Source organism: Copadichromis virginalis, linkage group LG4 (genome assembly GCF_057382275.1).
Source record: "Copadichromis virginalis isolate Kocher_CV1m ecotype Utaka linkage group LG4, C_Virginalis_male_GT1.1, whole genome shotgun sequence".
In the NCBI taxonomy this organism is placed as follows: Eukaryota; Metazoa; Chordata; class Actinopteri; order Cichliformes; family Cichlidae; genus Copadichromis; species Copadichromis virginalis.
In genome coordinates, this window is record NC_140621.1 from 6380909 (window position 1) to 6435471 (window position 54563).

The window sequence follows — 54563 nt, forward strand, 5'->3', positions numbered from 1 at the left end:
TGGAACTCCTCACCCAGGAGGCGCCCAGGGGGCATCCTTGTCAGATGCCCGAACCACCTCAGCTGGCTCCTTTCGATGTGGAGCAGCAGCTGCTCTACTCTGAGCCCCTCCCGGATGGCCGAACTTCTCACCCTATCTCTAAGGGAGAGGCCAGCCACCCTTCGGAGGAAGCTCATTTCTGCCGCTTGTATCCGCAATCTCGTTCTTTCGGTCACTACCCACAGCTCGTGGCCATAGGTGAGGGTAGGGACGTAGATCGACCGGTAAATTGAGAGCTTCGCTTTTACACTCAGCTCCCTCTTCACCACGACGGACCGGTGCAGCGTCCGCATTACTGCAGCTGCAGCCCCAATCCGTCTGTCAATCTCCGGCTCCCTTCTCCCATCACTCGCGAACAAGACCCCGAGATACTTGAACTCCTCCACTTGGGGCAGGAACTCATCCCCGACCCGGAGTGGGCACTCCACCTTTTTCCGGCTGAGAACCATGGCCTCAGATTTGGAGGTGCTGATCCTCATTCCCGCTGCTTCACACTCGGCTGCGAACCGTTCCAGTGCGAGCTGGAGGCCCTCACCCGATGAAGCCAACAGAACCACATCATCTGCAAAAATCAGAGATGAGATTCTGAGGCCACCAATGCGAAAGCCCTCCGCCACTTGGCTGCGCCTAGAAATCCTGTCCATAAAAATTATGAACAGAACCGGAGACAAAGGGCAGCCCTGGCGGAGCCCATCACCCACCGGGAACGAGTCCGACTTATTGCCGGCAATGCGAACCAAGCTCTTGCAACGGTTGTATAGGGATCGAATGGCCCGTAGCAATGGGCCAGACACCCCATATTCCCGCAACACCTCCCACAGGACACCCCGAGGGACACGGTCGAATGCCTTCTCCAAGTCCACAAAACACACGTAGACTGGTTGGGCAAACTCCCATGCACCCTCAAGTATCCTGGAGAGGATAAAGAGCTGGTCCAGTGTTCCGCGACCAGGACGAAAACCGCATTGTTCCTCCTGTATCTGAGGTTCGACTAACGGACGAACTCTCCTTTCCAGCACCCTGGCATAGACTTTCCCAGGGAGGCTGAGGAGTGTGATCCCCCTGTAGTTGGAACACACCCTCCGGTCCCCTTTCTTAAAGATGGGGACCACCACCCCGGTCTGCCAGTCCACAGGTACTGCCCCTGATCTCCACGCAACATTGCAGAGGCGTGTCAACCAGGACAGCCCTACAACGTCCAGAGCCTTCAGGAACTCGGGGCGGACCTCATCAACACCAGGGGCTCTGCCACCAAGGAGTTGTTTAACTGCCTCAGTGACCTCGCCCCCGGATATTGGCGGGTCATTCCCCTCATCCCCAGACTCTGCTTCCTCCTCGGAAGACGTGTCAGTGGGATTAAGGAGGTCCTCGAAGTATTCCTTCCACCGCCTGACAATCTTCTCAGTCGACGTCAGCAGCGCTCCGCCAGCACTATACACAGTGCAGGTAGAGCACCGCTTTCCCCTCCTGAGACGTCTGACGGTTTGCCAGAATCTCTTCGAGGCAGTCCGAAAGTCTTTTTCCATGGCCTCTCCGAACTCCTCCCACACCCGAGTTTTTGCTTCAGCCACTGCCCAAGCCGCATTCCGCTTAGCCTGTCGATACCTGTCGGCTGCCTCCGGAGTCCCACAGGCTAACCAAGCCCGATAGGACTCCTTCTTCAGCCTGGTGGCTCCCTTCACCTCTGGTGTCCACCATTTAGTTCGGGGATTACCACCACGGCAGGCACCAACCACCTTGCGGCCGCAGCTCAATGCAGCAGCTTCGGCAATGGAGACGCTGAACATGGTCCATTCGGACTCAATGTCCCCAGTCTCCCTCGGAATGCTGTTGAAGCTCTGCCGGAGGTGTGCGTTGAAGATCTCGTGGACTGGGGCCTCTGCTAGACGTTCCCAGCACACCCTCACTACGCGTTTAGGTGCACCAGGTCTGTCCAGCGTCCTCCCCCGCCACCTGATCCAACTCACCACCAGGTGGTGATCAGTTGACAGCTCAGCCCCTCTCTTTACCCGAGTGTCCAGAACATATGGTCGCAGGTCTGGTGATACGATTACAAAATCGATCATCGACCTACGGCCTAGAGCGTCCTGGTGCCACGTGCACTTATGGACACTCTTATGTTCGAACAGGGTGTTCGTTATGGCCAAACTGTGATTAGCACAGAAGTCCAATAACAAAGCACCGCTCGGGTTCAGATCAGGGAGGCCGTTCCTCCCAATCACGCCCCTCCAGGTCTCGCTGTCGTTACCCACGTGAGCATTGAAGTCTCCCAGTAGGACAACAGAGTCTCCAGGTGGAGCACCCTCCAGCACCCCCCCCCCCAGGGACTCTAAGAAGGCTGGGTACTCTGAACTGCCACTCAGCGCATAAGCGCAGATGACAGTCAGGACCCGTTCCCCGACCCTAAGGCGCAGGGAACAAACCCTCTCGTCCACCGGGAAAAACCCCAACGTACCGGCAGCAAGCCGAGGGGATATTAGGATACCCACCCCAGCCCGCTGCCTCTCACAAGGGGCAACTCCAGACTGAGACAGAGTCCAGCCCCTCTCCAGGAGACTGGTTCCAGAGCCCAAGCCATGTGTAGAGGTGAGCCCGACTATATCTAGCCGGTACCTCTCAACCTCACGCACTAACTCAGGCTCCTTCCCCACCAGAGAGGTGACATTCCATGTCCCTATTACCAGTCTTGGCAGCCGGGGGTCAGTCCGCCAGTGCCTCTGCTCCTGGCCGCCACACGGTACACAATCCACCCGACCCCTATGGCGCCTCCTGCGGGTGGTGGGCCTGCGGGAGGATGGGCCCATGTTTCCTCTTCGGGCTGTGCCCGGCCGGGCCCCATGGACTAAGGCCCGGCCACCAGACGCTCGCCCTCGGGCACCCTCCCCGGGCCTGGCTCCAGGGCGGGGTCCCGGTAACCCTATCCCGGGCAGGGTAAACTGTTTCCTCGGTGTCCTTTTCATAAGGGTCTTATGAATCGCTCTTTGTCTGGTCCCTCACCCAGGGCCAATTTGCCATGGGAGACCCTACCAGGGGGCAAAAGCCCCCAGACAACATAGCCCCTGGGATCCCTGGGACACACAAACCCCTCCACCACGATAAGGTAGCGATTCAAGGAGGGGACCCAAGGGGGAATGTGTGTTTTCTTTACTTTAAAAACAAAGTATTTGTATTTAATTAAATATTTGAGTTTAGGGTTTAATGGGTTTTTTTGATTTTCTTCTTTAGTGTTTAGTTTATTAACAAACTAGATTGTACTGCATCGTTTGTGATTTATGATTGTGTTTTGTTTGTTACCCCTCATGTGTCACAATGGTCTGATCAGCCATTATATATACCCTTGTATGTCATTTCATGTTTAGGTCAATTATGTATGTTTGGGCAGTCATTTGGTTTGTTAAGGTTGCAGTCTTTGCCTGAGTTCAGTTTTGTTTCTTTGACCTCTTTTATGAGCTCAACATTTATTAGTCTTGTAAATATAATTTTTGGGGGTTAAATAAATGGAAACTATATTTTTCTAATAATTCCTGGGCTCTTCCTGTTTTTCAACTCGGTCCATCACATGCACATTATTTGCTTGTGCTGATATTAGGAAAGAAATAAGAGTGACCAAAGCAATACCTTTATAAAAATATAAATATATATATAAATGTTTTTATTTGGGTATCTGGCTTAAAAGTTAAGTTGATCAGTTGTACTAAGAACTGAGAAAATTAAAATTACTATTAATATTCACTAAAATCTATTATTGAAAAAATCTGTTAAATCTAGTTTTCAGGTCCCTTGAAGTCTCTGGCTATTTTTTTTTTTAACCTGGCAAAACATCCTGACATTTGGTCAGTAAAAGCTCCACAATCCAAACCAAATGGCACAGACAAAGTACTACCACGAAACACAGAATCAGTGACACCAATGTCAGTAAATCTGGCCTAAAAATTGAGAACTCAACTAAACCGATTATTATGTGTCACATTCTGCAAATGGCAGAAATACCACTTGTCACCTATAGCTGTTACCTTGGGTGGCTGTGGATCAGGTGGAGCAGGTCATTTACTGATTAGATGTTTGGTTGTTCAATTCTTGGCTGCTTGAGTCTGCCTGCTAAAGTACAGGCAAGATACTGATCCATATTCCATATGTGGCTTTTGTGAATGTATGTGTGTAAATATAAAGCGTGTTCCATAATTTTACCTCTGTTGGTTCAACACTCAAATTGTCTGAGAAAAAAATAATTATTTTTCTTTCTTTCACTGAATTAGCCACAGGTAACAAAACAAACTGAAGGCTCATGCATTGTGTTTGACATTACAGTTTTTCTGTTAAATGTTTTTGTGCTTTGTTGTTAGAAATATAGAAACCCTGCCTCTAAGCCTGAATGTTTGTTATCACTTGTTGGATATTAAGAGATTTAATACACATAAGAATATTTAAGCACATTTCACAACACGTGACTGTGAACTTCAGCTGTTTTACACAGAAATAAAATGCCTCTAGCGTTCTACTAAAACCTGCTACAGAGAATTTCTTTCTAATCGAAATCTTCAAACTCCACTTGTGAAGGCCTAACCTCACTACTGGCTGTGCAGCTTATTCCATGTTTGAATATTTCTTTTTGTTTTTGCCTCTCCGCACTCAAAAAAATAAGTCATTGGATGAACTCAATTGGACTGATGGCAGGTTTTCCACGTAATACATCTATTTTGGTCCAACCTAATCTACATACATCATGACAATTCAATTAAATTGAGTCAGTAGAACACAATTTCGTAAATACTGCTAAAATGAAAAAAAGTACATTAAAATGATGTGAAAGGTTTTGGTTGGTCCAACTCAATACAATGTCATTCACTTGAGCTAGATTTTCATTGCATTGAAATCATTATTTTGAGTTCAACTAAATCATAATTTTCATTACCAGAAAACTAATTTAATTATTAAAATAATGACAAAATGAATTTGTTTTTACAACTCAGGTTTATTCACTTGAATTAAAAGCAGAAACAGAATATTTTGTAAATAAACATACATGTCACATGGTCAAATCAACCTTAACAAAAATCAAAGTGCTCACAAAAAAGTGCTGATGTACATTTGTAATGAATGTCAAATCTGAATAGCACACACCTCTGTACTACTAGGCAATACTGAAAACAAACTGGAATCTGTAAAATCAGATTTCACTTCAGAATCATTGTATATATTTATAGTGACACTTGCAAATTCACAATGATAACCTACTAAACATTTCAATTCACACCATAGTATGGCAGTCACTGAAGATTTGAAACAACCCAACAATACATAAATACACACACATATACATAAATACACACACACACACATACACACATATATATATATATATATATATATATATATATATATATATATATATATATATATATATATATGTATGTATATATATGTGTATATATATGTGTGTGTGTGTGTGTGTGTGTGTGTGTGTGTGTGTGTGTGTGTGTGTGTGTGTGTGTTTTCATGACGAACATTTTTCTGTTACCAAGGGGGAGGTATTTTAATAAAAAAAAAATCTTTCAACTTTACTTCTCCAAAACCAATTACATGTAAACATTTACAAGCTTATAAGAACGGGAAGACCAACTTTAAAACACTGGAAGACACAAAACTTGTCAACATTTTTCTATTACCTTTGCAAATCCCAAAAGCAATCAAAAAGAAAATGGTGGTTACAACCATGAAACTTTTTCTGAGCTAAATCCCCAGTCTTTTCATCCATCTATAGTAGTACAGATTAAAGGTCACATCACTCACAACATAACAGCAGACAAAAATAGACAACTTCCATTTGGCCAAAAAAAAGAAAGAAAAAAAGGTCACAGTTTGAACAAAAGATATAAAAAGGCCAAAATCAACTTTTGTGCTGGGTCTTGTTTGCCTAAGCAAACATCTTCATTTTCATTTGCTGCATCTTTGTACTGAGCCTTTGTCCATCCAGATTCATCAAAATCTTCTGACAGAACTCAAAAGCGTACTTGTGGTCATTTGGATAGCTCAGATCAAGTGCATAAATCAGTCCAAAGAGGACGATGAATGCCATGATGACACTACCGAGGTTGTTCATAACTGTAGTACCTTCAATGACAACTCCAACATCCTCTGGCTCCTGAATCCCTTGTCTTCTGATGGTGTAAATACAGTGACAGTTGCTGCAGTGGACCTCAACCGTTCATCCTCAGTGGAGGAGGTCTGAAAAACAGGTTGTTTCAGGTTTAAGGGCTCTGTCACTTGGAAGGGGACATATTATGCAAAACTCAGCTTTTGTATCCTTTTGTGCTGAAACATAGGTCTCTACCGCCTCTATAAACACTCCAAACATAAATAAAACCCGTCAATCTGTTTCCTATCAATAGTTTGGGTTCAGGTATTATGTACCTCCCTTTGGGAGGGGCTTGATATAGAGCAGGAGCTCCTCCAGTGTCTATCAGTGTGTGTGTGTGTGTGGGCTGGGTCAATTTCCCTTATTTCATCACAATTGGGAACCTTTTGAAACAGCTTGTTTTATGCACATTATTCCTGAAACCAGGAGATTGCTGTAATGGCAGTGACACTAGTTAGTGTCTTGATGCAATCTGCTGTGTTCCTTATAATGAAGACTTTTTACTAATTGGCATAATAAACTGAACTCCATTGGAGTGTTTACTTTCTGAAGTGCCTTGAGATGACTGTTGTTGTGATATACCGCTATATAAATAAACTGAATTGAAACACTGACAGAAAATGGATGAATGTTTTGTCCACATTTACTGTGTTTATAGAGGCAGTAGATACCTACATGGCAGCACCAAAAGAATGAACAATTGAATTTTTGCTGAAACTATCCCCTTAAAAAGTGCTCTCCAGTGCAAGTTTCAACAATGACTATTAAGAATAATACTATTTCACAATTATATTGTCTCTTTTGAATATATGAGGATTTTGTGTGCGATGAACCTAACTCAAATTGAATCTAGAAAAGAAGGTGTGATAAGCGTACCAGATACTCCTTGAACAGTAGGTCTGGATCTTCATTAAAGTAGATCACCAGGCTTTTAAGAGTATGCTCCCTCTTTATGTCGATGTCATCATACTAATGCAAGGGTGGAAAAAAAATGGTGAAAAAAATGGAATTGATTGATTGCATTTAATTGATGGGTTTATCATTAGTACCGACCAAACTACTGATCGCCATGATATCCTTGATCTTTTGGCCCTTTGCTCCTTTGCTCCCCTGAAAATTTTGCATCAGCTTGTCTGTTAAATTGTCCAGCTGAGCCAAGAACTTCGCCTGCAGGGGTTTTGTAGTGATCTGCAGGAACTCTGCATTCACCTGGAAATAAAACATACATAAATATAATAAACTAGAAGTTTAAATACAGACTGCTGAATCAACACACTGAAAGTTGCTAAACATTTGAACCATCAGTGAAGTTTGTCAAGACCTAAACTGTTTTTAGCTGAGTTTAGGAATATATCGCCACCTGTTGCTTTGGCATGTTCCTAGCAGCGTTTTCCTTCATTTTTGCGTTTACCTGTGGACGGGATTATGTTTTAAAACGAAAACGGAAAATCTCCGTTTTCAAAAATACCTGTGTAAGTGTGGACGTAGCCGAAATCTTTTATAATAATAAATAGGTTTGAACGTCATGGGAGTGCGCATTGTGCTGCCTGCAGTTACTCTTCCGGCCACATGGTTCGCTTTTGGTAGCACCCTCAGTAAACTATGTAGTGCTTTTAAAGACACCTCAAAACGATACTTTCTACTAGAAAATGGCATTATATAATAATAAACACAGAATACCATATTTTTAGATTATAAAAAGAAAACAGTAAGAAAGAAGTTAGCTATAGGACATCATCTTTCATTGAGCACAATGGCTAGCTGCTAATAAGCTAGCACACGCTCCGACTTAAAAGTTGGCAGCTACACAATTTCTCCTCTAAAACAAGGCACTTTTGAAAAGACCTGGCTATATTGTCAAAAAAAAAATAGTATTCAAGCAGAGAAGAGAATGGTAGCACCACCAAAAGTTCAAAAAACAACTGTTACAAGCTTCTATGATAAATAGCATTATAGATTTAGCTGATAAAGAAATACACAATTGGATATATGGAAAAATAATATGTTACCTTACCTGAAGGTGTAGTTTTATCCAAAAAGTACAGAGAGGCCAAGAGCAGCTGGATTCATTTAGGTGATCCTGAAAGAGCGCAAAATTTTCAAAGAAGGCGGACCGTTGTGTAACTCAGTAACTTTGTGTTCTTGTGACAAAGACTGCTTTGAGAGAAAATAATTTAGGTTCACCACACGAATAATAATTGCAGTAACGCTGGAGTGCTACATTTGCGTTGAATGAGATTAAAAATAATGTTTAAGCTTAAAGAGGGGCTTGAATTGATTTCTTTGAGTTTACAAATACTTAAGTGCAAAAATGTACTCCTCCTACCCCCAGTGCCCCAACAAACTCATTCATTTTGTGTTCAGAATCAGCCTCTGCTGGTTTTGAATAATTTTAGGTTTGCACAAAGAAAATCAAATTAATTTGGTATTTTTTAATTGCATTTGTGAACAACTAACATAATTTGCATGTGTTCTTTGAAAGGAGGACCTGAATCTGTTTTTTGAGTGCGTAGTTATTGCAACGGTCTCAAATAAATGAATTCAAATGTTAAAAAAGTACAGAAGTGATGGATTAACCAGTGAGGAGACAATGACCAACTGTTTAATGAACTACATGCAAACATGTCAGATGTAAAGATGAAGCAGGTCTTCAACCAGGAAAAGAAAACAAAGCAGCAACTCAGGCCTGCAGCAAAACACGGATTTCATCAATAAAACGGGAAAAATTCACAGGGGAGTGAAGGCGATGGGGGAGAGGGCTGTGGGTATGCATGACAAGTAAAGCCATATCGTTCAGGTGCTCATACGTCACAGCTTTGGACTACTGGGAACCTGCGTCATCACGCTTCTTTATTGACGCTGGCACAACTACTTTACGGTGAAATGACTTTTTGTCCGTCTGTCTGTCCGTCAGCCTCACAGTTGCTCACGTGGCTCCGCCTGGTGGCAGAAATCGCAACAGTTTGAGTCACAGAGTGAAAGCATTCCGAGCAGACTGACGTGCAACGAAACACAATAAACGTTTTTAGCTAAACTTCAGACACAGTGGTGTGCACGTGGTTAATCTCCACAGATCAGCCAAAACACAAAGATTTCAGTTTGACTGGGAATATGTATTCCATAACCCAGAGTTGATTCACTGCTGCCCCGAATACACGGAAACCTCAGCCAGCAAGAACGAATCACTTTGTTTGGACAACTACTGGTTTCCATTTGGACATGTTGGATCATATTTGACTGATTTCTCGTGAGATACATATCGAATGTAACAGGTTGCTTTACTGGATAGTTGAGCCAGGACTTCTGGTGGCCAGATAAGCCCAGTCTGGGTTATGCAGAGCTTTGAGTAAACAGATGGAAACTCACTAAACATTCTTTTTTTTTTCTTTTTGCACTGATGCAGCTTTTGAGTGTCATGGCCCAAAATGTCATCAGAAACACAAGACTGACTGCGTGACCGACTCCTTAGTAATGTCTCATCATCATCATCACCATCGCTATCTGACTCATTCGGCCTCTACTCCCACCCGTCTCCCTCACACACTCACGCGGTGTAACCCCTCCCTTCTCCGCTGCTGCTAAACTGTATAAATAACCTCTGTCGGAGTTTGGAAGCAAGGTACAGCGACCTGCAGAGTGAAAACAAGACACCGAGGAGGAGAGAGAGTAAACCCTCTGCTGCTGCGAGAGACCACCTGTGGCTGCCACGTCTACCTGTAACCTCCAAAGTCTTCTCAAAGTAAGTCTCCACACTTCTCACACAACCCGTGCTTTAACTTTCTTTGACTCCAATAGGGATTTGTTGATTTGTTTATATACCGGTAAATAAATAAATCAAAATAATCGCAACTTTGCTGAGCAAAACGTACTTAAAATAAAAGGTTTCTTCTGCTCGCTTGCCTTTAAGCGTTAATTGGTGTCCAGTAGCTTGGCTGAGGTGACATCTGGAGCGCGTTCAGTACCACGGACAGCTCAGCCTAGTTTTACCACACAACACATGCCATCGATTTGCCTCAGGATCCACATCTGTTTCGTCTAAAAAGTATTTTTTTTTAAAGCAGAACTTCAATATAACCGATTACAGCAGAAATGTGCGCAAAGGTCACTGTTGCTGAACTTGATCAGATCTGCTCTAAATTCTGAAGATCAGCTTTATAAGACCTGCTGAAGGAAGGAAAAGGACTTAGAACAAAATCTAGTGGCCTCAGTTGCTATTTTTTTTAAATAATATTTTATATTTTTCAAATGAATAAATACATAAAAGGAGGATATACGTTTTTCTTATTTATTTATTGAAGCAACTCCGACTTTAATCTATAATTCACCCCATGCAATTATTTAGAAAAGGACTGGAAAATACAGCAAATAAGCAAATAAATAAATAGCCGGGCTGCAGGGTGCGAGTGGGGGTAGAGAGCAGAGGTTTCTGGCACACTTTCATCTGCTCCCACACATGCGCGGAGAATAGGAAACGTGCTGGAGAGGTTCACACTCCAGCAACATAGTACTCATGGTAGGTGAAGGCCACATTCACATAATACAGTTATTCTACCAAGAGTCTTGGTGGAGATTTACTGCTGCAAATGGAAAATGCGAAAAAAGTCGCAAAACGCAAATAAATAAATAAATAAATAAACAAACAAATAAATGAAATGCTACAATAATATTTTATTTTAAGGATTTCACAAAATATTGCGGTTCTTTTTTGTTTTTAAGTTGTTGGTTAGACAAGATTTACATACAGAGTTTTAAAAGACAATTAGATTGTAGACTGCTAGTTCTGGCCTGATTAAATAGTGTGGGTGTGCGATCCGCTGCTAAATGTGGCACAGCATATAGACCAAAACACCCAGAAGGTAAATCCTGAAGCAGCTGGTGCAGCTTGTCAGATGTGAGCGTCTGTTAGTTTCATGGTTTTCTGTAAGTCTGAATGGAAAAAAAAAAAGAAATTCAATTTAGATCTCTTTTTTAAAATTCAATTAATTGTGAAACAAATTAAACAGTGAAATGGCCAAACTAATGCAAGTGATAATTAAGCTCCTTACTGCCATTTTCAACAGCCTCTGGACATTTCCACCGCAGACTCCACAGTCAGACAGAGGACAGAGGGATTTTTTTTTATGCTTTATGTTAGTTGTGCAAATTTACGAGTTTGCAGTTTTTAAATCTGTGCAGACCTGGTATGGAGCAAACCAGTGACTTCTGGGGAAAATGAACATGCAGTTACTTTATCTGACTGTTAATCCAGACATACACAGATTTATAGTTTGTTGTTGTAAAAAAAATACTTGTTTAGTTATCAACAAGAAGTTACAGCAAGATTTCTCTCTTTGTTGAAAGGCTTTAATCCAGGATTCTAATTAATAATTGTAACAGCAGGAGCAGATTTGGTAATGGTATGATGTGATAATGAAATAATCGTCATAAAGCTGATACACTTCAGTGGAAATCCAGTTCCTCACACAGCATGCTAGTTATTATTATTATTAATGCAAATTAAACCTTTCTGTAAACTCCATTAAACCCACAGCCTCCGTGAAGATGCGTGAAATCAGTTTCCTCCTCTAGAGACAAATCCATTTTCTTCATCTTCTTTCAAAAGACAACAACTTTCAGGGAAGAGCTGACAAAAAATCAATCACAGCCCAAAGCCCTAAAAAACATTAAAGGTATATATTGACTTGTTTAACCGCTTTACACACCTCCGTTTACTCATCAGCCTGAGCAGATATTACAGATGAAAACAGATGACATTTGCACCCCTCAGGAGAGGTATGGTACGGGTCGAAGGTTTTGTCATTAGACAGGAAAGGGCAATAGCCTTTATTAGACTCAAAGCATCTTTTTTAATGTATTTATTTATTTGTAAGATTTCATTTAGGATTTATTTATTATTTCCTTCTTTTTTGTTATTTTTCATTATGAATCAATGGGAAATTAGACTTCAACAGTGGTTAGATTTCCATAGCATTTATGTGCCTTGTTACAGATGGTTGTGATACTGAAACCTTGGACAGTGCTGGTGGCCTTAGTGCTGTGTGTGCTGGTCTGTCTGGGAACACTGGCTGATGCCTACCCCCCCAAACCCGAGAACCCAGGAGAGGATGCTCCTCCTGAAGAGCTGGCCAAATACTACACTGCCCTGAGACACTACATCAATCTGATCACCAGGCAGAGGTATGACCACACACACATACACGAGTGTGTGCCCAACAGGCACCGCTGTTCAGGACAGCCTTGAAATGAATGTGGTGCTCAAATGACATTTAGATTTGGTACCATGAGAAAATGACTGAACTTGAAGGAAAATGGTGATTTCCAAACAAATAAAGAAACCATTTTCATCTCCTGCATTAAATTTCAATAAGGATATCAAGGTAAATTTAACAAGGTAAAAAACAAGAAAAAAAGATACAGCACAATCTGCTTCATCACCAATGAAATGACGTGTGCCATATTTGAAAATGTGGAACGAAAAAACAAAAAAGCTTGAATTAATTTTTTTGTTCAGTTTTCTTCCACCAAAAAATCCTGCAAGGCAGGGCACCAATATGAATATTTAATGGTCCCACACTAATAACCTTTCCCAAGTCTTTAAGTATTGTTTTTACTGTTGTGGATGATCCACATGAAGCTGGGCATGAAGAAAGTATGTGAGTTAAATCACTCATAAACAGCCCTTGAAAAATCCCCTCAAAATTAATGACCCTGAGCCAACTGTAGGTGTTAAGCTAAATGTGTTAGTGGGGAACTTGAGCCTTTTCTTGCTTCTTTCCTGCCGATCTTACTTTAGTCCAGACTTCATTTTATCTTCCTTGAGTCATTAAAGCAAGCTGGTTCATACATAAGCCTGGAGCTCTGTCAATGTGTGATGTACACCCTCTTCCTCCCCAACACTTCACACAATGAGATTATAGATTAGATTACTGTCCACTCTCCGAAACCTCCAGGCCTCGAAATGAGCGGGACCAGAGCAATAAAATCGGCGCAGACCGACCCAAGAAAGAAGCCCAAATTCAGTTAGCAGGGCCCAAGCTAAAGCCTGCTGCTCTCAGGTATAAAGATCACCAGTATGGAATTGTCAGAGGGTGTTTCATCATTGGAAACAGTCACACTCGGGAGCTATCTGTTCTCATTCATGAAAGTCAAATAGGCCATTGGTATTTAAATACATCCAGTGCTATAGAAAGTTTTTGCATTTCACTAGAGAGGTGCACATTATGGTTTTCACAGTGGGTGTGAGTGTTTGTTAGGTTTAGACACACTAGATACAACTGATAGATCTATGAGGTGTAACCACAAATGAACAAAAGAAAACAAAAGTAAAATTTGCATAGTTATTATATCATATGTGCTATATTGTGACAATGTTAATATTTAAATATTGCATTTATCAGTTACCATCACATGTAGCCACGCTTTTCAGTGTAAGTAACATTTCTTACTACTCCAAATTATATGGAAAATTATACACAAATACATCAAAAATACCAAAACTAACAAAGACACGTTCATCCCCAACTGGCTCAAACATTTCACAGAAAGCTGTTTTAACACATGAAGGACTGTGAAGATGTTAAAGAGGATGGATTTTAATTCTGGTGACTTTTGTCTTTTTTTTCTTTTTTACAAATATCCATACAACTAATCAATTAAAAATTAATTCAAAAGAACACTCAATCCTTAGATTGAGCTTTAGATTTAAATTAAGGTCCCACAATTGTAGGAATTGCAGGCGTGAGCCTGTGAACCTGCTTGATCATTTCAGTGCAGCACTAACAGAAAATGTTGAAAGTATAATATTATTACATTTCCTTAAGTAAGAAATCCGAGCATTTCTTTCACCACTGGGGAGAAGAAGACACAAAAGGACACATTAAGGCTAAAGAAAAAAATATTGGTAGATTGGTAGGAAGATTGAGGTATCAACCAGCGGTGAAAACATTTTATATCCTGATATGTTGCCAGCTGTGTGACAGCTGAAACAGTACATGTGCGCTTCTTGATTGCTTACCTGCAGGGAAGCACACACTGAGGAAGTAACGGAGCATAAGATTGGGTGCTGAGGTCATAGGGGAGGTGGAACAGATGTTTGATGGGAAAACAGAAGAACTGCAGGCCGCTCTGCGGGACCTGAGATGATTGTTTCGCACACATAAACACACACACACACACATTACCAAGTAAATTTTCAGTTAAACGGCTCTGTGATTTTACATTTGCAAGCTCTTTTGGAACCCTGGTTTCCCATCAAGGGAATGATAAAAACCCAGCCAGACTTGGAAATGACAGCCTCGTACACACATTAAAACAAACACACACTCTTGAATTTGAATCTGACTGTGACATTAAAGCATTAGCAGCAAACAAAAGGGAACAGCTTGGAAAGGTAGAGGTAAGAGAAGACAGGTGACAGACTGACGGACAAGTGTGATGCACCAGAACCAAAGCCCAAAAGTCATGTGTTTGTTGTGAGAGGAATAAATGTGGTCACTGGTTTGAATCAGGATGCTGCACACTGCTGATGATTTCGAAAGGAAGGACACAATCACAGACAGAAACCTGCCAACAATAAGAAAAAAACCAAAAAAAAAACCTGATTAACACAAAGTGTCCAAAGTGACGGCATGACAAGCACATCTCAAAAAAACAAATATAGTACCAACAAAAGCAAACAACATACAAACAACCTAACAAAGTCTTAGGGAACAGACACTTAACACACACCAGGGAACAGGATAACAAACCCCAGGCAAACTGAATCAAACACTAACAAGGGTGAGGAAAAAAAGGAAATAACTTTCAAAATAAAACAGGAAATTGTAAGGTTGATCAAGAATGAACTCTAAACTCTAAGCGGTGCAGAAAATCACAAAGAGAACTTTCAAAACCGCAGTGGAAGAGAAAATTTAGAGACAGACAATTGAAACTGTGTTGTCATAAAGACAGTGTCGTGGAGATGTGCAAAAGTCTTGACTTCTCATTTTTAAAAAGTATTTTTCTACACAAATGGAAAATAGGTGCAGCGTTTTATTAAAATATGTACATACATACATGAGAATGCATTGTACTTTATTCTATAACACAGATTGCTGTAGACATTCACAGTTTTACCTCTCGTGAGCTCTTCTGTGCATACTCATACAGAACTTTCAAATTTGGTTTATCACTCTAGAAGACCTACTGGCACTGGTTGATAATTTGGGCTACCTTTGTCCCCATTTCCCTTCCTTAAGCATGGTTTCCTGACAGCCACCGTTTCATTGAGACCATTTCTAATGCTTCAGCAAACAGTAGATGGATCATGCATCTCACAGGTCTTCATTGGATGTTTTTCTATTTCTTAAGATCATGAAAGCACACTTTCATGTTTAGCTGTCTGTATATTTTTTGGCCTGTCACTGCTTTGTTATTTTCTTCACTTATCCAGTTTCCAAAGACTTTTAAGCACGTGGGGCACATTATATCCAGTTTTCCGTTAATAACTCTTTCTTTCGGAATCACTTTTTTTGGAGCAGCTATTGGTGAAACAATGTTATCTTTGGCATTATTCATAGATCCAACTAAAGAAATGGAAACATATATGTTTATGCAACAGAATGCTAGTAACAAAGTACCTAAAGATACTATTCAAACTGTTTTGATAAAACTAATCCAACCCTTGAATTGTGTGACTTGAATCATCCTTGAATCATTGATGGGTCAGTGTTGGTTGTCTTCACAAGACATGAAAGAAAGAAACAAAAAAACTCCTCTGTAAACATTCACTTACACATAAATGAATGAAAAGCAGTCAATGGCCAAAGGAAAACTTCAGAAATATTTCAGAAAGCCTGGAGAACTCTTATTCATGACCACATATATAGAAATGTGGGGTGACTTAAGACCTTTGGACCACCTACAATATTAAATATACCATATAACAGTTAGAGGAGCGGCATGGTCATGAAAACTCGTGCTATGAAGTTCCCAGTGCTCATATTCTGCTAATGTTTACGTCAGATGATTGTTGGTACTTTAGTGTACTTTTACACATTATGCGCCTCAGGATTTGACAGCTCCAATCTAACTTATGGGTGCTGTGATTTCTAAATGCATACACTTTGCAATGATACCACTTACAGTTGACTGTGGAATAGCTAGGAGGGAAGAAATTTCATGAACTGACAATGGTGACATCCTATCACAGTAACAGCAGAATGACTTATTAGTTGTTTGTAAAGGCAAACTGCATGGCTACAGGCTTGATTTTATAAACCAGTGGCAAGGGGACTAAAACCACAGTGCGGCACAATGTATTAGTGTATATACAGATATACAGTGTATATCTCAACAAAAGACGTGCGTGTTTCATCGGTAGCCAAATGAGGTTAAACTTATTATGGTTTCTAAGTCATGAGTAAATGGACTGATTCTTATATAGCACTTTTCTACTCTCCCAGAGTACTCAAAGGACTATATACAACAACCTCATTCACACCCACTCATACAAGCACTTCTAAACTCAAGAGCAAACTAACCGACATTCACACACATTCACACTCCGATGAACGCATCAGAGGGCAACTTGGGGTTAGTATCTTGCCCGAGGATAATTGGCATGCAGACTGGGGAAGCCAAGGATCAAACCACCAACCTTCCAGTCAGTAATTGATCTGCTCAACCACCTGAGCCACAGCCAACTCAGTGATTTTCAGCCTGTACGAACAGCTGTATATTTTTTCCTGTGGCTCTAGAGATTAAATTTTATCTTGTGTCAGATAAATAATCCCTACAATAATATAGAGGATGTGTGCAGTCATGAAAGATGTATGCTGTAGAATCATTCCACCTGAATGCAATCGTGTGCTACAAAAGGCAGGAGAAAAGACTAAGCACCTTATCTGCAGATCTCATTTCATATCAAGCTTTGAGGGGCGTGTGTTTTCATATTTGTAACTAAATTCTTGAAAATCTGTTAAAAAACGTGGATTATTATGTATTATATAGCGACCTCTGTAGCAACCACCAATGTGGCATTCATGGTTGTATCATGGGTAATTTAGGATCCAGTCTTATAGAAGGATTAAAGGTCAGTGTATAAGGGATCCTTGCTGCTTCTATTTTGACTCTATACCAATGAGCTGCACTTTGTGTGACTGATTTACAATAAAAGCAAATCTGTTTTTGTAAAGGAGAGTGAAACAGCAGCATTAGGAAGTGTTTGGATCAGCAGTCGTTTTGAGAACAGAAAATGCACTGTGGTGGTCTGAGTCGAGGGGGAGAATGGTGAACCTTTCCACTAACAATGATTATTAAACAACAGAAACATTTACAGAGGCAAACTGTCATGAATATCTATTTTTCCAAAATAATGCCAACATTAAAGCATAAAGACTGAGCTTTAACTTCATGAAAATGATCACAATTGCAATTTACAATAAAAAAAAAAATGTCTTCTTCACTCTCAGGTATGGAAAGCGTTCAGCTCAGGAGGACGTGGTCGCAGAGCTGCTGTTTGGTGGCGATAACAACAGAGACCAGAGATCAAGGTAAAGATCCTCAAATGTAAAAACTGAAGATGTCACATGAACTTAAAGAATTTACACTCTTCTCTCATTGGCACATTATTTCCTCTCTCTGTCTTTCAACAGATATGATGACTCTTACATGTGGTGATTCTCCTCCCTCCTCATCGGACATTCCCTCTGGGTACATCCCAGAATGCACCTGGAGGGGCCGACATGTGCCTCTTCTTCCCTGTACTCTAAACCCAACAAAAGAGCATCTCTGATGGATCACAACCTCCCTCTGTTTCTCCTGTTGTTGTTTCACATCTCTGTCACTCCAACAAAACTGTACATAATTTATTATTAAAATAAAATATATATGTATATGAAATCACAGAAGGTGGAACTGTGTCTGTGTGTGTGCGTGTGAGCTTTGGTGTCCTTCGACTGTCCATCAGACTGGAGGAGATTCTTGTTTTGCTGTTTGTATTGTGAAAAGTAACATCATAATATGTGAATCAAATGTTTTCTGTGAGAATAAAAGTTCCCAAGGACTCATGATCTTTTCTTTTGTGGCCTTTTATGTTCATTTATAACTCCGTATTTTAATTCTACCCGCTACTATAGCTTTGCCTGATTCAGAGTTCAACAGACTTCTTATTGATCTTACAGTGGGACTTGCCTCTCAACTGATCCTTTGTCTCCAATAAGGTATTTTAACGTCCTCCCCAAAAACATTTCTAAACTTAACTAAGAGACTGACAAAAAACAATGGCTTTGTCCAAAACATCAATGTATTGTGTTGAAGAGATATATTTAAAAGATAGTAGTAATCAGTATAGTGTCCATTCTGCACAGGCTCCAATTAATGGCAAGGGAAATGCTGCTGAACGCTTAGATATGGAGGAATAGGTGCTCTGCTGAATGAAACAGCAAAGAAGCACCAGCGCCAACTTTGGGAAATAAACCACGTTTAGATTTATACAATAGGAGCAAATTGAGGATGTGCACTGAAGTCCGACTCGTAGACAGCTCTTGGAGAGTAAAGGATGATTCTGGCGGTAAACTGACATTGTTTCTTCTACATCGGTAAGAACAAAGCTTTTAATCTAAAGGTTTTAGGAGCTGCTAACAGTGCAGAAAAGCCCAAACACCGTTTAACTCCAGAAACTCCAGAACAGTAAGATGACCACATTAGCCACGGCATCACCCAGATCTCAGGACAGATATTGTATTATTTGTTTTTTAAAGGAGTTGGCAACTACACTAACACTTTCTGGTAAAACACTGCCTCCTGGTGGTGAAACTTCGGGTTAAGTTTGCAATATGTGAATACAAAAAGTACCTTTCAATCAGTTTTCTTCTGACATTTCTAAAAAATGGCAAGGATAGAGTAGCAAAATCAGGAAAATTGTTAAACACATAGCTTTAATCTTGAAAGTGTGATTTGCACATTACTCTGAACTCAGAAAATTTGAAACAATAGTTAATATAAAATAATGATATAAATAATACAGTATAAATATAAATAACCCGCAGCAACAGCGGACACAGCTCAGAAAATTAGGTTTAGCTTTAGGCCGAAATATTTTAAAAGGAAAATAATTAATAAGACCCCCCACCCCACCCCCCTCTCTCTTTTTTTCAGTTTTTCTGAGTGTTAAAAACTCTAATGAGGAGAGTTATTGATATTAACACAATCTATATCTCTTACTCTTACTGTGTCACTTGCTCTGGGTGAGAATAGATAATGCACTGAAAATGCAACTATATAGTGTTATATTTAAATAAAGACTGAGGTGCTTTCTGAGACATTTATAGCTGGTTTATACTGTCATGTTTTGTAATCTGTAATACTGAAATGTTTCTGGCAATTGAATAGTCCTTGTGGAACTGAGTCAAACTGCAATGTGTGTGTGGGTTTAATTGTTCTTGGACAACAAAAGATCATTATGGTGTGGATGAATAAGATGCATCAATGTGTCACAGGATATGCTGACAGTAACAAAATATCAAGCTTAAATGAAAGTTATCAGGTTATATGCTTAGGGAAACATACAGGGTTAATATGCAGTGCACAAAAGAAAGAGGGTTTACTGTGGGGACAGAAGATTTAGGAGTATTGAGCTAAAACACACAAACACAAACAGCTGCAGTAATGGTAATTTCCTCAGAGACCAAATCTTATTTTATTGTTGAATTTGGGGGGCATGAAGCAAAAGAAAGGAAGAATTAATCCCAGAGCACAGTCATGCTGAAGGCAAAGATGGCCTAATAATACCAGGGAGAAAACCAACATCACATTGTCAAAGGTATCTTTCTCACTGGTATCATTATGTTTCTTTTTATGTATTTTATTTGAGTATTTCTAGGACAAACTGTGATGGAAAAACAAAAGCTCTCACACTTACACATTCTTCTCATAGCTCATGTATTAATTATAACAATAGAAAAAAATGTGAAAGCAAAACAAGCACTGGCCCTTTAATGCACCTCTACGTAAAGCACCGGGAATATGGTCAATTCAACCGGAAGTCTCTTGATTCTAAGCGTTAAAGTATTACATTCCCATCCCGCTTCTTGTTTACCTGCATGCTTTATAATTTTTATTTCAGTGGCAACTCTTACTTTTATATAAATATAAAAATATAATGCTTTAATAATTCAATTTTATTGTAGCTTTATTCGCTAAATGCCCTTTATTCTGAAGTTTTCTCGGAAGTTGTGTATTTTTCTGCCTCTTCCAGTCACAGAGGGAACCGAGAAACCAGACGACAACAAAAAGCGCACGAGACATCACAGACGGCAGGAAGCGTCTCTTGTTGTGTTTAAAGGTGGGTGAGTTTGTTTTTATGTGTCGCAAATATCATTTTATTAACAGACGACGTCTTATCATTAAAGTATCCTAATAAAAGGGTTGTTTATTTAAGGGAGCAGATACACTAAAGCTAGGTTGACAAAGGTGCGCGCGTGTGCGCGCGGTTCTCTCAGTGTATTTAAATAACCGCGCGCCACTAGCGCTACATTTCATTTGTGATGTTTGGTTAGCATCTTCCTTTGTCAGACAGGCTATCTGCATGTCTTTCTGTCCCCCTCTCCTTTTGTGTTTGTGTGTGTGGTGCTTTGTTATGTATGACTCCTGAGATTAATTAGTAGACTTCTCTGCTTGCACTGGTGTATTTGCACCTGTGTCGTTTATTGTGTGTTTGCTGAGGGATTCATTGGTTATGTTAATGGTAGTGTAGTTAGGCTACCAGTTAAACTGTTTTAAGACTTAGAGTCACACTCACCCTGACAATTTTATGACAGTTTGTCAAGCTAGACTCATCTGTCCTAATACTTGACAAATATAGCTTTTTTAAAATTGCTTAATAAAGCTATAATATTAAATACCATAAATCTCTTAAAGTTTTTTCTTTTTTATTATGTATTCTAACAATTCAATAACAATTCTGAGTAATTCTCTTGCTGTTGAAGTTTAGTAACTGACATGATTTGTGTGTTTGTTATCATCTCAGAGACTCAAAATAATAATAATGATTAGAAACAATAATCACACTACATTTGTCATCAGTTAAGTTGTAGTCCAGCTATTATATCTGCTTGGTTGGGATTTTCCTTTTGAAATGGTAAAATAGTACAAAAGAAAATGAGGATAAAACAGCACTTTAGCTCAAGTCTAAGGAATAAATCGTTTGAAATAACCAGCTTTACTAAATACAGGATAACGACACAGTTTAAACCATGTTGGCATGTAGTACAGCACACAGCCAAACAGCTTTTGCCGGCATGTGCTTTCTACAATTGTTTCTTTACATACAGCAGGCCTGTCCTGGTGTAGCTAAGCAGATGGATGATGGTGGGGGGTGAATGGAGGAGGGGCAGGGATGTTGCATAAATAAGGGAGTAATAGAGAGGAAAGGATGGGAGGAAGGTAAGAAGGAGGGGAACATCATTAAGGGGATCTGCAAGCAAGAAAAAAGGATTAAAAAAGCAGAGGGGAGTGAGACAGCAGGACAGAGTGCAGAGCTGAGGAAGCTGTGAGGGAAAGAAGTGTTAAAAAAAGTGACGATGAAGCAGGAGGACGAGGAGGGGTGTTTGTTGGAACGTGTGAGGAAGCAGAAAGCAAATGGACTTCACAGCATTTTAAACACAGTCATTAATGTGTCTGTGTTGGGCTGTTATTGTAGTTGACATGTACAGTAGCTGAGCAGCCTACTTCATCCACATAGAATGAGTCCACGTCCTCATCAGTAATATCAACAAAAGAGAAAAAGTATTGTACTCCCATACTCATTGTCATACAGCTCAGTGAAGTTATGCTGCTACTCACGATGTGCATTTATTTGATGAGTCATACATACACAGTGTGAGTTCAGTTCAGGCGCACCGTCCGTGGTTCTACTTAGATTTGCAACATCTGTTTTTTGTTTTTTTCACACTGAGGATATACACACACACACACACACACACACACACACACAAACGGAATAAACTAGGTGACTCATAACCAAAATAATTTAGTTGGATAAATGGTACTACAGACTGGAGTAAAATGTAAATATGTAAATATGATTTGGGGGTGCCCTTTTTAAGAGCAGTGGGCAGCCAGTAGGCTAGTCCCTTGGTCAGGGGAATTAACCTGACGTGTTTTCAGTTTGGGAAGAAACTGGAGCTACTGGAGGAAACTGGAAGAACAGATTGAAAAAGGAAGGCGCAGGTTTGAACTTTAAAAAGTTTCACTGTGAGACAACAGTGCTAAGCACCGAAGCATCCTATGCTCAGTCAGTTTCTCTCTTTTATGGTGTTCATTATTATTCATGGAGTTTTGCTGTCGCCAGTCTAGACCCAAACAGGTCAGGGTAGTATCCAAGATTAAATTCTTGTAATGTTTTCTTTCACATTTGTTGTCATCAGCTTGGATAAAATGTGCATCAAAGCTGGATGATGGTGTGAATCTCATCTTTCAGACATTATACTTTACATCCAGTCCATCCCGTTCCACACGTCTCACTCTTACAGCTTCTCCTTTTACGTCATCCACTTTTGCCTGAGGTGTTGTGTAATGCCTACTCTAGTATAAACAGCAGGGTGTGTGTGTGAAGGCAAAACTGAGGGAAGATGAGTTTCCATGGCAGCCACAAACTGCAACAGCAGCTTGTCATAGCAACAAGCATAGATAAATGCATAGATAGATAGAAAGCATTAAAGGGGATGTGTGCCTCTTTGTTCCCTTCTCACTTTCTCTGTATTGCCATTGTATCGTGTGTGCTGTCTTGGCAGTGTATAGATTAGTCACACCCACATGCCCTCCCCCTCCCCTTTTGCCAGGCATGTTCAATTCCAGAACAATCAGTGGAGCTCCACCCTCAGTCGCTGACATCACTGCACCCTGTGTGTTTGTCGTGCTGCGTTATGGCGGGGAGGGGGTTCAAAAACACGAGCATACCGTATACACCCGCAAACATTCCCACGTGCAGCAACTGAGCAGTGCAGTTTTATCTCATGCTAATTTATAGCACACACTGAACCCAGTCATCAGTTATTATCACGCGGTTGTTACTCTCAGTCAGCAGGATGGCAGCATAAGTCTCGACAGAAAAGGATGATTAAAATGTTTAACATGAATATTTTAGACTGCTGAATCTGCTTTTTTAAATCATGCTATAAAAATAATTACTAAAATGTCAGAACTGAACAGAAAAACATGTTAAAGCCCAGATTTGGTTCTTCATATATCTATGATAACTGACAACTCTCCAATTTTTTGGTCTCATATCCACTTCTGTCAGATGATCACTAAAAAAACTCATGCATGTGAGATATATCAGCTCAGCTATTTAGCTTCAGGCCTAAATGGATAAATAGCTACCCTGGCTGTAGTGTTTATGTTTCTATGCCAGTACATTACTTGCAATTGTGCTCTCCCCTTTTTCTTCTTCCTGCAGCCATTTATAGGAGTAAAAAAGCCTGGTAAAATCATATAAGCTCAAAGGCTGTTTTTAAAAAATGTGTATTACTGAGGCTGTAGTGGTGTACTGCACTGCGTGTAAGTGGTGCAGTGGCCTATATATTAAGAGTGTTAACTTGTCCAATTGGTTCCAATCTTGAGGCTTTTATTCATGTGAAAGTGTTTATCTTTGTATTGCAAGTTGCCCAGTGAGTTTAAAAGCAGGTGGTTTGCACGGCATGAATAGAGGACATCATCATTTGTACTAAATCATCCCCATCTGAATGTAGCAGCGAAGGAAACAAGCTTTTTTAAAATGTTGGTGTTCATTGAACGTCTTTATCATTATTGTCAGTGTCTTATTTTCAGACCTGCACTTACATTTATTTTGTTGATCATTCTTTCCTTTTTTTCTTTCTGTCCTTCTCAGATTTACTGCAGCTCTACCATGCCCGTGGCCTCCACCAGGACAGAGCCTGGTGAGACCAAACACTATACTCCACATCAGCTTAGCATCGCCACATGATTGTTTTTTTCTGTTTTCTTTATTCACAGCTCTCTCCTAAAATCCAGTTTCACAAAAGATTAAAAACCAGAAATATGAGAATGTGTTACTAATCTGAAAAATGGTGGTATTTGCTCTTTGTAAGCTAATTAATGATAACAGATGTTTTAGAGTTACAGCTACACTGTAGAATATCCTCCAGGAAACGACTGATGCCCCCAAATACCAATATTTATGATAGCGCTGTAGTATATATATATATATATATGATGCTGGTTTGCTTACACCTGTGGCCTTTGATTACATCTGGTAATATCAAATTCAATAATATGAAAATACTAAAATAAATAAAAATGAAAAAATTACATAATTGCAGCTTGTTACATTGTAGCATACTTCCCTTGAATATGACTAAATATAGAAATTCTTAAATTCACTGCAGTTTTGTACATAACAGCACTGCTGTAGGCTGTATTTATGAGTCATAATCTAGTTTTCTTTCATTTTAAATTTCAACTTTAAACTTTAACCTTAAGGCAGCATTCCGGCTAACAAGCTGTGCTGGCAAGTTGAAATTTTCTCAAACTTCCAAAGCAAAGCAAAGCAATACATGTACAGTTCATTTCTCTAGCACATGATTTTAGCCTGCAGCTTTCTGTTTTCTTCTCTTTGTTCAATGTTGTCGTTCCTAAAGCCAAAAATGCATCCAAACAACAGACCGTGTGCCACCACACTCGGTAGTATGTTTTAAAGGAGACAGTACACACTGGGGGGAGTATTAACTGAATTTAAAGACAAAAAATGTCAATTTGAGGTCCTGAATGTCGGTTTTGATTGATTTGTCAGCCCTACAGTTGTCACGGTCCGCTGTGACAGACCGTGTGGAGAGTGCGTGGAGGACTCAGGTGCAGACACGAGTGACACGGGAGTAAACTTTAAACAAAAGCGAGCCTTTTATTGTGGCTGGTAACGGAAGAGAAACAAACAAGAATAAGGGCAGCTCAAAAGCAATAACTAAACAGTAACCTAAACTGGGAATGAACTAAGGTAAGACTATGAATACAACAGACCGGGCATGGAAACATGGAGGGTGGGAACACAGACGACGCGACACAGACTGTACGAAACACAGAGACTAAATACACATGAGGGAAGATCAGGGGAAGTGGATGCACACGGGGAACACAGGTGACACTGATAATCATAACAAGACACGGCAGGAGTGAACGTAACACTGATGGGAGATGGGCAAAGTAAAGCAGGAAGTACACAGAGGTTCAAACAGGAGGAGAGAGAGCACGGGGAGAACGCAGACATAACGGGCTGGGGAAAACATAGAATAAAGCACAAAGAGAGACGAGGGCTCATAAATACACAGAGGGGCACACAGGGGGTAAGAGTCACGAAGGGAAAACACATAAGGAACAACGTAACAGATCAACCCAGGAAGCATGGCCTAAATAAAGAACAAAATACAAAAATACATGAAAACTAAGAATACTGGGCCCACATGGCCCAGGACCATGACACCACCCCCCCCTAAAGGGCTGGCTCCCGACAGCCCAAACCCGAGAAACAAAACACAAGCGAAACAGAAAACACCCCACCCAGGGCGGGAGGCGGGGGACCAGGACGGAGGGAACAAAACGAACCAAAAACAAGGAGCACGAGAACAAAACTGAGTCCACAAATACACAAAAGAGTCCAGAACAGGAAGGCGAATGTCCAAAGAGGCCCGAAGGCCAACCCGAGAGGCGACAACACAAAAGTCCAGTCCAACCGTTCCGGAGGCCGGCCACGGGAAAGGTGGCCACGGTGACAGAACAGATCCGGAGGCCGGCCGCGCGGAAGGCAGCGGCGGCGGCGAAGGCGGAGCAGTTCAGGGGGCCGGCCGCGCGGAAGGCAGCGGCGGCGGCGGCGGAGCAGTTCAGGGGGCCGGCCGCGCGGAAGGCAGCGGCGGCGGCGGCGGCGGAGCAGTTCAGGGGGCCGGCCGCGCGGAAGGCAGCGGCGGCGGCGGAGGAGACGACGGAGCAGTTCAGGGGGCCGGCCGCGCGGAAGGCAGCGGCGGCTCTCCAGTGTCAGGCGTGCCGGCCATGGCCCGGTGGGCACAGGACCAGACGAAGCACAGGCCGAAGCCGCGGCAGACGAGGCTGAAGACTCGGAGGCCGGACCAGGCGAAGGCTCGGAGGCCGGACCGGGCGAGGATGACGGCTCTGAGGCTGCAGCTGACGAAGCACAGGCCGGAGCTGCAGCTGACGAAGCACAGGCTGGACCAGGCGTAGCAGAAGGTGGCTGGATGGGCTCCTCGGGCCCTCCAGCAGACGAGGCGTGAGGCCGGACGGGCTCCTCGGGCCCTCCAGCTGAGACAGGAGGCTGAACGGGCCCCTCGGACCCTCCAGCTGACGTGGCATGAGGCTGGTGCGGTTCTCCAGAACCCCCAGCTGACGAGGAAGGTTGCTGAACGGGCCCCTCGGACCCTCCAGCGGAGACAGAAGGCTGAACGGGCCCCTCGGACCCTCCAGCGGAGACAGAAGGCTGAACGGGCCCCTCGGACCCCCCAGCTGACGTGGCATGAGGCTGGTGCGGTTCTCCAGAACCCCCAGCTGATGAGGAAGGTTGCTGAACGGGCCCCTCGGACCCTCCAGCGGAGACAGAAGGCTGAACGGGCCCCTCGGACCCCCCAGCTGACGTGGCATGAGGCTGGTGCGGTTCTCCAGAACCCCCAGCTGATGAGGAAGGTTGCTGAACGGGCCCCTCGGACCCTCCAGCGGAGACAGAAGGCTGAACGGGCCCCTCGGACCCTCCAGCTGACGAGGCTTGAGGCTGAACGGGCCCCTCGGACCCTCCAGCTGACGAGGCTTGAGGCTGAACGGGCCCCTCGGACCCTCCAGCGGAGACAGGTGGCTGGATGGGCTCCCCGGGCCCTCCAGCGGAGACAGGTGGCTGGATGGGCTCCCCGGGCCCTCCAGCGGAGACAGGTGGCTGGACGGGCCCCTCGGACCCTCCAGCTGACGTGGCATGAGGCTGGTGCGGTTCTCCAGAACCCCCAGCTGACGAGGAAGGTTGCTGAACGGGCCCCTCGGACCCTCCAGCGGAGACAGAAGGCTGAACGGGCCCCTCGGACCCTCCAGCTGACGTGGCATGAGGCTGGTGCGGTTCTCCAGAACCCCCAGCTGATGAGGAAGGTTGCTGAACGGGCCCCTCGGACCCTCCAGCGGAGACAGAAGGCTGAACGGGCCCCTCGGACCCCCCAGCTGACGTGGCATGAGGCTGGTGCGGTTCTCCAGAACCCCCAGCTGATGAGGAAGGTTGCTGAACGGGCCCCTCGGACCCTCCAGCGGAGACAGAAGGCTGAACGGGCCCCTCGGACCCTCCAGCTGACGAGGCTTGAGGCTGAACGGGCCCCTCGGACCCTCCAGCGGAGACAGGTGGCTGGATGGGCTCCCCGGGCCCTCCAGCGGAGACAGGTGGCTGGATGGGCTCCCCGGGCCCTCCAGCGGAGACAGGTGGCTGGACGGGCCCCTCGGACCCTTCAGCTGACGAGGCTTGAGGCTGAATGGGCCCCTCGGACCCTCCAGCTGAGACAGGTGGCTGAACGGGCCCCTCGGACCCTCCAGCGGGAACAGACGGCTGAGGTAGAAGGCAGTCTGAGGCGGAGAGAAAGCTCACGCCATTCCTAGCCGGCTCAGAAGCAACCTGTACTGCCGACGTGTGGACCCCTTTCGCCGTCTCATGAACCTGGGCTTCATGTGGTGCGACCGTGAGAGCAACGCTAGAAAAGATCCTGGATCCTACAGAGTCAGGAATATGGTTTGTGATTTCATTGTGCGCTTCATAAAAACTGTTACACACAATCCTTTCATTATCACAACCCGACTCTGACTGGCCCTTAGTCTTAACCAGAGGTAGGTCGGCCACAGCATGGATGTTTATGAAATCATGGTTAATGGTGGAGCGGTCTTTGGCACCAGTTTCTTCGTAGCTGGGCCCAAAAAAGGGTAACCCAGTACACTCCACTATGACAGGCTCATGAGATGAGAAAGCACAGTCACTCACCTCCGTCATAGGAGGAGTCTGGGACAGAACTAGGACGGGTGCGGACTGGACAGCTGCTGCCCCCTCCTCTCCAGAGACCTCAGCGCAGTACAGACAGTCCCTAGTCGCTCCCTGAGGAAAGCTAGGCAGTCTCTCTTCAGACCCGGTAACTTGTTCACACAACGTTTCAAACCTGGCATGAGGTGGCGTAGCATTTGTTAAATTGTCAGAGGTAACAGAAGTTACTTCTCGATCACCCACACAACTAGGGCTGCTCGCTGATGGTTTCAACACATTAATTCGAAAGTCACATGACACAGAATACTTCGAGTCTGAACCTTTACTCCCAGCATCCGACATTATTTCAGAGAAATCCACCGACTGCAGGTTCACTGTGTGAGACTTAACGTCCTCATCACTAGTTAACTCAGTAAACCCCTCTGACGTGGTAGGAAGACATAACACAGAAGTACAATGGTTGGTGGCTGTAAACAATGGTGGGTTGGTTATTACAGCGTTGCACTTTACAGACGATCTGTCCTGTACTGCGCTAAAAACCTGTGTAGAGCTAGGTGCTAGGTTAGTGCCGGCGGACACAGACACATCTTCATTAACGGCAACATTAGAACTGTTGCTCATAGTACCAGGGTTAAACAACTCAAGAACAATACAGTTATTGTTTGCATCAGCACAACATTTAGGTTCAGAAGTCATGACGCTGAGGACACAGTCATCTTTATTGCTGTTAGGATTGTTAACTGGTTCATGGATGCTGTAACCTGCCGAATCAGCCGGGTCACAGTCAGACAAGAAGTCTTTATTCACAGCAGCCCCTGAAACACTCTCCTTTGACTTAAGGTCTTTGGCTATGGGGCTAGATACAATGTCAGAAACTGAGGCAGTGGTACTCACGACTGGATGGCTGATGGAAGTCAAAGCCTCAGATGGCAATAACAGAGGGACCTCCTTGGGCTGAGGCTCAGAGCGCCGGCGGCGAGAGTGCCGCTTCTTTCTATCCGTGGAAGCGGGCGGGGTGAGCGGTGGAAGTCCCTGGCAGCTCCGGGGACCCCCAAGAGCCAGTCGAGTTCCCCGGAAAGAGCGCTCGTCACGATCAGGAGCGAGCCACGGCTCCCTCCCGAACTCTTCCACTAGCTGTGCGTCTGCGGCGTGCTGCTGCCCCACGTGATCGACGTCCAGGACCCCCACAGCGTCCGCGGGATGCTTCGTGGAGGGCGAGACAGGACGTAGCAGTGCGCGACGGCGGCGAGAACGCCGCTTTCCCCTTGAAGCGGCTGTGGACAAAACCTGACTGTCCCTGGCGACCGGCTCCTCGTCCTCCAACCACATCCGTGCTAGAAAGACAGCAGGGGACGAGTAGTCCGATCGGGGCGGCGAGGGCGGGCGGCAGGTGCGAGGCGGGGCAGTTGGCGAGAACTCCTCCTCGGGGATGAGCCAGGGCTTCCAACGGAGCTCCTCCTCCCGATAAGCCCGCAACACCTGCTGACGCTCATCGTCACCAAAATCTATGGCCTCCATCGCCTCCGTGTGCTGGTCAGTGCAGCTTGACTGTGGCGGAAACGAGGAAGCCGATCCACGGTGAGGCGATGGCTGAGTGGAAGTGGACCTCAGCGTCCCACCTCTCACAGCCTCTGGCTCATGAGGCAGCGGCGATGACACCCGTTCACGGGACGGAGGTGTGGGTGCTGAGGCGGCATTCAGGACCCTCTGGGCCAGCGCACGGGCACGAAGCTCCTCCTTAAGGGGGCCCAGGGAGTCAAACGCCTCGACGAGGTGGGGGAGCTGTCGCAACCGTGGCTCCCGCAACAAAACGGCGTCCACGGCCGCCAATCCTGTGGAAACCACACTTGGATCCGCGCATCCGATGATGCGATCCATAATGCGGCAGAGCCGGTTCAGCTCCTCCCCTACCTCCTCTGAAATGTCCGCTGAGTCCGACATGGTCGCGTCGTACTGTCACGGTCCGCTGTGACAGACCGTGTGGAGAGTGCGTGGAGGACTCAGGTGCAGACACGAGTGACACGGGAGTAAACTTTAAACAAAAGCGAGCCTTTTATTGTGGCTGGTAACGGAAGAGAAACAAACAAGAATAAGGGCAGCTCAAAAGCAATAACTAAACAGTAACCTAAACTGGGAATGAACTAAGGTAAGACTATGAATACAACAGACCGGGCATGGAAACATGGAGGGTGGGAACACAGACGACGCGACACAGACTGTACGAAACACAGAGACTAAATACACATGAGGGAAGATCAGGGGAAGTGGATGCACACGGGGAACACAGGTGACACTGATAATCATAACAAGACACGGCAGGAGTGAACGTAACACTGATGGGAGATGGGCAAAGTAAAGCAGGAAGTACACAGAGGTTCAAACAGGAGGAGAGAGAGCACGGGGAGAACGCAGACATAACGGGCTGGGGAAAACATAGAATAAAGCACAAAGAGAGACGAGGGCTCATAAATACACAGAGGGGCACACAGGGGGTAAGAGTCACGAAGGGAAAACACATAAGGAACAACGTAACAGATCAACCCAGGAAGCATGGCCTAAATAAAGAACAAAATACAAAAATACATGAAAACTAAGAATACTGGGCCCACATGGCCCAGGACCATGACAACAGTATCCCCTACCTGACACAACACACAGTCTGCAGCTTTTTTAACCCATGCCATTAGATTAATATGGAGTTATAAACTCATACTCGCGTAAGTATCTATTTTTGAAACTAAAAGGATGTTGAATTCCAATGAGGAATTTCCCTATAATGAGCAGAATTCAGACAGTTACATCACAGCTTTGTTAAAACCAGGAAGCCAGGTGCTTGTTTAAAGCAGAGTTACAACTATAGACACAAGCTCTGTGTCATTTGTTACTGTCTCATTTACCATGTTTCCCTTACTTAATGTTGTTCTTCCCTTCACTGTGTGTGTGTGTGTGTGTGTGTGTGTGTGTGTGTGTGTGTGTGTGTGTGTCACAGTGCCCCAAGTGTTGGACGCAATGAGCGACAGCACGGCCAGCTCCACCACAGCCAATGACCTGGACCTCATTTACCTCAAAGGCATCATGGAAAGCCCTCTGGTAGGCTTCACACAGATGCACTCGTGCACACACATATTTTAAATTCAATAAATTTTGCTGCGCTTCTGTCATTCATACTTGCACTTGCAGCACGCTCTCATCTTTGTAACCGTGTTTGTATTTGTGCGTAAGGAGCAAGAGGAGAGCCTGAAGGAGCCACGGTTGTCACCCGTGAGGGAGAATAATGTGGAGCTCCTGCAGGAGATCCTGAGAGACCTGGACCCATTCACCAATCGTTCTGACACCGCAGCCGAGCTTGCTCGCATTCTCACGCAGCCTCACTTCCAGGTGTGGAACACACAAAGTCACACACACAGTGTTTCCCACTTTGTGTTTTCACTGTATTCCAGTCACAGAGGTGGTTAATTGAAGGAAAACGAATATTTCATGCATGATATTTTGTGCCTCAGTCTCTGCTGGAGACACATGATTCAGTGGCAGCTCAAGCATGTGAAAGTCCACCTCCCAGCCCATGTGACTTTGTGGATCATGAACCAGAAGACAGCCAAGCACACAACCACCTTCCACCTGATGCCATCCGCATGGTGGGCATACGCAAAATAGCCGGGGAGCATCTGGTAGGTTATTAGAATTTGGACTGTTTGCACCTTTTGTGTTTCCCATTTAAAAACATTCAGTTTGTGAAATAATAAATGCTTGTGTGGGTTGTATGCTGGTGCCATTTGGGTTATGGATGCAGATTTTTATTAGTGTTAATGATGGAGATAATAGCCAGTAATAACTGTATTCCAGGGTGTGACATTCAAGGTGGAGGGTGGGGAGCTGGTGATAGCTCGTATTCTTCATGGTGGGATGATAGACCAACAAGGGCTGCTGCACGTCGGCGATATCATCAAAGAGGTGTGTTGCTTTTTTCTTTTTTGTTTGTTTTTTGTTTTCCTTAGTTTCATTTTCAATTATCCTCTAATTTATTGGTTTATGGTGGAACCTTGCATTTTTAGTTCTATAGGATAGTTGTTTACTTTTTTCAGTAAGTTAGTATTTGATGAAGAATATACTTTTTGGTTTCCTGCTAAGACTATCCGTCCTATGAATGCAAGAGCCGACAGAAACATGTAGACAGCTACTGCAGACTGTTCAGAGGTAACGTCTCCAAAGCTCACTTTGTAAAGCATTATATTTCCATTGTTTCATCTACATTAAAATGTGTCTCACTGTGAGGTTAACAGGAGACCAGCTGAGACTCCAGGAAATCAGTGCACCTGGCCCACTGTCCCTGTGATTCTTGGGAGTGAAGCTATTTTTACAGCAGTAGCTGTTTCACATGTCTCCAGTTTTTTTTATGCTGTTCTGAGTTCCCGCCTGATTTACATATGAAGCTTACCGATATTACCGTATTACCGTATCAATCGTCTCGTTAAGCATTTACTTATCGACTCTTGTTCTCTTGTGTTTATTTCTTCTTGAGTGTCAACTTGTTAACCGCTATGACTCAAGGTCAGGCTCAAGCATGAAATGCCCCGGATTATTTGCGTACCTCCACAACTACCATAAGAAAAAATCTGTTGTTTATCGGCTGTTTATTGATCACGGCGTTCTGAAAGTCTAAATGCATAAATCTGTGTCCATACTATTGTTTAACCACTAGATGGCGAGGTAAACTATGTGTTCTTATGAAAGCATGGGACAGAAACCCACAGCAGTTCAATCCCAATACTGTGCAAATGAATAGATCAGGAAAAAATAGCAAAAGTAAGGATCATTTGCTAGTGAAAGTTTGTTTTTTTGACATTTTATTCAGGGGTTTTTGGTGCTGCAGTTACTGGAGTTTCACTCCTGGAATCTGTGGAACTTTATTCATTTGAGTGGATGTTTGAGCAGATACTTACCTGTGTTTAAATACTCTGTGGTGTAGCTTGCTTGCACTGGGCAGGTCTATCCCTCCTGACAGGGCTATTGGGACCTGTTCTGGTGCTCTGTAGTGGGCTAACACCTTAAGAGTACATTTTCAGTTGTTCAATTTGTCCGTCATCTGCATAGTCCACAAGAGGCTTTTAATTTTTACATGCTTCAAAGTTCTGTAAATATTTAAGCCAACTGATCGAATTTGCAAATTTAAATGTAAAACTCTAGTCAGCTGTTTAAAACCCTTTCGCTTAACCTTTAAGACATGTAAGGAATCTTTTTTGTCATTACTCTTGTTGTCTACTTTACTGACAGGCGAATGGACGAGAAGTGGGCAGGGACCCCAGGGTTTTACAGGAAGAGCTGCAAGCAGCTAGTGGAATTGTGGTTCTGAAGATACTGCCAAGTTATCATGAATCCATACCACCTGTACAGGTGACACATAAACACACCACACACAGAATAGACACATGGGGCTAAATCTATTCTCCTTATTTGTCAGGGTTTCTATTTATTTATTTATTTTTTGGTTATTAACTGAATTTCATTGTTAGAAACTTATTTTCATTAACACTAGAACCTTGTTTTGACCTCTGTTAAATTAAAACCACGTGATCTCATATTTCATGCCGTTTTAAAAATGGATTTCTTCATCAAATACTGAATTTTGGGGTGTTTGGGATCAAAAGAGAAAAGAAAGTATAACCATTTTTACATAGAACCACCAAGGATGTTATTTCGACCGCATAGAAACTGATGTAAAATCACTGTTGTGCCACATTGGGCTGCCTAGCAATACGATTGTTTACACACATTTTGACTTAAATGCTGCTGTTACATGAGTCAGAGCTAGCTATATGTGATTGATAAATAAATATGTAGGGGAATGTAGTTAGATGAAACATGAGTAATTGCTGCTGGGCTCAGGGTGGGATATTGAGCTGGGCAGACTGTGGGACCGAAGGCATGGAGAACCAGGTATGTAACTTGCTGTGTAGGGCAGCATAGGGAACTGAAATGAAAAGAGACTCCAGAGTGTGGGGAACTAATCCAAATAACTAAAGAGTGAAATCAAGAGAACAGCGCCCTGCTCACTTTCAGGCCTGAGCAGCACCTCAGCAGGTGAAGCTGCGGACTGAGGCAGGGTAGTGTGCAGGTTTGGTCTTAATTATATTTTTTAAGTGTGTAAGCTGTTGTGGTAGTTTTGTCCAGTCTTTGTTTATTTATTCTAAAGTGTGTTTTAAACTTTACAACCTGCAATTAAATTTTAAAACTCATTGATGAAACCATTCAAATCCCTCAAAATTCACCTTAAATCCTTGTTTTGCCAAATCTGACTTAAAATTAGAAAAATTTGATGAAATAAACAACTTAAGTGAACTTAAAAAATGGCATCTTTGCCATTACTGCAAGCAGCACCTCAGTAATGGCACCTGTGGTAACATGAACCCCTCCTAGCAGTTCTAGTCTTAAAGGGATTTTAACTTGGGATGCACCACTGAAATAAAGATGTGTACCTCTATGTATTTCTCCAGGTATTCTTTAAGTGTCACTATGATTATGACCCAGCCAACGACAACCTGATTCCTTGCAAGGAGGCGGGGTTAAGGTTTGAGACCGGGGATATCCTGCAAATAGTCAATCAGGATGATGTCAACTGGTGGCAGGTGACAGAATAGTATTTATGTGAACATGTTATAGCTTCCTGTGTGCACATTTTCATATCTTTGGATTGCTTTGCTAATTTTTTCTTCATTTGTTGTGCAGGCACGTCATGTGGAAGGTGGGAGTGCTGGGTTAATCCCTAGTCAGATGCTTGAGGAAAAAAGGAAAGCTTTTGTCAAGAGAGATGTGGAGCTGGCACCTGCAGGTAATATGAAAGAACGAATAAGGTTGTGATGATGGTGACTTTATTTTAACAGAGGGCCTGGATTCTAATCAAAGCATGGACGCAGTGTGTGTTTTGGGCCTTAATGAAATCATCTCACTATGGATGTAAAATATTATTAAAATACTGGTGGTTGCCAGTGTTGCTCTGCAGCCTCCTAGTGGATGGTATCAGTTAGATAATCATAGGTGACTTCCTCCTTGAATTATTGCATCACAAGATTTTCAGGAAACTTGAAGAAACCTTGAGGTCAGTGTTGCTGAGATTCAAACTCATCTGAAATTTTAGTAGCTGCACCTTCAAAATCCAAAACATTTCAAAATCCCACATTGGCACATTTTGGAGTTATAGCATTCACAAACGTGAGTGTCCAAGCTGCTGCCCTGCAGGGTGACGACAGTACTCCATCAGCCTTTTACAGCTTTGGGGTAAAAGCCAAAAATGTTTCATGAACACAACAGAATATGACCCATTTGTATTGAACTATATTAGCATATTATACTGTAAACAGAAATATAAATCGTTAATAAACATATGGCAGCAAAAAAAAAAGACTTCTGAAAGTGTTAAGTATTAAGTAGGTGTTCATTAAGGAAGGGCATTATGTTCACATGTCTGGTGTGTGTTGCTGCAGCCCATGGTTTATTGATTATTTGTCACTGCCGTGTGGTGGTGCACAAACACGCCAGGTACATGAAGTTTGCTCACATGTTTAAATTTCACAATGTGCCAGTGCACTGGTCTACAATGTTTTAAGAATATTTAGACTTAACTTTTTATAAGAAATATTTTCAATATAACATTGAGCATTATAGCATGAACCTGTATTAGATTACAAGAAAAGAAGTTTGAACATACTCCCACTTTCATATGTGGGAGTTACCCCAGTTATTATGGCATATAAGAACCATCGCTCTCTGATGTCCAACCTTTGTAAAAGAAAAAAGGTTTTCTTTGCTAAACGTTACCAGTCAATGATGTGTCATTTTTTACACTTCTGTAAATGTGAGATTTGCATAAGCATTCGAACAACTGCTAATTCAGTTCGAGTTCACAGAAAGGGTTTTGTTCTGTAAGGGAGCTCTTATCAGTAGATCCAGTAGATCTAATTCCCCTTTTAGAAGCACAAACATGAATATTAGAACTTAAAGAGGAAAAATTAAATGTGTATGAGACATAATATCTGGCAGAGACACATGCATGAACATGACTGATCATTACAAGCCAGCTTGTGGGCAAATGAGTACAAGTTAGTAGTTGTGAAACATGACTGATGCTCATAAATTACTTTAGTTTGAAGTTTGGCTTCAGTTCTCTGCCTACACTAATGCTGTGCTCCAACAATGCAACAGGAAATCTGTGTACTGGTGTTGGAGGAAAGAAGAAGAAGAAGATGATGTATGTGACCACCAAAAATGCAGGTAATAAAACAGGGCCAGGATCAGTTTAGCTCTGCTGGGGTAAAATATTCCTACTGCTTCGTCCTTACTTTCTGCTCTTTGTTCACCCTCAGAGTTTGACAGACATGAGATACTGCTCTATGAGGAGGTGGCCAAGGTCCCACCTTTCAAGAGGAAGACTCTGATTCTGATAGGTGCTCAAGGTGTGGGGAGGCGGAGACTAAAGAATAAGCTTCTACTGAGGGATCCACAGCTCTTTGGGACCATAATTCCATGTATGAAGTCTGATATATTCCATTGCCTTATTGCTTCTTATTGCTAAAGTAGCTAGAATTGTTTTTTTGTTATATTGAGTCGATCGGTAGGCCCACAAACCCCTATGCAGGAAGTTGATTTCGGCTCTCTGATTAAAAAACATCTTGATCCCTGATCCTCTGATCAGTCCCCTCTGCATCATCTGAGTCTCAGCCAGTAGATGGTGCAGAGGGGACTCGCTCAACCTGACTGCCTTCATGTCCAGATGTCTTCCCTGCTTCCCCTGATAGGAAAAAAGCTGACTAGCTTTGCAGGTCAAACCTTTTTGATTGCACCTGTTGTGGCACTTGTTATCCTGGGATGGTTTCAGAGGCCTGTACAATAGGCCCCAAGGGAAGATATTACTGGGAAAGGCTAGAGCAACCTATTAGAGCTATTTGGACTAATATAGATCAATACTCACCTTTAATGTTTCTCAAAGGGTTGAAAAAGGAATGGCCACAGTTTAGACTTTAATAGCAGAAGATTTTATTAAAACAACTTTTCAGAGTGGGGTCTGCTACCAAATGTGGCAGACAAACTGACTAAAATGTCCACCATCCATCTAAAAATTTTTACATTTTGGGTTGGAGAGCTATGTTAGCTGGCTTGAGCTAATAAACTGATCATAGTAACTTCCCTTCCTTGTATTTGCGCAGACACCTCCAGAAAACCCAAAAAGGGAGAGCGAGAGAGTCGGATGTTTGCTTTCACTACCCGCAGCAAAATGGAAACAGACATCAAGAACGGGCGCTATCTAGAACATGGAGAGTACGAGGGCAACCTGTACGGCTTGAAGATCGACTCCATACATGAGGTGGTGGAGGCAGGGCGGGTCTGCATACTGGACGCCAACCCTCAGGTGTGCACATACAAGACTTTTCTGTTTTAGCAGTAATCATAAGCAGCAGCATCTTTACTGTCTTGTGTGAAAATTAGGGGCTAATTTGACAGAATCCTGTATACATTACACACATGCTTCTAATAGTTTCTATTGCCAGTTTATTAAAGTGAAATGCTCTAACTTACGTTGTGCTTGAGATGCTGAATCAATGTCGTTGTGCTATTGTGGTAAGCTGATTCAGTTTTACCATGAACACACTGTACAGCATTTTTGGTTTTCCTTTGTTTGAAATGGTCACAAACTTTAGATAGTTTTCATCTTTTTCTGTGACTTTGCTTTTCGCTTCTTCTTCATCTTCTCTGCTTTTCTGATCCCGCCATCAAGTCAAGGCCGCTCCGTCCACATAAAACATGGTGATCACTAACCAGTACATGGCCTTAAAGTAGAAAAATTTGCACTTGGTATTGCACATAAGCATTGTGCATAATATTGCATACAAGGGAGACTGGGCGAAGGTTAACACAGTGTATTGGATGTGTGTGTGTGTGTGTGTGTGTGTGTGTGTGTGTGTGTGTGTGTGTGTGTGTGTGTGTGTGTGTGTGTGTGTGTCATCTGAAGAGACCATGTTGTAGAATCTGACAGCAGTTGGAAGGAAAGACCTGTGAAATCTCTCTGTCCCACATGGTGGGTGCTGCAGCCACTGAAGCAGCTGCTCAGTGCTGTCAGAGTCTCCTGCATGGGGTGGGAGAGAGACTTTGATCTCCTGCATCCATTTGGGTCCACAAAATAAAACCCTCCACATTCCTCACATCGTAATCCCATGACAACTTCTCTACTTTATCTTAAATCTGTTTGACACAGTCAGTCCCATTCAGTCAGCATAGTGTCATGTGCCTCACTCAAGGGCATCTTATTAAGAGTACTGATAAGAGAAAACAGTCTTTCACTCTCGTCAGTCGGTAACTTGTGGTGGATTAGCCCAGTGGGTCAAAAAGTTTAGAGCCTGCAAGAGACTCTTTCAGTCTAATGTACTTGTGTTGATTTTGCTTGCGTGTCTTAATTTTAGTCTCTCAAAGTTCTGCGGACCTCTGAGTTCTTGCCCTACATCGTGTTCCTTCAAGCTCCAGAGTTCGAGGTGCTCAAGGCCCTAAATCAGTCAGCTGCAGAGGCAGGGGTCGTCACCAAGACGCTGATGGTAGGAATTGCTCACAGTACAACCATATGCACATAAAGAAGATGAATAACTCAGGAAGCAGCAAATAATGAGAAATCAGTCAAAGCAGAAGTCCTGTGATTAACAGCCCTGCTATCTGTTTTCCTTCACAGGATGAAGAGCTGCAGAGGACGTGCGATGAGAGTGCTAAAATCCAGACAGCTTATGGTCACTACTTTGACCTCAGCATTGTCAACGACAACCTCGACGAGACATACCGCACCGTCAAAGCAGCGCTGGAAACGGTTTCCAAAAACCCCCAGTGGGTCCCGGTCACCTGGGTGTTCTAGAAAGAGACGTGCTGGACTGAGGAGGGAGGGAACAAGAAAGGAAGCAGGCACTGAAAATATTCCACTGAGTATAAATGATGGGTAATGACTTTACAGGATAACTTCTCAAATTTCCATAATTTAAACAGGATATATTTTCCGTGCTGCAAAGAAAGCGTGGAATTGAAGAAGGAAAGAGATGAACGAGGAGGTGGAAAAAAACCCTTCATTTCAAAAAGTGTGCATATGCATGTGTGTTCCTGTTTACATAGAGACTTCAGAGCAAAGACATGTGCCATTACTGATGATTATCATCAGACATTGTCATTGTTTACATTTTTTGCATTTAATCAGTGCCATCTCAGTGCAACTCAGTGCCATTAGGAACAAGCAAGCTCCATCTTTCACTTTTGTAAGTGTACAGTTTCTCATCATGAAATCAAAAATAGTTTCCCACTGCCTTCTACAGTAAATGTGGATGTTTTGCATAAAGGTTAAGTTGTATAAGGTTTCCTATCAATCCCCTCACACCCATGGGTAAAGCTTTTTTCAGGTTAAGTCTGGTGAGGCCGTCATAATCTTTAAAAAATGTCTCTTGTTCTGGAGTTGGTTGAAAAGTGAAAGGACATCTCTTTCAGGCTTTTAAAAAGATTTGATTTCAACTTTTATTGGTTAGAGACACTAATCACTGAGCAATAGCATCTAAATGGTACATGACCATCAGTGGCAATAACAGATTCAATTTGTTTGAAAAGTCAAAGTTAACATCACATCCAGACCAGGGGTCTCAAACTCCAGTCCTCGAGGGCCGGTGTCCTGAACCACGTATACCTGTTGCAACACAACTGAATACAATTAGTAGGTCATTAGCAAGAGTATAGCACTTGACTATAGAACTTGACTGCATGCAACCCCTAACCCTACTAAATTTGAGTAATGTTGTTTGGAAAAATGTACTTCTAAAAGTACTTTTATTGCTCCATGTTCATTCACTCATGAGCTGCTGTAACGTGAATCAAATAGCTGAATAGCCACTTCAGTCCTCAAGGACTAGAGTTTGAGACCCCTGATCTCGATCAAAACCTAGCATGAAACCTCTCAGCCAGGTTTAAACAGAAAGAAACATTTTTTCTAGATATCTTCACCTATCATAAAAAAACAGCTCGTCACATTTCACTATAATCTCATTTTAACTTTGTTTCAGTGTGCGGCACAGTCGCTTCATTAACAGTTTTTCAATAAGTAGCATACTGGGTGGGTCACATGGATTAAACTATGATTTAGAGAACAAAAAAGAATCAACGAATATCCTCTTCATCCTATGGAGCAGGTGCTGAAAAAAATAGGACAAAGAAATAAATGAGAAGTCTGGAGCTCTGCATTCAGCTGTTAACTGTTTTTCTTAAATCATGATTTACTCATAATGCTGGCCTCTTCTCATGGTTCTGTTACTAAACCTGAAGCCTCTTTAATTCAGTTCCATGTCTAAATGTGAATGTGGCCACTATTAAGAGCAAATCATAGAATGAGTCTTAGGAGATACACTGTTCATTTAAAACAGAACTCCAGGCCTCAAGAGCCGGTATCCTGCAGGTTTTAGATGTCCTTGATCCAACACCGCTGATTTAAATGGCTAAAATCAACATGTCTTGAAGTTCTCCAGAGGCCTGGTAATGAACTAATCGTTTGATTCAGGTGTGCTGACCCAGGGTGTTGTCTAAAACCCTACAGGCCTGATTTAAAACATCACCATTTACTTGATGATTTTCTATTTGATTTCTGTATAGGTTTCTCATCATATTCCAAATTTAATAATTGTTCGCAGACACTGAAAAATTCCTGTAAGAATTCAGTCAACTCACTCCGTAACATTTTGACAGCTAATTTTGAGTTTCAGTCTTTTAACCATTTAGTTGTAGATGTATTTTAAGCTTCTAACCTCTTTTAATTTTAGTGTAGTTTTAGTCGACTAAGTATCATAAGAGTACAGTAGGCTAATCCTGAAGTTGAGTGACTTCATTTAAATATAAAGTGTAAAAGTATTTTACCAGTAAGAGTTGCTCCAAATGGTTACAAAGCATCTTATTTTCCTCAATATCCACTTTATGTCTATGTCTCATCTTCTCTTCTACTCAAGTGTTGACATTTTGTTTTGTTTTCATGACAAACAGGGAGCTTCCCTCCAACTTACCCTGTTAGTCAGCAGCAGATGAAATACGCACAACTAACCTGACCGAAAAAGAGAGAGATTATTTCTAATTGGATCGCCTCCTTTCTGCCCAGTATATATTCAATGACAACAGTGTCAATACACTTTGTCATAGTTTTTCTCCTCGAGCATTCTTTTTTATTTAGTTGTCATCATGTTTTAGGAAAACTATGATAGAAATTATTGGTCATAGAGATAAACAAATACAAATTTTATTTGTCACATACACAGTACAACATATAGTGAACATGTAGTGATATGCTTGTGTCCTGAATGACTGATATTTAACTGTGCATCATTTATGCTGATAACTTCTAGGACCAAATATGTTTGGTTGTTATAGGTGGATCTAGACCTAGAGTTCAACTAAACATACAGAGTGTCAAGAATATGGAATAAAAGTGCACACATCAGGAAGAAATCAAACAAACACAAGCTGTGAAACCGTACATTGAAGTCATTGTACAAAGCTTTCTTTCACCAGAATGAGTTATTCTGTTTCACTCATCCTGTCATTCTCAGTTAGCACTTTTCATTTTGATGTGTCTGTGATTTTTTTGTTTTTGTTTTTTGTATTTCTTGCGTGAGCTGTAAAAAGGTTGTAGATAGAATGTAGATACACAATCATATAGAAGGAATGATGCTCCCCCCTCATATTTACAGTATGAGACATGTCAGTGGTAGCCTCAGAGTGAAGACCACAGCAGCTGACCTACATCAAAATAAATGTAAAACAGTATTTTCACCATTTTGATGTCAACACAGTGTGTTGTCTTTTGTCTGTTTTTTGTTTTTGCCCTTCAGTTGTAGTGTCACTCTCAGGCCACCGTACTTGTCACAGTTTCCACAGTGCCAACTGAAGTAAAACAAATCATTGTATTTATTTTTTAATTTCATGTGTTTTTTGTGGCAGCTACTCAGTATTTTGATGCACAATCGCTTAGCGATATAAGAAAATTTGGTGTTTAACAGTGAACAGAGTCTGGTTCTTTAGGCTGTGTTAGGGGAGCAGTTTTTAGTCAGTCTTTGTAAATAACATTTATATTTATGCTCTAGTTTTTAAAGATGGCTTCAGAAAAGCAGATTTTTGCCTGGCAGCTATACATGTGACGTCTGAATATGCTGGAATAAAACCATCATTACTCTTGAGGACATTCCAAAACCTCACTGTGTGCTTTTTTCAATGAAATGTCATGAATGCAACGGTAACGATCATCAAATCACAAAAAGATTTGATGATCTTGCGATAATAGACTTTCCTGAAGGCAAAACAACAAAATCTTTGCAGTCATGCATTGAATTAGACGGTGAATCAGTGTTGAACCTTGGAATTATTTTGTAAGGCTGCTATTAGTGATGCTTCTGTCTCTACAGAATAAATGATTCAATTATAATTATTTGTGATTATTTTTCTTCTTTCTGCATGTTTTTAGGTGCTTAAAGCCTCAATTATTCATGTGCACTTTTATATTTAATAATTTTATATTTGATAAGTTAAGTATTATAAAAGACACTTTGGAGTGGCATGATGGATGCAAGGCATTTTTCCCTCAAAACAGTTAAACAGGAACCAGCCAATGATATTGGTAATTAATGTAACGTGTGTAAACCATTACTTTTTTTGTCTCTCTGGCTCCTCATTTCCTCCACATAGAGATGAAAACATAAAAACAATGTCCAGCACTGTCAAGAGCACGCCAAGTCAACCCTAACCATGTAGAAATGTTGGCCAACTAGAAGCCTACCAGCAATTTATTGCACAGTCTGACATCATAAAGGGGATAATGGCACCGACCTTTGACACTGCAAGCCAGTGTTTATTTTTATTTACCACAGACATTCTGAAAACATTCAACCAAGAAAAGCATTTTTCCACCGTGGCTGTAGCTCAGGCGGTAGAGCAGGTCATCTACTGATCGGAAGGTTGGTGGTTCGATTTCTGGTTTCCCCTAGGCTGCATGCCAAATATCCGTGGGCAAGATACTAACCCCAAATTGCTCTCCGATGCATCCATAAGAGTATGAGTGTGTGTGAATATTACTTAGAAAGCACCTAGAAAAATGTGCTTGTGCGAATGGGTGAGTGCACAAGTTGTGTAAAGTGCTTTGAGTGCTCAGAAGAGTAGAAAAGCGCTATATAAGAACCAGTCCATTTAGCATTTACTTCCAGAGGTGCAGAGAAGAACACACACCCCCATCACCATCAACAGTGCTCCTGTGGAGAGAGTGAGCAGCCTCTGTTTCCTAGGTGCACATCTGGTGTAGGATTTCACATGGTCAGTTCACACGAACAAAACAGTGAAGAAGGTGCAGCAGTGCGTCTTCTTTCTCAGGAGACTGAAGAGATTCGGCATGAGCCCCAACATCCTCAGGACCTTCTACCGCTGTGCCATTGAGAGCATCCTCACCGGATGCATTACTTCTTGGCATGGCAACAGCACCACCTACAACTGGATAGCTCTCCAGAGAGCGGTGCAGTGTTCTGAAAGGTTAATTGGAGATTATATATATATATATATATATATATATATATATATATATCTTTTATTTATTCATTTTTTGATAATTGGTGCCATGAACCCCGATTCTTTTGCGGCTGAGAGGACAAATGTGGCCGAAGGTCGGATCTGAAATGAGGTGGACAGGAGACCGGTCTAAAAAGATTTAAAGGTAGGCACAGCCTGTTCAAAAAAGCAAATTGTGCAGATTGGATGAATTCTAAATTATCTGTTGGCCGAGTTGATGAGCTTGACTGTTAAATTGGCTCAGTAGTGGTGAAAATCTGTTAAGTAGATTTCTGGTGACATGTCCATGGTGATTTTGGGTAATTTGTGACAAATAAAAAGTAAAGTCTGGGGAATATTTGATGAAAGTTTATTCCTGTCAGGGTTGGGGGAATTTTAAAGTTGATGTGCTGTGTTTAATGTAATTGTGTGCTGTCGGCCAAGTGAAAAAGTTTAGACTAGGGCATTTGGTTAAAGGATTGTTACAAGACAATATATATTGTTACAATATATATATAATTAATCCTTATTTTCTGTTTATATTGTTTTATAGAGGCCAGTGTAGAAAATCGCCCTTGTGAGTTAGAATATGTGCCAAAAGTCACAGAGTACTAGGAGACTGCATGTCTTGTGCAGAGAACAGGAAGTTAGTGCAGAGCTGCATAGCATATTAATAAAACACAGGAAACCAAACAGAAAAAGTGGAACTAAGTAAACTGTGTGTGACGTATAGCAGAACTATGTATAACCATAGTCTGTTCTCGGATTGGATAGTTAAATTTGTGATTGACATGACATTGGCCAATCAGATGAAAGGAAGAAAAATAGGGTCAGAATTTGTACTTGTAACTTAAAACTTGAGTGTAGAGTTTCACACCTATTTTTTTGGCTAAGTCCACACACAAATTCTTTTTACACATACATATACAATACTTGAAATGTGCAATTCACTTGTATTTTTATTTTTATTCCTATTTATTCTATTTATCCCCTTCGTATATTTTATTTATATATGTCTCTGTATTTATATGTGTGTGTGTGTGTGTGTGTGTGTGTGTGTGTGTGTGTGTATATATAATATTCTGTAACTCTGTAACTTCTGTCGGTGCTGTGCTTTTGGAAACCGAATTTCCCAGAGGACCCACCCGAGGGATTAATAAAGTTTTATCTTATCTTATCTTATATCCTGATTTACAAGTACAAAATATTTATGACCACAATTTGAGCCCATACTAGGGCAGTAACAGGAGAGGCGAAAGTATCACCTGTATTTGGCAGTGAGTAGAAAATCCTTTGTCCATCTGCCACCATGTGCCCCCATTACATTTCTGTCTGCCACCTCACATACGCCTGTCTAGAACCAGTCCACTGTACTACCAACCTTCTAATTAAAAGATCACTAGCTTTACCTTCCTAAGTACAGACACGCTAAACAACTAATATATATTTTTTGTAGTCCACCATTTATCCATCACCTGTCATAAGCTCAATACAATTAAAGAGAATCACAAGACTTTTACACAATTTATTGTTTACACAACATGTATTAGGTTTACAGATGAAATGCTGCTTGGCTAAACTTTCTAATAAATTGTAATGACATAATAAACACACATCTTGCAGTAACTAGTATAACATTCCCAGTAAAATAGTGCATATAATAGTGATCAAAAGTTTGAAGTAATTTATAAATATCTTTAAACAAGTAGTCAAAATTAAGTAAGAGCCATTGCAAAGAAAATCCTTATATACAAACATACAGAACTTGAGTAAGTGGCTTTATGGCTTTATGTAACAGAAGAAGTTCCTTCTCTGCTGACAGTTTCTTATGCCATAGGATGCAGTCCCACTCTTCTCGAGGACGCCACAGAAGCCATTAGTCGGGCAGCTTGGAATATTTTCATATTGCATCTGTCCTCCACCCACCCACAGCCACTCACCAGCCAGGTTACACAGGCCCGTCCACACCTGACAACATTGAACAGAGAGACAATTGTAAACATGGTGTATGAGTTTCTCAGCAACACGAATAAGCTGTAGGAAACTGTCCAACCTCATCAGTGCTAGCTTGTTGTGCTCTCTCCCGTGCATAGGTGTGGTCATCAGTAGTGATCAGTGTGGCCAGGTCGTAGCGATGGTTCCTGTAGGGAGAGTTGGGATCATTTGTGTCCACTGCACCCAGAGACCTGCAGTGGTTTAATGCCTCCTCCCACGTCTTATTCTCCTTCACCAAAACCAGTTTCTCATCATAACACATGAAAGAATGATTGACATCGCAACCGTCAGTCCACCATACACCATATTTCTTATATACACAGTCTCCATTTTGACCTGGCTCTGAAAGAAGAAGAAGCAGAGAAGAAATATTAATTACTAGAAAAGCCTTTTTGTGTCTTTTTGTGTTGATCATGTATATGTGTGAAAGTTTTCTGTCCTTAACACTGAATACTTTTTTCAGTGCAGTTTCAACCTCGGCACATCTAACAAAATTGCAAAACATGCTGAGAAGCGTCAAATCTGGCCACTGACGTTGGCAAAAAGTGGCCTATGAAAAGTGCTTCAATTAAATAACAAACAAACAGACAAATAAATAAATAAATATAGTACTTTACAATACAAAGTACTCTTGTGTTAATACCAAAGAATTTGATCTTGCAATCTCTATAATAACTCAATAACTAGCTCAATAATTTGCACTTACACCTAAAAAAGTATAAGATAAATATTTGAGCTTTAAAACATGTTACTTACGAAAACTATTCCACTTGGTGAAGCTAGTTATCTCGTCTCCTCTGGACCATTTCCATGTATTTGTATTAGCTCGATATAACCCGATCCACCCTCGGCCATTAAAGAATGTGTTCTCTTGTTCATTTCTGATTGTGATCAGGTCAGTGTGGTACTTCCTGCAGAAGGTCTGGGCATTTGTCCAAGTTGTCATGTAAGACCCAGAGTAACGTTTAAAGTTTAACAGATCCCCACAGACAGGAGAAATAAAAAGCAGCAGAGGGATGAGAAGGCACATCTTCCTTAGGATGCATTGACACTGTAACAAAAAGGAAAAGGGTCGCAGAGAAGAAGATTGGAGTTTTTTGCGCAGCCATGTTTCACCGATGAAGTAGTCAAGTGTCTCTCTGAGCAATGACAATGTAGGACAGATGATGACATTAGGAAATGTGGATGAGTCTTGGATTAAACAAGAACTGTATAAATGTAACTGACATTTAGTCACAGTAATATTACTTAATCAACTCAATATTTTACCTAATGTACTTGTTTGATGTCATCCTACGAGACTTTCACATTAATCATGTATGGTACAAATAACTAAAACATTAAACTTTGTAAATCTTGTAAACTTTTAACTTAAAGAAAAAAAAAATTGGCTAACAACTTGAACAGTCTTTTCTAGTGAAGTGGGGCATGCATAGGTGATATACTCTCAGCAGGTTAAACCATTCATTGCACTGTGTGTCAGCTTCTACAGCAGAACTCACCTTGACAGCAGATAATGGGGAACCTTTGAAGCTCAGGGTCTCCTGATGATGCTTTTTTTTTTTATCAAGTCTGTGAGATACTCATGGACTGTGATACTTGTCAAAGCTTTTCTTTAGCATAGACTCCGCCTTTGTTTGAAGCATTTGAATAGCTCTGGCTTTCTATCCTCAATTTCATTTAAATCTTTCTGAATTTCCAAAAAGATGCTAAGCAGCATTCAAATGTGGTTTTGTGTTGGGGATCTTCGTCCTTTCTACTTCTCTTTTTGCTGTCAATCCTTTGAGAAATAATCGTTTTGCATCTCTGTAATGTAAGGATTTATAAAAACATTTATGTTTATAGAACACTCTTTTCTGCTAAGTTCCAACCAACCTGTCAAATCTTATTATACTCACTTCGCTCTTTCATTGGTTTTCTCCACCTGCAGCAGCTAAACTCATTTAAAAAATAGAATATATTGAAAAGTTGTTATTGCTGGTATGTGATTTCCTGGTAATTGTCATAGATTTAATCCCCAACAAATTTACTTTCCCCACTTGATAGTCAATTTAGAACTTTTACTTTATTCTGAGTTATTACAATCACGGTGGACGAGACCGGGGGATGGAAAAGAAAAAGAAGAAAGAAACAGAAGTTGGGGAGAAAGTTAACAGAAGGAGATGGATACAGAAAGGGAGAGGAAAAAAAACACTGAAAATCTGCTTCAAACACTGCTGAAAAAAACAATAACACAGCAGAGAAACCACAGCAACAACCAACAGAAGAAAAAAAACACTCATCAACAACAATGAACAAGCAGAACAAAACCGCGGCAACCCCCACCCCAACTAGGTGATGGAGCTGATCAAAGGAGCCCAGAGAGATTGATCTGTTGTGGCAGCAGAGGCTGTATCAAGGCTTATGTGGTCCAACAAATGGTCTCTATATTGATTAATATTAAGGTTCTTTTTATTTTTCCAGATCATAAGGAGAGTCGTCCTGGCAATCTCATCTCTTTAGTGACCTCGTCTAGGTCCCTCAAGAAGCAAACTAAAGGGAAAGCTGGCTGTTACATTCCAGACACTTTGATAAGACTTCACATATGCAACACCAAAACCTCGGAGCAGGTGGACCAAAGAGTGTGATTGTAATTGGCCGGTGTATAGACATTGACAGACCGCGTGACTTTCACGCATTGCATGCCGGGAACTCGTGGCAATCCAAGTACCGCATCAAATGCAAGCATTTGCAGCACCGCAAAACGTTCATTCTCCGGTTCCAATACCTTCTTGCTTTTTCTTTGTCCCCCAAAAAAGTTATGTACAAAACGAAGGAGAACAATCCCGGTCCGTACAAAGACACACTTGATGAAAAGTCAAAGAAAAGGAGGAAAAAATCACAGGAGTGAAAGGGTCAGACCCTTACGAGCACACAGAGTGGACAAAAGACGTTAGCGTGCTGCCCAACTTTCACCACGCTCATATTTATAATTATACGGTTCTTGGAGTGAGTGCATACACTCATGAAGTTTAGTAACTTCAGGTCACTGCAACAAGCCCAGGTACAGTTTACCGACGGATGGGTGCAGGACCTTGAAATGACCGTGTAGAACAAAAGACCATCGTACGAACAAAGGTAAGTTGACCAGTCTCACAAATCGTCCTCATAAATACACATTCGTTAACCGTTTATTAATATAACCTTTGAGCTCAACGGTAATTAATTAGTAGTGGAAATCATTTCTGGTAGCATTACAGAAATGTAGCAGTGACAATAATACAGCGCCAGACTTGCTTGTAACCTATATAACCATTTTTTTGTGTTTCTTTTTATCGCTGTGTAACTGATTTTAATTGAAAGCCTGCGTGCACTAGTACCTCTTGCCACGAGTTCCCAGAATTCTTTGCGGTTTTACCCTTGAATGACATCACATTTTCAATCTCTATTGCCTTCACATTGTGAGGTGTTGGATGACGTAAAATCCATACTAAATCCATGCTGCTTTTTAAGAAGTAGTGTTGAAAGTTGAAAGGCAGATCTAGTCCTCCTCCATCTTTGGTCCTTTGCAACATTTTTAAGCTAATACGCGTTGGGTTTTCTTTAGAAATGGTGGACTCCAGAGATTTAACCTCTTAAGAACCAAACTCTTTTATGGCATGCATAGCGATGGGAATTGATACGATTTTCACGATTCCGATTCCATTTTCGATTCTGTTTAGCAATTCAATTCTTTATCGATTCTTTTTAAAAAGGAGAACACGAAGGTCGATTAGCTCAGAACTTTGTTTTATGTCTTCTCTTTGAACAAGATAGAAATTTAGGAGTAGCATGGCCTTACAAACCCAGCAGTGAGATCTTAAGAGATCCACAGCCTACGGCTCTTCGATGGGCTGTCACGGGGTCCCCAGAAAAAAATTGTAAATGTAAAATATTAATAAAATAAATATTCTGCTGGAGCAATAACAAAGTATAACATAAATTATTCTGTAGCAATTACACAAGAATATCCAGTAATGTCCCTGCCTACAATTGAACACATTCACTTACCGAAAATCATCTGCTGTGGCAAATGGGTGCAAGCCTTTTACCACAAACTTAGTCACTGCAGCAAGAACTGCCAGCATCTGAGCCAGCCAGACTCTGTCTGTTTCTCTCATCATGGTCATCTTAATGCAACACACAGTTTTGTAATAAGGCAGATTGCACTAACATAATATGCACTGTTAGTTGATTATTTACCTGCCGCATTAACGGGAGAGGACGTGCAAACATCACCGCTGAGCTTCACGAGTCCGGAGCGGAATTAAAAACACGACATTCATTTAAGGTCATCACGTGTTTTGTGAGCAAATGCTTATGCACATTCGTAGTGTTTCCTCCCTTTAATGAAATATCTACTTTGCAAGTATTGCAAGATGCCCTGTTGTCATCCGTTCTCGTAAAGTATAACCAAACTTTTGAGCGTTTGAGCCGCTTAGGCGCCGTGTTTCCTGCCTAGTAGCTCCGCAACGTGGTGACGTCATCCGAGGCGAATGGAATCGATAAGGGAATCCTTTGCAAAAATGACAAACAATTCCAATTAATTGAGTGGGAATCACAAGAACAGGTTTTCAATTCCAATCCCTAGGCATGCATTTTTAATTTCTCTTTGCTACTTGGGTTGTTTGGGACCTGATGAATGTAAAAACAAAGAATTAGTTTTTTGTTTTTTTTTTACCTGATTTTTGTTTCTGAAAAGAATGAGAGCCACATATGAGGACATTCGCTTTAAATTTCGATAGAACAGTGGCAGTATAATGTCCTCATAAGTGGGTATCAGGCCCTTGTAGAACAAAATTTAGTAGTTTTGTCTAGATAACCCAAAATGTGATGTCCACATATGTGGACACCAGGTCCTAGGAGCATAAACCACTCGGGATCATTGAGAATAAATAATTGATTCTTGGTAAAACCATCAATTTTACTGAAGCGACATCACTGATATGGATGGAGACTTCCATCTTGCCAGATCATCTTCTACTGTCTTTAAAAGTGGGATGTGGTTTAATTAAATCAAATCTGGAAGCCTAGGACAAACATTAATGCCTAAATATTTAATATTTCCATATTACAGTGGGGTAGAAGCAGAAATTCGGAATAGTATTTCCAGCCTGCTGGTTGGCTGCTTCTAGGGTTTTGATGGTTCCTTCTAATTCCTGAATACATTTGTTCTGGCTTTTTTGGTGAGAATATAGTTATTTTACCTCTCATCACAGCTTTTCCTCCTTCCCAGAGAACAGGTGCTGACGTTCCAGGATGGTCATTACAGTCTAAATATAAAGCCCACTCTTTAAAAACATATTTAATAAAATCTAAAATGATGTAATAAATTTCCAGTTTTTACTTGACGGAATAGCCTTCTTATTTATTAGCTTAATTATTTATTAAATAAATCTTATTTATTTATTTAATTATCTCACAAACAAACTCAAATGAAAATATTTTTTTCGAAGGTCACTGATCCTGAATGACAGGATCAGTGACCTTCGAAAAAAATATTTTCATCAAAGGTCACTGATCCTGAATGACAGGATGCAGCACATGTTTTGCCTGTCACTGAGGCATGGATGTATTTGACTATATGGATACATCAACATGCAAAACTGGCTGGTAGAGGCTTGTAAAAGCAAAGTTAAATTTTGTAAGCCAGCTTTTAAAAGGTAAAAGCTCCTACTGATTCTGCTTTCCTAACTATTTGTTTTCCTTATATTTCAGTAACAACAACAAATATGCCATAAATGACAAACTGAAAACAGTTCAGTGATAAAATCACTAAAAATTATTATAATACAAGTTATGATGTGAGGCGCTTCATGCTGAGGTAAGGTCCTCTAAAGTTTGGATGGAGTCAGGACTGCAACATTCTGGCCCTCAAATTTAACCATAAGAAATGCGAAAATGCTAAATTTAAGTATGTGCTATGTTTTATTAAAATGAATAAAGATACAATGAGGGCAGACTCCCTTGCTAAGAAATTGGAGATATGTTTGGTAAAGGAATTCTGGAAAGACATAACCCAAAATGTGATGTCCACATATGTGGACACCAGGTCCTAGGAGCATAAACCAGTCCGGTGATATTTTACTCGGGATCATTGAGAATAAATAATTGATTCTTGGTAAAACCATCAATTTTACTGAAGCGACATCACTGATATGGATGGAGACTTCCATCTTGCCAGATCATCTTCTACTGTCTTTAAAAGTGGGATGTGGTTTAATTAAATCAAATCTGGAAGCCTAGGACAAACATTAATGCCTAAATATTTAATATTTCCATATTACAGTGGGGTAGAAGCAGAAATTCGGAATAGTATTTCCAGCCAGCTGGTTGGCTGCTTCTAGGGTTTTGATGGTTCCTTCTAATTCCTGAATACATTTGTTCTGGCTTTTTTGGTGAGAATATAGTTATTTTACCTCTCATCACAGCTTTTCCTCCTTCCCAGAGAACAGGTGCTGACGTTCCAGGATGGTCATTACAGTCTAAATATAAAGCCCACTCTTTAAAAACATATTTAATAAAATCTAAAATGATGTAATAAATTTCCAGTTTTTACTTGGCGGAATAACCTTCTTATTTATTAGCTTAATTATTTATTAAATAAATCTTATTTATTTATTTAATTATCTCACAAACAAACTCAAATGAAAATATTTTTTTCGAAGGTCACTGATCCTGAATGACAGGATGCAGCACATGTTTTGCCTGTCACTGAGGCATGGATGTATTTGACTATATGGATACATCAACATGCAAAACTGGCTGGTAGAGGCTTGTAAAAGCAAAGTTAAATTTTGTAAGCCAGCTTTTAAAAGGTAAAAGCTCCTACTGATTCTGCTTTCCTAACTATTTGTTTTCCTTATATTTCAGTAACAACAACAAATATGCCATAAATGACAAACTGAAAACAGTTCAGTGATAAAATCACTAAAAATTATTATAATACAAGTTATGATGTGAGGAGCTTCATGCTGAGGTAAGGTCCTCTAAAGTTTGGATGGAGTCAGGACTGCAACATTCTGGCCCTCAAATTTAACCATAAGAAATGCGAAAATGCTAAATTTAAGTATGTGCTATGTTTTATTAAAATGAATAAAGATACAATGAGGGCAGACTCCCTTGCTAAGAAATTGGAGATATGTTTGGTAAAGGAATTCTGGAAAGACATGAAAACAATGAATAGTGTTAAGACTTCCTTACCAGCTAATATTGATGGTGTTGGTGGTCTGAGAAAATTACTTGAATGTGGCAGAAACATTACGGTGATCTATTTAACTCTTCTTTCTAATTAACCAAAAGTTCAATTTCTGCCGTGGATGAAATCGATAATAAGGAAGATGTAATGTCATGAATAGAAATTTATGATGCAATTAGAACATTAAAAGACAGTAAAGCACGTGGGATGGACACGATATCTGCTGAACATTTGAAACATTTGCTTGCTATTTGTTTCACAGGGTTCATAGTTCGTGTGATTCTCCCAGATTCAATTATTGCTGTCATGTTAGAAAAATAAACAGCAAGAATAATTATCGAGCTACAGCGTTATCTAGCATGTTATCCAAAGTCCTTGAAAATATCATTTTAAACACAAGTAAAAGTTTGTCCGATAACAGTTTGGGTTTAAATCTAAGTACAGATATGTGTATTTTTGCCCTGAAGGAAATCCTGGATCTGTTCCTTCCAAGCTGAGCGTGTGAGCAATCGTGCACTGCTGACACAGTCGCTGCACACAGAAAATTAGCGAAATAAAATAAATACTTGTATTTACTTTAATTCCAATTCAGGCTGGATTTTGTGTGTGTGTGTGTGTGTGTGTGTGTGTGTGTGTGTGTGTGTGTGTGTGTGTGCGCGCAGCGCAGATTTTCTGTGTGGGGAGACAGTGTCAGCAGTGCGTGATTGCTCACGCGCACTGCTTAGAGGGAACATAATTATGTGCTTAGTTGATGCCCCTAGTGATTGACGTGTAAAGTGATTGATCGTGTAAATCATAGGTGTCAAACTCTGGTCCGCAGCCTAATTACATTTGGCCCGTGAAGCCATACCAAATTACTATTAGAGCTGGCCTACTGGTATTATACAGCTAATATATATATTGTTTAGTATTAAGCTTTGCTTGTTCCATATTCAGTTTTTCAGCAAAACGTGTTTGAGTCCATAAGAAAAGATTCATTCTTATATCTCAAGGAATAAACATATTTCAATAAGTATTAACGTTAGCCCGCGACTTTGTTCCAGTTTTGAATTTTGGCCCACTGTGTATTTGAGTTTGACACCCCTGGTGTAAATCATGAAAAGCTAGTTTATAAGTTATACAGCAGAGGGGTTCCTAAATCTTGGGTAAGAATTCTGTCCTTCTGGTATGCTCATCAGTCTATGCGCATAAAATGAGGTAACTGCATGTCTGCCAAATTTTATGCAGGGAATGGGGTTAGACAGGGGAGTATTTATCTTTATTTTTTTTAATGTTTATATGGATAATTTCTCAAAGCTGTTAGATTACTGTGTGACAGGTTGTGTAGTTGATAAGACCATATTTAACCATTTGATATATGCAGATGAATTAGCGAGCTTCTCCCCATATAGTGCTGGCCCGAAGGCCTGTTCTCAATATGGTCTGGACTTTGATATTCATTATAATGCCACATGTATTTATTAAAATAAAAATTCCCCGCTCGCCCCTGTGGGCGGTTTATCCTTCAAGCTCGGGTCCTCTACCAGATGCCCGGGAGCTTGAAGGTCCTGCGCAGTATCTTAGCTGTTCCCAGGACTGCGCTCTTCTGGACAGAGATCTCCGAT

General features: G+C 41.5%; 4 protein-coding genes and 1 long non-coding RNA gene across 5 annotated transcripts; 2 read left to right on the plus strand and 3 right to left on the minus strand.

The window, feature by feature from the left end:
* Window positions 1–5482: 5482 nt before the first annotated feature.
* Window positions 5483–8562, minus strand: LOC146710695 (uncharacterized). The gene is made up of 4 exons (XR_014919987.1): window positions 8190–8562; window positions 7229–7384; window positions 7052–7144; window positions 5483–6264 (listed from the first exon to the last, which is right to left on the minus strand). It is a non-coding gene; the product is annotated as an uncharacterized LOC146710695 (long non-coding RNA).
* Window positions 8563–9803: 1241 nt separating this feature from the next.
* Window positions 9804–18225, plus strand: pyya (peptide YYa). Its single transcript, XM_085453273.1, has 4 exons — window positions 9804–9914; window positions 12165–12352; window positions 17626–17706; window positions 17809–18225. Exons 2-4 carry the CDS (start codon window positions 12165–12167, stop codon window positions 17831–17833), a joined length of 294 nt encoding a protein of 97 aa, XP_085309399.1. The 5' UTR covers window positions 9804–9914; the 3' UTR covers window positions 17834–18225.
* A 2198-nt stretch (window positions 18226–20423) lies between these two features.
* Window positions 20424–42639, plus strand: mpp2a (MAGUK p55 scaffold protein 2a). The gene is made up of 14 exons (XM_085453275.1): window positions 20424–20498; window positions 24045–24093; window positions 31162–31262; window positions 31395–31550; window positions 31673–31840; window positions 32016–32123; window positions 33444–33563; window positions 34664–34795; window positions 34896–34998; window positions 36369–36437; window positions 36530–36691; window positions 37370–37572; window positions 38621–38749; window positions 38881–42639. Exons 2-14 carry the CDS (start codon window positions 24063–24065, stop codon window positions 39055–39057), a joined length of 1659 nt encoding a protein of 552 aa, XP_085309401.1. The 5' UTR covers window positions 20424–20498; window positions 24045–24062; the 3' UTR covers window positions 39058–42639.
* LOC146710698 (uncharacterized) lies at window positions 27785–30113 on the minus strand. The gene is made up of 2 exons (XM_085455305.1): window positions 28020–30113; window positions 27785–27910 (listed from the first exon to the last, which is right to left on the minus strand). The coding sequence occupies exons 1-2, from the start codon at window positions 30111–30113 to the stop codon at window positions 27785–27787; spliced, it is 2220 nt and encodes a 739-aa protein (XP_085311431.1).
* A 2666-nt stretch (window positions 42640–45305) lies between the features above and the next one.
* On the minus strand, window positions 45306–47314 carry LOC146710699 (macrophage mannose receptor 1-like). Its single transcript, XM_085455369.1, has 4 exons — window positions 47246–47314; window positions 46500–46794; window positions 45802–46085; window positions 45306–45716 (listed from the first exon to the last, which is right to left on the minus strand). Exons 2-4 carry the CDS (start codon window positions 46771–46773, stop codon window positions 45528–45530), a joined length of 747 nt encoding a protein of 248 aa, XP_085311495.1. The 5' UTR covers window positions 46774–46794; window positions 47246–47314; the 3' UTR covers window positions 45306–45527.
* Between the last annotated feature and the right edge of the window lie 7249 nt (window positions 47315–54563).

Bases quoted from the DNA above. Each gene is read 5' to 3' on its own strand.
- pyya (XM_085453273.1), top strand. From the start codon at position 12,165: ATGGTTGTGATACTGAAACCTTGGACAGTGCTGGTGGCCTTAGTGCTG. The intron at 12,353-17,625 runs GTATGACCACAC...CTTCACTCTCAG, and splicing joins AATCTGATCACCAGGCAGAG to GTATGGAAAGCGTTCAGCTC. The intron at 17,707-17,808 runs GTAAAGATCCTC...GTCTTTCAACAG, and splicing joins AACAGAGACCAGAGATCAAG to ATATGATGACTCTTACATGT.
- LOC146710699 (XM_085455369.1), bottom strand. From the start codon at position 46,773: ATGTGCCTTCTCATCCCTCTGCTGCTTTTTATTTCTCCTGTCTGTGGG. The intron at 46,086-46,499 runs GTAAGTAACATG...TTCTTCTTTCAG, and splicing joins CACCAAGTGGAATAGTTTTC to AGCCAGGTCAAAATGGAGAC. The intron at 45,717-45,801 runs GTTGGACAGTTT...CAATGTTGTCAG, and splicing joins AACAAGCTAGCACTGATGAG to GTGTGGACGGGCCTGTGTAA.
- LOC146710698 (XM_085455305.1), bottom strand. From the start codon at position 30,113: ATGTCGGACTCAGCGGACATTTCAGAGGAGGTAGGGGAGGAGCTGAAC. The intron at 27,911-28,019 runs GTTAAGACTAAG...CTGACTCTGTAG, and splicing joins CTGTGGCCGACCTACCTCTG to GATCCAGGATCTTTTCTAGC.
- mpp2a (XM_085453275.1), top strand. From the start codon at position 24,063: ATGCCCGTGGCCTCCACCAGGACAGAGCCTG. The intron at 31,263-31,394 runs GTAGGCTTCACA...TTTGTGCGTAAG, and splicing joins GCATCATGGAAAGCCCTCTG to GAGCAAGAGGAGAGCCTGAA. The intron at 32,124-33,443 runs GTGTGTTGCTTT...CTTTACTGACAG, and splicing joins TCGGCGATATCATCAAAGAG to GCGAATGGACGAGAAGTGGG.